The sequence below is a fragment of the Triticum urartu genome, chromosome 2A, assembly GCF_056163025.1.
Source record: "Triticum urartu cultivar PI428250 chromosome 2A, HENAU_Tu73, whole genome shotgun sequence".
Classification (NCBI taxonomy): domain Eukaryota; kingdom Viridiplantae; phylum Streptophyta; class Magnoliopsida; order Poales; family Poaceae; genus Triticum; species Triticum urartu.
Window position 1 is genome coordinate 395,095,918 of NC_141874.1, and position 72,089 is coordinate 395,168,006.

At 44.9% G+C, this 72,089-nt stretch overlaps 2 protein-coding genes, 1 long non-coding RNA gene and 2 pseudogenes across 9 annotated transcripts; 4 read left to right on the forward strand and 1 right to left on the reverse strand.

The window, feature by feature from the left end:
* Positions 1-19,729: 19,729 nt before the first annotated feature.
* Positions 19,730-20,985, forward strand: LOC125537446 (zinc finger protein 36 pseudogene; annotated as a pseudogene).
* A 992-nt stretch (positions 20,986-21,977) lies between these two features.
* LOC125537447 (uncharacterized) lies at positions 21,978-28,225 on the reverse strand. Of its 4 annotated transcripts, none has more exons than XR_015616524.1 (6): positions 27,814-28,225; positions 26,867-26,985; positions 26,529-26,787; positions 25,212-26,366; positions 22,218-24,119; positions 21,978-22,114 (listed from the first exon to the last, which is right to left on the reverse strand). It is a non-coding gene; the product is annotated as an uncharacterized LOC125537447 (long non-coding RNA). The 4 variants fall into 4 exon arrangements; XR_015616525.1 differs by having other exon boundaries at positions 22,100-22,114; positions 25,212-25,502; positions 26,306-26,787; XR_007295907.2 differs by having other exon boundaries at positions 25,212-26,787.
* On the forward strand, positions 26,992-29,894 carry LOC147985237 (uncharacterized). The gene is made up of 3 exons (XM_087543974.1): positions 26,992-27,220; positions 28,874-29,740; positions 29,848-29,894. The coding sequence occupies exons 1-3, from the start codon at positions 27,202-27,204 to the stop codon at positions 29,892-29,894; spliced, it is 933 nt and encodes a 310-aa protein (XP_087400100.1). The 5' UTR covers positions 26,992-27,201.
* A 16,696-nt stretch (positions 29,895-46,590) lies between these two features.
* Positions 46,591-50,160, forward strand: LOC147985238 (uncharacterized; annotated as a pseudogene).
* Positions 50,161-53,736: 3,576 nt separating this feature from the next.
* On the forward strand, positions 53,737-57,200 carry LOC125537445 (uncharacterized). 4 transcript variants are annotated; one of them, XR_015616526.1, is made up of 5 exons: positions 53,737-54,485; positions 55,234-55,284; positions 55,604-55,885; positions 56,002-56,189; positions 56,711-57,200. XR_015616526.1 is itself a non-coding variant. In XM_048700763.2 (5 exons), the coding sequence occupies exons 1-4, from the start codon at positions 54,119-54,121 to the stop codon at positions 55,613-55,615; spliced, it is 339 nt and encodes a 112-aa protein (XP_048556720.1). In that variant the 5' UTR covers positions 53,737-54,118; the 3' UTR covers positions 55,616-56,189; positions 56,711-57,200. The 4 variants fall into 4 exon arrangements, 1 of the variants encoding a protein (XP_048556720.1); XR_015616528.1 differs by having other exon boundaries at positions 56,071-56,189; XR_015616527.1 differs by having other exon boundaries at positions 55,604-55,683; positions 55,812-56,189.
* The last annotated feature ends 14,889 nt before the right edge of the window (positions 57,201-72,089 follow it).

Genomic DNA, 72,089 nt, shown 5'->3' on the forward strand with positions numbered 1-72,089 from the left:
TTCCCTTTGAAGTTATCTTATCGGATTGAGTCTTTAAGGATTTGAGAACACTTGATGTATTTCTTGCATGTGCTTATCTGTGGTGACAATGGGATATCACGTGATCCAATTGATGTATGTTTTGGTGACCAACTTTCGAGTTCCGTGACGTCGTGAACTTATGCATAGGGGTTGGCACACGTTTTCATCTTGACTCTCCTGTAGAAACTTTGGGGCACTCTTTGAAGTTCTTTGTGTTGGTTGAATAGATGAATCTGAGATAGTGTGATGTATATCGTATAATCATACCCATGGATACTTGAGGTGACATTGGAGTATCTAGCCATTAGGGTTTTGGTTGATTTGCGTCTTAAGGTGTTATTCTAGTACGAACTCTAGGATAGATTGAATGGAAAGAATAGCTTCGTGTTATTTTACTACGAACTCTTGAATAGATCGATCAAAAAGGATAACTTTGAGGTGGTTTCGTACCCTACGATAATCTCTCCATTTGTTCTACGCTATTAGTGACTTTGGAGTGACTCTTTGTTGCACGTTGAGGAATAGTTATATGATCCAATTATGTTATTATTGTTGAGAGAACTTGCACTAGAGAAAGTATGAACCGTAGGCCTTGTTTCCTAGCATTGCAATACCGTTTACGCTCACTTTTACCACTTGCTACCTTTCTGTTTTTTATATTTTCAGATTAAAAAAACCTTTATCTACCATTAATTTTGCACTTGTATCACCATCTCTTCGCCGAACTAGTGCACCTATACAATTTACCATTGTATTGGGTGTGTTGGGGACACAAGAGACTCTTTGTTATTTGGTTGCAAGGTTGCTTGAGAGAGACCATATTCATCCTACGCCTCCCATGGATAGATAAACCTTAGGTCATCCACTTGAGGGAAATTTGCTACTGTCCTACAAACTCTGCACCTGGAGGCCCAACAACGTCTACAAGAAGAAGGTTGTGTAGTAGACATCAAGCTCTTTTCTGGCACCGTTGCCGGGGAGGTTATCGCTTGAAGGTATATCTTTAGATCTTGCAATCGAATCTTTTAGTTTCTTGTTTTATCACTAGTTTAGTCTATAAAAGAAAATTACAAAAATGGACTTGATGGTACCTCATATGCTTCATCGTTTTAATGTCTTTCATGAAAATAAGGATTCCAATAATTGTGCCAAAGTGTTAGAAGAAGAATGCATTAGAATGTTTGGCACTAAATCTTTGTATGATGAGCATGATTGCAATGTTGTTAGTATGAATTCCTTGGATATCTATGATGATAATGATATGCAAAGCCACAAGCTTGGGGATGCTATGTTTGATGAAAATGATATTTTTTGTCCCCTAAGTTTTGATGAGCAAATTTATTATGATGATAGCATGCCTCCTATTTATGATGATTATATTGATGAATGTGGGTTTGGAAGAGTGTCAACTTTAGGAAGTGATGATCCCACTATTTTGGAGAATGTTGAATCTTATTGTGATAATTATAAAAGTGGATTTGGAGAGGTCATGACTTTATTTAGTAATGATTCCACTATTTCGGAAGAGGTTCCAATTGATTATGAGAACAAAGTTGCTATCTATGATGATTATTGTCATGACATGTATGCTATAAATAATAATGATATCCATGAAACTTGTCATCATGATTTTAACTTTCAATTGGATTATGCCTCACATGGTAATTATTTTGTTGAGTTTGCTCCCACTATTATCCATGACAATAAATTTGCTTATGTGGAGAGTAATAAAATTTCTATGCTTATGCATCGTGAAAATAATGCTTTATGTGATAGCTATACTGTTGAATTCATTCATGATGCTGCTGAAAATTATTATGAGAGAGGAATATATGCTCGTAGGAATTGCAATAATATCAAGTTTCCTCTCTATGTGCTTAAAATCTTGAAGTTATGCTTGTTTTACCTTCCTATGCAAGTTGATTCTTGTTCCCACAAGTTGTTTGCTCAAAAAATCCATATGCATAGGAAGTGGGTTAGACTTAAATGTGCTAGTCATATTATTCATGATGCTCTCTTTATGTTTCATTCTCATCTTGTATGTAAGCATCATTGAAATCATCATGCCTAGCTAGGGGCGTTAAACGTTAGCGCTTGTTGGGAGGCAACCCAATTTTTATTTTTATTTTCTTGCATTTTGTTCCTGTTTAGTAATAAATAATTCATCTAGTCTCTATTTATATGTGTTTTTATGTTTTAATTAGTGTTTGTGCCAAGTAGAACCATTGGGAAGACTTGGGTGAAGTCTTTGCGATCTTGCTGTAAAAACAGAAACTTTAGCGCTCATGAGATTAGCTGCCATATTTTACTGGAGAGTGCGATTAGGTTGATTGTTTTTGCATATGATTAATAGACAAGTTCCTCAGGTCCACCAATTTATTTCAGAATTTTTTGAGTGAAATAAGTATACGTTTGATACAGATTACTACAGACTGTTCTGTTTTTGACAGATTCTGTTTTCATTGTGTTGTTTGCTTATTTTGATGAATCTATGAGTAGTATCGGAGGGTGTGAACCATAGAGAAGTTGGAATACAGTAGATATTACACCAATATGAATTTAGAATGAGTTCACAACAGTACCTAATTGGTGATTTATTTTCTCATACTAACGGAGCTTACGAGTTTTCTGTTAAGTTTTGTGTTGTGAAGTTTTCAAGTTTTGGGTAAAGATTCGATGGACTATGGAATAAAGATTGGCAAGAGCCTAAGATTGGGGATGCCCAAGGCACCCCAAGGTAATATTCAAGGAAAACCAAGAGCCTAATCTTGGGGATGCCCCTGATGGCATCCCCTCTTTCGTCTTCGTTCATCGGTAACTTTACTTGGAGCTATATTTTTATTCACCACACGATATGTGTTTTGCTTGGAGCGTCATTTTATTTTATTTTGTTTTGTTTCTGTTTGAATAAAATACCAAGATCTGAAATTCTTAAATGTTAGAGAGTCTTCACCTAGTTGCATAATTATTTGACTACTCATTGATCTTCACTTATATCTTTCAGAGTAGTTTGTCATTTGCTCTAGTGCTTCACTTATATCCTTTTAGAGCACGGCGGTGGTTTTATTTTTAAGAAATTGTTGAACTCTCATGCTTCACTTATATTATTCTGAGAGTCTTTTAGAACAGCATGGTAATTTGCTTTGGTTATGAAACTAGTCCTAATATGATAGGCATCCAAGAGGGATATAATAAAAACTTTCATATAAAGTGCATTGAATACTATGAGAAGTTTGATACTTGATAATTGTTTTCAGATATGAAGATGGTAATATTAGAGTCGCGCTAGTTGAGTAATTGTCAATTTGAGAATACTTGTGTTGAGGTTTGCAAGTCCTGTAGCATGCACGTATGGTAACCGTTGTGTGACAAATTTGAAGCATGAGGTGTTTCTTTGATTGCCTTCCTTATGAGTGGCGGTGGTCTTTTCCTACCAATCTATCCCCCTAGGAGCATGTGCATGGTGCTTGGTTTTTGATGACTTGTAGATTTTTGTAATAAGTATGTGAGTTCTTTATGACTAATGTTGAGTCCATGGATTATACGGACTCTCACCTTCCATCATTGCTAGCCTCTTCGGTACTATGCATTGCCCTTTCTCACCTTGAGAGTTGGTGCAAACTTCGCCGGTGCATCCAAACCCCGTGATATGATACGCTCTGTCACACGTAAGCCTCCTTATATCTTCCTCAAAACAGCGACCATACCTACCTATTACGGCATTTCCATAGCCATTCCGAGATATATTGTCATGCAACTTTCCACCGTTTCATTTATGACATGCTTCATCATTGTCATATTGCTTTGCATGATCATGTAGTTGACATCGTATTTGTGGCAAAGCCACCATGCATAATTTATCGTACATGTCACTCTTGATTCATTTCCCTTTCCGGTACACCGCCGGAGGCATTCGTATAGTCATATTTTGTTCTAGTATCGAGTTGTAATCATTGAGTTGTAAATAAATAGAAGTGTGATGATCATCATTAATAGAGCATTGTCCCAAAGAAGAAAAAAAGAAGAAAGGCGAAAAAAGGAAAGGCAAAAAATAAAAAATAAAAGGGACAATGCTACTATCCTTTTTCCACACTTGTGCTTCAAAGTAGCACCATGATCTTCATGATAGAGAGTCTCTTATATTGTCACTTTCATATACTAGTGGGAATTTTTAATTATAGAACTTGGCTTGTATATTCCAACAATGGGCTTCCTCAAATGCCCTAGGTCTTCATGAGCAAGCAAGTTGGATGCACACCCACTTAGTTTCTTTTGTTGAGCTTTCATACATTTATAGCTCTAGTGCATCTGTTGCATGGCAATCCCTACTCCTCGCATTGACATCAATTGATGGGCATCTCCATAGCCCATTGATTAGCCGTGTCAATGTGAGATGTTCTCCTTCTTTTTGTCTTCTCCACACAACCCCCATCATTATATTCTATTCCACCCATAGCGCTATGTCCATGGCTCACGCTCATGTATTGCGTGAAAGTTAAAAAAGTCTGAGATTACTAAAGTATGAAACAATTGCTTGGCTTGTCATCGGGGTTGTGCATGATGGGAGCATTTTTGTGTGAAGAAAATGAAGAATAGCCAAACTATATGATTTCGTAGGGATAAGCTTTCTTTGGCCATGTTATTTTGAGAAGACATGACTGCTTAGTTAGTATGCTTGAAGTATTATTATTTTTATGTCAATATAAACTTTTGTCTTGAATCTTATGGATCTGAATATTCTTTCCACAATAAAGAGGATTACATAGATAAATATGTTAGGTAGCATTCCACATCAAAAATTCTGTTTTTATCATTTACCTACTCGAGGACGAGCAGGAATTAAGCTTGGGGATGCTTGATACGTCTCCAACGTATCTATAGTTTCTGATTGTTCCATGCAATTATATTATCAACCTTGGATGTTCTATATGCATTTATATGCTATTTTATATGATTTTTGGGACTAACCTATTAACCTAGAGCCTAGTGCCAGTTTCTGTTTTTTCCTTGTTTTTGAGTTTTACAGAAAAGGAAAATCAAACGGAGTCCAATTGACCTGAAACTTCATGGAACTTATTTTTGGACCAGAAGAAGGCCATGGAGTAAAAGAGTTGGGCCAGAAGAGTCTCGGGCTGCCCACGAGGGTGGGGGGGCGCCCCCCCCCCTTGGGCGCGCCTCCCTACCTCGTGGACAGCCCGGGGACCCCCTGACTTGTTCCCGACTCCAACACCTCTTATATAACCCAAAACTTCCAGAAAGAAACCTAGGTCAGGAGTTCCACCGCCGCAAGCCTCTGTAGCCACCGAAAACCAATCTAGACCCGTTCTGGCACCCTGCCGGAGGGGGGGAATCCCTCTCCGGTGGCCATCTTCATCATCCCGGCGCTCTCCATGACGAGGAGGGAGTAGTTCTCCCTCGGGGCTGAGGGTATGTACCAGTAGCTATGTGTTTGATCTCTCTCTCTCTCTCGTGCTCTTGATTCGGCACGATCTTGATGTATCGCGAGCTTTGCTATTATAGTTGGATCTTATGATGTTTCTCCCCCTCTACTCTCTTGTGATGAACTGAGTTTTCCCTTTGAAGTTATCTTATCGGATTGAGTCTTTCAGGATTTGAGAACACTTGATGTATGTCTTGCATGTCCTTATCTGTGGTGACAATGGGATATCATTTGATCCACTTGATGTATGTTTTGGTGATCAACTTGCGAGTTCCGTCACCTCGTGAACTTATGCATAGGGGTTGGCACACGTTTTCGTCTTGACTCTCCGGTAGAAACTTTGGGGCACTCTTTGAAATACTTTGTGTTGGTTGAATAGATGAATCTGAGATTGTGTGATGTATATCGTATAATCATACCCACGGATACTTGAGGTGACATTGGAGTATCTAGCTGACATTAGGGTTTTGGTTGATTTGCGTCTTAAGGTGTTATTCTAGTACGAACTCTAGGATAGATTGAACGGAAAGAATAGCTTCGTGTTATTTTACTACGGACTCTTGAATAGATCTATCATAAAGGATAACTTTGAGGTGGTTTCGTACCCTACAATAATCTCTCCATTTGTTCTCCGCTATTAGTGACTTTGAAGTGACTCTTTGTTGCATGTTGAGGGATAGTTATATGATCCAATTATGTTATTATTGTTGAGAGAACTTGCACTAGTGAAAGTATGAACCCTAGGCCTTGTTTCCTTGCATTGCAATACCATTTACCCTCATTTTTACCACTTGCTACCTTGCTGTTTTTATATTTTCAGATTACAAAAACCTTTATCTACCATTCATATTGCACTTGGATCACCATCTCTTCGCCGAACTAGTGCACCTATACAATTTACCATTGTATTGGGTGTGTTGGACACAAGAGACTCTTTGTTATTTGGTTGCAGGGTTGCTTGAGAGAGACCATCTTCATGCTACGCCTCCCACGGATTGATAAACCTTAGGTCATCCACTTGAGGGAAATTTGCTACTGTCCTACAAACCTCTGCACTTGGAGGCCCAACAACGTCTACAAGAAGAAGGTTGTGTAGTAGACATCAGTGGCGTGGGGCCGCTCGGTGGCTAGGGAGGACACGCGATGATGGAGCGACGGCAGAAGGTGCGGTGACGCATGCCGGCGCAGGTCGCGCCGGCTGGGATGCGCTGCGACACGGCGACGGAAGTGGCACCTGGATCAGGAGAGTCCAAGAGGAAGTTCAGGCTTGTGGACGGCTGGGGTTCAGCTGGTTGTAGGCGGTGGTGCGGGTGGGAGCGGGCCAGCACCGGCGGGGGTGGGTTGCGGGGTCGTGGTGCGCGCCGCTGCGCGGGCTAGCGGGTGGAAGGGGCTGATGGGAACATAGTAATTTCAAAAAAATTCCTACGCACATGCAAGATCATGGTGATGCATAGAAACGAGAGGGGAGAGTATGATCTACGTACCCTTGTAGATCGACAACGGAAGCGTTTGGTTGATGTAGTCGTACGTCTCCACGGCCCGACCGATCAAGCACCGAAACTACGGCACCTCCGAGTTCTAGCACACGTTCGGCTCGATGACGATCCCCGGACTCCGATCCAGCAAAGTGTCGGGGAAGAGTTCCGTCAGCACGACGGCGTGGTGACAATCTTGATGTACTACCGTCGCAGGGCTTCGCCTAAGCACCGCTACAATATTATCGAGGACTATGGTGGAAGGGGGCACCGCACACGGCTAAGAATATGATCACGTGGATCAACTTGTGTCTCTAGGGGGTGCCCCTGCCTCCGTATATAAAGGTTCAAGGGAGGGGGGCCGGCCGGCCAGGAGAGGCGCGCCAGGAGGAGTCCTACTCCCTCTGGGAGTAGGACTCCCCCCTTTCCTAGTTGGAATAGGATTCGTGGAGGGGGGGGAAGAGGAGAGAGAGGAGGAAGGGGGGCCGGCCCCCTCTCCTTGTCCAATTCGGACCAAGGGGGGGAGGGGCGCGCGGCCCATCTCTGGCCACCTCTCCTCTCTTCCACTAAGGCCCACTAAGGCCCATATACCTCCCGGGGGGTTCCGGTAACCTCCCGGTACTCCGGTAAAATCCCGATTTCACCCGGAACACTTCCGATATCCAAACATAGGCTTCCAATATATCAATCTTTATGTCTCGACCATTTTGAGACTCCTCGTCATGTCCGTGATCACATCCGGGACTCCGAACAACCTTCGGTACATCAAAATGCATAAACTCATAATATAACTATCATCGTAACCTTAAGCGTGCGGACCCTACGGGTTCGAGAACAATGTAGACATGACCGAGACACGTCTCCGGTCAATAACCAATAGCGGAACCTGGATGCTCATATTGGCTCCTACATATTCTACGAAGATCTTTTATCGGTCAGACCGCATAACAACATACGTTGTTCCCTTTGTCATCGGTATGTTACTTGCCCGAGATTCGATCGTCGGTATCCCATACCTAGTTCAATCTTGTTACCGGCAAGTCTCTTTACTCGTTCTGTAATACATCATCCCGCAACTAACTCATTAGTTGCAATGCTTGCAAGGCTTAAGTGATGTGCATTACCGAGAGGGCCCAGAGATACCTCTCCGACAATTGGAGTGACAAATTCTAATCTCGAAATACGCCAACCCAACATGTACCTTTGGAGACACCTGTAGAGCTCCTTTATAATCACCCAGTTATGTTGTGACGTTTAGTAGCACACAAAGTGTTCCTCCGGCAAACGGGAGTTGCATAATCTCATAGTCATAGGAACATGTATAAGTCATGAAGAAAGCAATAGCAACATACTAAACGATCGGGTGCTAAGCTAATGGAATGGGTCATGTCAATCAGATCATTCAACTAATGATGTGATCCCATTAATCAAATAACAACTCTTTGTCCATGGTTAGGAAACATAACCATCTTTGATTAACGAGCTAGTCAAGTAGAGGCATACTAGTGACACTCTGTTTGTCTATGTATTCACACATGTATTATGTTTCTGGTTAATACAATTCTAGCATGAATAATAAACATTTATCATGAAATAAGGAAATAAATAATAACTTTATTATTGCCTCTAGGGCATATTTCCTTCAGTCTCCCACATGCACTAGAGTCAATAATCTAGTTCACATCGCCATGTGATTTAATAGCAATAGTTCACATCACCATGTGATTAACACCCATAGTCCACATCGATATGTGACCAACACCCAAAGGGTTTACTAGAGTCAGTAATCTAGTTCACATTGCTATGTGATTAACACCCAAAGAGTACTAAGGTGTGATCATGTTTTGCTTGTGAGATAATTTTAGTCATCGGGTCTGTTATATTCAGATCCGTAAGTATTTTGCAAATATTTATGTCAACAATGCTCTGCACGGAGCTACTCTAGCTAATTGCTCCCACTTTCAATATGTATCTAGATTGAGACTTAGATTCATCTAGATTAGTGTCAAAACTTGCATCGGCGTAACCCTTTACGACGAACCTTTTTTTTTCACTTCCATAATCGAGAAACATATCCTTATTCCATTAAGGATAATTTTGACCGCTGTCCAGTGATCTACTCCTAGATCACTATTGTACTCCCTTGCCAAACTCAGTGGTAGGGTATACAATAGATCTGGTACACAACATGGCATACTTTATAGAACCTATGACTAAGGCATGGGGAATGACATTCATTCTCTTTCTATCATCTGCCGTGGTCGGGCTTTGAGTCTTACTCAATTTCTCACCTTGTAACATAGGCAAGAAACTCTTTCTTTGACTGTTCCATTTTGAACCACTTCAAAATCTTGTCAAGGTATGTATTTATTGAAAAACCTTATCAAGCGTCTTGATCTATCTCTATAGATCTTGATGCTCAATATGTAAGCAACTTCACCGAGGTCTTTCTTTGAAAAACTCCTTTCAAACACTCCCTTATGCTTTGTAGAATAATTCTACATTATTTCCGATCAACAATATGTCATTCACATATACTTATCAGAAATGTTGTAGTGCTCCCACTCACTTTCTTGTAAATACAGGCTTCACCGCAAGTCTGTATAAAACTATATGCTTTGATCAACTTATCAAAGCGTATATTCCATCTCCGAGATGCTTGCACCAGTCCATAGATGGATCGTTGGAGCTTGCATATTTTGTTAACACCTTTAGGATTGACAAAACCTTCTGGTTGCATCATATACAACTCTTCTTTAAGAAATCCATTAAGGAATGCAGTTTTGTTTATCCATTTGCCAGATTTCATAAAATGCGGCAATTGCTAACATGATTCGGACAGACTTAAGCATATATACGAGTGAGAAAATCTCATCGTAGTCAACACCTTGAACTTGTCGAAAACCTTTTGCGAAAATTCTAGCTTTGTAGATAGTAACACTACTATCAGCGTCCGTCTTCCTCTTGAAGATCCATTTATTTTCTATGGCTTGCCGATCATCGGGCAAATCCATCAAAGTCCATACTTTGTTCTCATACATGGATCATATCTCAGATTTTATGGCCTCAAACCATTTCGCGGAATCTGGGCTCATCATCGCTTCCTCATAGTTCGCAAGTTCGTAATGGTCTAGTAACATGACTTTCAGAACAGGATTACCGTACCACTCTGGTGCGGATCTCACTCTGGTTTACCTACGAGATTCGGTAGTAACTTGATCTGAAGTTACATGATCATCATCATTAGCTTCCTCACTAATTGGTGTAGTAGTCACAAGAACAGATTTCTGTGATGAATTACTTTCCAATAAGGGAGAGTGTACAATTACCTTATCAAGTTTTCTATTTTCCTCCTACTCACTTCTTTCAAGAGAAACTCCTTCTCTAGAAAGTTTCCGAATTTAGCAACAAAAAGTCTTGCCTTCGGATCTTTGATAGAAGGTGTATCCAATAGTTTCCTTTGGATATCCTATGAAGACGCACTTCTTCGATTTAGGTTTGAGCTTATCAAGTTGAAACTTTTTCACATAAGCATTGCAACCTCAAACTTTAAGAAACGACAACTTTGGTTTCTTGCCAAACCACAGTTCAGATTGTGTCGTCTCAACGGACTTAGATGGTGCCCTTTTAAACGTGAATGCAGCTGTCTTTAATGCATAACCCCAAAATGATAGTGGTAAATTGGTAAGAAACATCATAGATTGCACTATATCCAATAAAGTACGGTTATGACGTTCGGACACACCATTATGCTGTGGTGTTCCAGGTGGCATGAGTTTGTGAAACTTTTCCACATTGTTTTAATTGAAGACCAAACTCGTAACTCAAATATTTTTCTCCGCGATCAGATCGTAGAAACTTTATTTTCTTGTCACGATGATTTTCCACTTCACTCTGAAATTCTTTGAACTTTTCAAATGTTTCAGACTTATGTTTCATCAAGTAGATATACCCATATCTGCTCAAATCACCTGTGAAGTTCAGAAAATAACGATACTTGCCGTGAGCCTTAACACTCATCGGACCGCATACATCAGTATGTATTATTTCCAATAAGTCAGTTGCTCGCTCCGGAGAACGGAGTCTTAGTCATCTTGCCCATGAGGCATGGTTCGCAAGCATCAAGTGATTCATAATCAAGTGATAGCAAAATCCCATCAGCATGGAGTTTCTTCATGCGCTTTACACCAATATGACCTAAACGGCAGTGCTACAAATAAGTTGCACTATCATTATTAACTTTGCATCTTTTGGTTTCAATATTATGATTATGTGTATCACTACGATCGAGATCCAACGAACTATTTTCATTGGGTGTGTAACCATATAAGGTTTTATTCATGTAAACAGAACAACAATTTATTCTCTTACTTAAATGAATAACCGTATTACAATAAACATGATCAAATCATATTCATGCTTAACGCAAACACCAAATAACACTTATTCAGGTTCAACACTAATCCCGAAAGTATAGGGAGTGTGCGATGATGATCATATCAATCTTGGAACCACTTCCAACACACATCGTCACTTCACCCTTAACTAGTCTTTGTTTATTCTGCAACTCCCGTTTCGAGTTACTAATCTTAGCAACTGAACTAGTATCAAATACTGAGGGGTTACTATAAACACTAGTAAAGTACACATCAATAACATGTATATCAAATATACTTATGTTCACTTTGCCATCCTTCTTATCTACCAATCACTTGGGGTAGTTCCGCTTCCAGTGACCAGTCCCTTTGCAGTAGAAACACTTAGTCTCAGGCTTAGGACTAGACTTGGGCTTCTTCACTTGAGCAGCAACTTGCTTGCTGTTCTTCTTGAAGTTCCCCTTCTTCCCTCTGCCCTTTTCTTGAAACTAGTGGTCTTGTCTACCATCAACACTTGATATTTTTCTCGATTTCTACCTTCGTCAATTTCCGCATTATGAAGAGCTTGGGAATCGTTTCCGTTATCCCTTGCATATCATAGTTCATCACGAAGTTCTAGTAACTTGGTGATGGTGACTAGAGAATTCTGTCAATCACTATCTTATCTGGAAGATTAACTCCCACTTGATTCAAGCGATTGTAGTACTCAGACAATCTAGGCACATGCTCACTAGTTAAGCGATTCTCCTCCATCTTTTAGCTATAGAACTTGTTGGAGACTTCATATCTCTCAACTCGGGTATTTGCTTGAAATATTGACTTCAACTCCTGGAACATCTCATATGCTCCATGACGTTCAAAACGTCTTTGAAGTCCCAATTCTAAGCCATTAAGCATGGTGCACTAAACTATCAAGTAGTCATCATATTGAGCTAGCCAAACGTTCATAACGTCTGCATCTGCTCCTGCAATAGGTCCGTCACCTAGCGGTGCATCAAGGACATAATTCTTCTGTGCAGCAATGAGGATAAACCGCGGATCACGGATCCAATCCGCATCATTGCTACTAACATCTTTCAACACAATTTTCTCTAGGAACATATCAAAATAAAGACAGGGAAGCAACAACGTGAGCTTTTGATCTACAACATAATTTGCAAAATACTACCAGGACTAAGTTCATGATAAATTTAAGTTCAATTAATCATATTACTTAAGAACTCCCACTTAGATAGACATCCCTCTAATCCTCTAAGTGATTACGTGATCCAAATCGACTAAACCATAACCGATCATCACGTGAAATGGAGTAGTTTTCAATGGTGAACATCGCTATGTTGATCATATCTACTATATGATCCACGCTTGATCTTTCGATCTCAGTGTTCCGAGGCCATATCTTCATATGCTAGGCTCGTCAAGTTTAACCTGAGTATTCTGCGTGTGCAAAACTAGCTTGCATCCGTTGTAGATGGACGTAGAGCTTATCACACCCGATCATCACGTGGTGTCTGGGCACGACGAACTTTGGCAACGGTGCATACTCAGGGAGAACACTTTTATATTGAAATTTAGTGAGAGATCATCTTATAATGCTACCGTCAATCAAAGCAAGATAAGATGCATAAAAGATAAACATCACATGCAATCAATATAAGTGATATGATATGGCCATCATCATCTTGTGCTTGTGATCTCCATCTCCGAAGCACCGTCGTGATCACCATCGTCACCGGCGCGACACCTTGATCTCCTATCGTAGTATCGTTGTCGTCTCGCCAATCTCATGCTTCCACGACTATCGCTACCGCTTAGTGATAAAGTAAAGCATTACAGCGCGATTGCATTGCATACAATAAAGCGACAACCATATGGCTCCTGCCAGTTGCCGATAACTCGGTTACAAAACATGATCATCTCATACAATAAAATTTAGCATCATGTCTTGACCATATCACATCACAACATGCCCTGCAAAAACAAGTTAGACGTCCTCTACTTTGTTGTTGCATGTTTTACGTGGGTGCTACGGGCTTTAAGCAAGAACCAATCTTACCTACGCATCAAAACCACAACGATAGTTTGTCAAGTTGGTGCTGTTTTAACCTTCGCAAGGACCGGGCATAGCCACACTCGGTTCAACTAAAGTTGGAGAAACTGTCACCCGCAAGCCACCTATGTGCAAAGCACGTCGGGAGAACCGGTCTCGCGTAAGCGTACGCGTAATGTCGGTCCGGGCCGCTTCGTCCAACAATACCGCCGAACCAAAGTATGACATGCTGGTAAGCAGTATGACTTATATCGCCCACAACTCACTTGTGTTCTACTCGTGCATATAACATCAACATATAAAACCTAGGCTCGGATGCCACTGATGGGAACGTAGTAATTTCAAAAAATTTCCTACGCACACGCAAGATCATGGTGATGCATAGCAACGAGAGGGGAGAGTATGATCTACGTACCCTTGTAGATCGACAACGGAAGCGTTTGGTTGATGTAGTCGTACGTCTCCACGGCCCGACCGATCAAGCACCGAAACTACGACACCTCCGAGTTCTAGCACACGTTCAGCTCGATGACGATCCCCGGACTCCGATCCAGCAAAGTGTCGGGGAAGAGTTCCGTCAGCACGACGGCGTGGTGAAGATCTTGATGTACTACCATCGTAGGGCTTCGCCTAAGCACCGCTACAATATTATCGAGGACTATGGTGGAAGGGGGCACCGCACACGGCTAAGAATATGATCACGTGGATCAACTTGTGTCTCTAGGGGGTGCCCCTGCCTCCGTATATAAAGGTTCAAGGGAGGGGGGGGGCCGGCCAGGAGAGGCGCGCCAGGAGGAGTCCTACTCCCTCTGGGAGTAGGACTCCCCCCCTTTCCTAGTTGGAATAGGATTCGTGGAGGGGGGAAAGAGGAGAGAGAGGAGGAAGGGGGACCGGCCCCCTCTCCTTGTCCAATTCAGACCAAGGGGGGGAGGGGCGCGCGGCCCATCTCTGGCCACCTCTCCTCTCTTCCATTAAGGCCCACTAAGGCCCATATACCTCCCGGGGGGTTCCGGTAACCTCCCGGTACTCCGGTAAAATCCCGATTTCACCCGGAACACTTCCGATATCCAAACATAGGCTTCCAATATATCAATCTTTATGTCTCGACCATTTCGAGACTCCTCGTCATGTCCGTGATCACATCCGGGACTCCGAACAACCTTCGGTACATCAAAATGCATAAACTCATAATATAACTGTCATCGTAACCTTAAGTGTGCGGACCCTACGGGTTCGAGAACAATGTAGACATGACCGAGACACGTCTCCGGTCAATAACTAATAGCGGAACCTGGATGCTCATATTGGCTCCTACATATTCTACGAAGATCTTTTATCGGTCAGACCGCATAACAACATACGTTGTTCCCTTTGTCATCGGTATGTTACTTGCCCGAGATTCGATCGTCGGTATCCCATACCTAGTTCAATCTTGTTACCGGCAAGTCTCTTTACTCGTTCTGTAATACATCATCCCGCAACTAACTCATTAGTTGCAATGCTTGCAAGGCTTAAGTGATGTGCATTACCGAGAGGGCCCAGAGATACCTCTCCGACAATCGGAGTGACAAATTCTAATCTCGAAATACGCCAACCCAACATGTACCTTTGGAGACACCTGTAGAGCTCCTTTATAATCACCCAGTTACGTTGTGACGTTTGGTAGCACACAAAGTGTTCCTCCGGCAAACGGGAGTTGCATAATCTCATAGTCATAGGAACATGTATAAGTCATGAAGAAAGCAATAGCAACATACTAAACGATCGGGTGCTAAGCTAATGGAATGGGTCATGTCAATCAGATCATTCAACTAATGATGTGATCCCGTTAATCAAATAACAACTCTTTGTTCATGGTTAGGAAACATAACCATCTTTGATTAACGAGCTAGTCAAGTAGAGGCATACTAGTGACACTCTGTTTGTCTATGTATTCACACATGTATTATGTTTCCGGTTAATACAATTCTAGCATGAATAATAAACATTTATCATGAAATAAGGAAATAAATAATAACTTTATTATTGCCTCTAGGGCATATTTCCTTCAGGGGCAAGTGTGGATGGAGGCACGCCGAGGGGAGGCGGTGAGGAGCCGGGACGGCGGCACGTCGGGTGGGATGGTGCCGCGGTGGTGGTAGGAAGCGGGCCAGCAGCGCGGCGGTTGTGGCAGGGGGCGAGAGCTCGACGCCGCAAGATCGGAGGAGGTCGGGGATCAGGGAGGAGGTGGTGGACGAGTGGGCTAGGGTGTGGCGTTTTCCTTTTTTTCTCCGCAACTTCGGGAGTTCGGGAGGACCTCCGCGCGCCTATATAGAGCGGACCGTGATCAGAATAGTTATTCTAATATATACCCTAATAATAAAGCACGGATTGACTTTGTCGGGTTCACCGTCACAATATGCCTCTTCCCGTAAATTTACGCTTTCAGTTGAATTTAAAACATATACATGAGGTGATACTAATTCTGGACGCCAAATTCTATTCGGTACAGGGCGCACACCCCTGTACGCTTGGTTTGTCTAGCGGGCCGGCTCATCCGCCTCCCTTCTGCTCTTTTTTTTCTGTTTCTAAAGCGCAAAAAGCGTGGGAGAGCCAAGAATCAAACACACGCCAAGCGAGTTGAAAGTAGAACACGACAACCGCCAGACCACCCACGCTATTGTGTTTACCTACATGTTTTTATCCTTTTTTATCTTTCTTCTGTTTTTTTCTTTCCTTTTTCAAATTTGAGAAAGTTTTTTCTTCAAGTTTTTTTCTGTAAAATTGATGATTTTTTTCAAACTCGATGAACTTTTTTCAAATTCAATGCCCTTTTTTCAAATTTGATGAACTTTTTCAAATTTGGTGAACTGTTTTTCAAATCCGATGAACTTTTTCAAACTGGATGAACTTTTCTCAAGTTTGATGAACTTTTTTTAAAATTGATGAAGTTTTCTTCAAATTCGATGACTTTTCTTCAAAAGCGTTGAACTTTTTTCAACATAGATGAACCTTTTTCGTATTCGATGAACTTTCTTCGTATTCGATGAACTTTTTTCAAATTCGATGAACTTTTTTCGAAATCGATGAACTTTTTTCGTATTCAATAAACTTTTTTCTTAATTCATATTTTTTCCGTGTTATTTTTTCATATTTATGAAAAACTTACGAGCATATTCCCTCCATTTTTTGCCCTGAAAAGTAGCTCATCAGAAAAAAAATGAAGAGCAGGCAACGCAACTTGATTGATCGAGCGAGCGAGTGATGCGTGGGAGCAAGGACCGAAGGCAGAGTGGGCCGGCCCATAAAGGAAGCTCGCGTGGGCGCCCGAACTCCTTACGGGCGCTGAAGGCGCCGGCGAGGAGCTCTCCGAGGCGACGTGCATAGAACGTTGGTGGGTCTGCGTTATTGGGCGTGTAAAAACTTAAATATGTATCCCGCCCGGTTCCGTCACGCGGCCCATAACAGATGCAGATTCCTGATCTGACCAAACATGTCTCCTGCTCAAGATCGATATAAAAAGCCAGCCCCTCGCAACCGGGCCTGGCACAACACGCGATGTACGCCGGCGCTCGCACAACCGCCCAAGTAGGCGCCATGATTTGGGCGACGAAGTTGGCCGCGACTGGCGCCACCGGGTGCGCACCGCTCGTGCTCTAGGCCGTGCCGTTCAAGGCGCTGCTGCTGGGCATGGGCTTCTTCTACCTCAGTCACCCCAGGTTCCGCGGCGACATACCCTCCGTCGGCTTCAACTTCTTCTACCGCCTGTCGTCGCTCTCCGACTGGGTGCTCTAGCTAGGATCGATCGATCGTTGTTTCTCTTTGAGGTTTTACCGTTGTTGTACTGTGATCCACTGCTGCTTGGTGGGATCGTTTTTCGAGATCGCCGTGTCACGAGGTTCTGCAACCCACGAGACGAGGCCGCACGGATCATGGACTGCGGCAGTGGGGCTGTCTATGGCACGGACCGGCAGTTCCAGGGGCGTGCAGTGACTGCTCCCCTCTGTCTCCATGTCTACCTGCTTCGTTGAGGGAGATGACGAGCCTGAGCGAAGGCACTCAATCATTGTGTATATTCAGATTAGCAAGAAGCCAACAACAGGAGATTGTATAAGTCTAAACGGCTGCCTGCTACTCAAGCTCATCCCCTGCCTCTTCGCTCCTCCACCATGGGGCAATCAATCACTCAAAACTCACAGGTACATCTTATTCTGATCTATCCTATGCATGCGTGCGTGTGGGTGAGGAGCTGCCCTTTTCTGACTTGCATGACAAGTTCTGCAGCTGCATATGATTTCTTCAGGACCATCAGCATGGATGTTCAGGTATGGATTTCTTTCTGGCCATCCACACTTACGCCAATATATATGCGTGCAGATAACAATTATATTAAGATGTGTCTGTGTGTCATCATACAATTCTACCACTACATTGGACGAGGATGAGATGATTGGGCTAAAGGCTTGGCACCATATTTATTACTCCCTCCGTTTGGAATTACTTGTCGCAGAAATGGATGTATCATTGCATTTTCTTCCTGCCTGGTCTGCTGAATATAGGAAGTATGTGTACTTTCTATACTATGAGCATACATTTTCTTAATCAAATATGTATCATTGCATTTTCAGCCATGCATGTGAAGGCTTAGGAAGACACAACATAAATAGTTCAGTTTTGTTGTTGTTCAATTCTATTTAACAGATGCAGACCCACACATAAATTTAAATTTTTTACTGACACTTTTCTACAGAGAATGCTTTCCATTAATATTTCTCCTTGATAATTTATTTACCCCTTGGCATCCATCCACCTGATAGAATCTGATAAATTGATCTTGACTACCAATCTGTCTAATGTAATCGATGAAGGACATGGCATTAGCAGGAGTCAACATACTTTGCGAACGGCGAGCAAAACCCTATATTTTTCAAATATATTTTTTTGCGCCACAGTTGCTCAGTGAATCATCAGTTTTGTTTCAATATGGTTACAACCAGCCATCAAAGCAGAAGATAGGTGGATTGTTGAAAAAGATTAGTGGTCTGCGATTTACTTTTGGAGATGAGGACATTTGTGTGAGCATCTTCAACCTGCTCTTTTTATCAGCTCACGATGCATGGTTTATGTCTGTCTGATTACTCAACTTGCGGCGTTACATTAGGATTAAACAAATAACAGAAAGTTAAATACTCAGAGGTCGACTCTACCATGAAATTTTAACCTCTTACTGCAAATGTGATAAAATTTGTACTGCATTACATGCATAAAAATAGAGCCACCATGTGAACCATGTAGTTTTTTTTTTCTAAAGACTACTTTTATTGTTTTTCTTATTTCCACCACTACTTTGAATATTTTGATGTAATGAATAATACGTGTCTTGATTCCAGACTTTCTGACTCAGTGGTAACAGCTAATCAAAGTTCTGGTAGCTTAAAAATAATTTTATATTATTTTTCAATTTAACTAAAAAAATTGCTAGCATAAAGGCATGGCAAATTTGGCTTGCTTTGTACTATAACAATTTTGTAGGCATCAATTTAGATGTGTTCTGTTCTGGTAGGAGGGTGTAGGGATAATTTTTTTGTTGCCAGGCACATGATGGGATTGCTAAAGGTGTGTGGTAGAGTGTGACGATCAGGCTCATTACCTGAGATTGATCGTGTTCGTCATGAATAAAAGGACAACATGACCACGATGGCAAAGAGAGTGGTAAAACTGATGGGTCGCTTGGAACATGCGATGATTTGTTTTTTCCCGTTGCAAAGCACAGGCATATGAGAGTGAGAACATGCATAGGGTTGCTTCCTACTGGTACAAAACTATTTTCTTTCTACATGTACTATGTTGATTCTTCAGAGATCTCGTCTTCATGAGACTAGTGAAGGATGTATACATTAGGAAGAAGGGGAGATGAGGTGAGTTTTTGAAGTTCATCATCCAATCCAAATATCACAAAAGGTGAGCATTACTATTCAAAGGGTTGACTAATTAATTAACCTCTTAATCTATTTTTACAGGAATTAACAAGATAGTATATGGGCTGAATAATTTTGAACTAGCTACTATTTTTAAATGGAGTGCCATGTTCAAATAAAGGAAATAAAGTTGTGGTGGGTTTTGAGCCATGCTTCAGGATAGGGGTGTATCATATTATTTTTTCCTGTTGCAACACACAGGCTTTTTTGCTAGTATATATATATATATATATATATATATATATATATATATATATATATATTATTCTGTTTCACGTAACAAAATATTATTATATTACTATTGTTGAACTGGCGAATTCGAGGGGTCGAACTCATGCTCTCATTTTTGTCGAACTGATCGTCTTCTTTATGAACTGATGCTCTCAGTTTGGACCTGTGTGACTGGACTCATGGCGTTTTCATACCCGCAGCACAGTCGCCACAGCCACCGCCGCGTGGAGGAGCTCGAGCTGCTCGCCCTGAGGGCCTTCGTGGGCGCCGACTCCAGAGCGCGTGCCGCCGTGGCGCGAGCAGGTGACGGTCCGCGGGATGGTGGCGGACCAGACCGACCTCTCCCTCTCCCTCTCCCTGGTTCCTACCGCCACGCCGGCGCTCAACAAGGACGACTACCTTGCCATCTGCCTCGCCGCGCTCGCCGCCACCGGCAAGGAGCATCTGGCGAGCGCGTGGAACCCGTCCCCCGCGCCGGCTCAGGAGCTGCGGTTCAGCTGCGCGGTCTGCGGGGAGGCGTTCACGTCATACCAGGCGCTCGACAGGCACAAGTCCAGCCACCGCAAGCCTCTGCCCACCGGAGAGCGCCGCATCACCGCGCGGGCGTCCGCAGGTGGTGGGTCGGAGACGAGCACGGCGGCGTCCTGGGGCGGGAGCAGCGGCGGCCCGCATCAGTGCACCGTCTGCGGGCGGGGCTTCACGACCGGGCAGGCGCTCGGAGGGCACAAGCGCTGCCACTACTGGGACGGCACCTTCGTGTCCATGACCATGTCCGTCTCCGTGTCGGCGTCCTCCGCTGTGCTGAGGAACTTCGACCTGAACCTGCTGCCGATGCCGGAGAATGCAGGGGTTTTGTTTCAGTTAAATTGAAGACCGAGGAGGAGGAGGTGCAGAGCCCTCTGCCCACCAAGAAGCTAAGGCTTTTGCTGTAAAAGAAGGAGAGATGACCAATGGTCAACAGCCCCTTGATTGATTTGTTCATTTGTTGAATACGATTTAGGTATCACCATGATTTGTTGATTTTTTGTATTTATAAGGACACAAAGAAATTAAAACTATGGGCTTAATTCCATTTTCATGCTCCAGCGCCCTTCTCTGATCTCTCCAGGTCCATGGTGAGCCGCGCTTCCCGATTTTCCTAGGTCGCTGCTGTACTGTCAGAAGAACTGAAACTTTGGCATTGCTCGCAAGACCATAGCACCAGGGTTGCGGTCACTAACGGAACCTAGCTAGTCTGCATTTTATTTTTGTTCTTGATGAGAAAGATATTTACAATTGATTTCGTAGTCGCAATCGGTCTTCAATTTAACTGACGATTTGGTGGTGAAATTAAACACTTTCAGGTACTGATCATCGACTACAAGCTAATCTACCCAAGTGGCACTGCCACTGCGTCCTCATAAACGGATTCCACACACCTCAAGGAGATAAGAATGCAAGGTCTGACCCTTTTTATTTTTCCTTTCCTTTGCGCGAAAAGCACATCTTCTTATTCCCAGCTACGATTAATCAAATCGTGTTTTAACTGTGTAAAAAAATGCTTTAGAAATGGATGGCCCGGACTGATTCCGAATTTCTTTCAACCTTTACCACAACAGGCAGCAGGTCTGTGGGATTCCTCAAGTACTTTGGGATCAGCTTCTTCTGGAGCTTCTTCCAATGGTTCTACACCGACGGCAACGTCTGCGGCTTCCTCCAGTTTCCCAACTTCGGGCTAAAAGCCTGGAAGTAAACGTAATGCCTATATGACTTCTTTTTTCTCTCGCTGAACAATTTTTAAGTTTCGGTGGTTGAAAAATGAAAATGCATGAGAGAGTTCACCGTTTTAAATCCTCGATGATTCCGTGGCCAGATTTTTCTTCAGCTTCAGCCTGATGTATGTGGCGACGAGATGATCTGCTCGCACCTCATCAACCTCTCCCTCCTCTTCGGCGCCGTCCTCTCCTGGGGCGTAATGTGGCCGCTCATGAGCAAGTAGGAGGGGAAGTGGTACTCAACCAAGGCGTCTGCCAGCAGCATGACAGGCCTTTCAACGGTTTACGATATCATCGTCCCCGAACTTGCATCGTTTGTATCGTTGAACTGAATGACATTTTTTATAAAAGAAAAATGTTTTGTTTCTTTTTAACTCACATTTCTTGCAATGATGTTCTGGACTTATTTTGTTTTACGACTTGAACTTTTACCAACTTGAATTATCGTGTATGGATGAGCACTTGAACTTATAGAAGTGAAATTTTTTGGTTTAAATTTCATAATTGTACCATTTTTTGTACATGCAAGCATACAAAAAATTCGCAGGAGCAACACAGTATACCCCGATACGTCGTTGGACTGATGCTCTGGGAATTTTAGAACTGATGAAAAAAATATCCTTATACAGAATTTTAGAGCTCTAGGGATCTGCGCTTGTAGTAGGCGAAAGGATCGACCTGGATGTTCAGGGAATTGGGAGACGCCGCGGGACACCGTTGAGGCAGCCATGGCGAATTTGACACAGTTGTTGTAGTCGGAGCCCAGAGCCTTCAGGTATGGGTTCATCCACTCTCAAACACATACTGCAACTAACGAAAAGGGTGGTATTTCAAATACAGAAATATAACAATAAGTTAAGTGACAGCAAGTTCAAAAAAAATCAGAAAATGAAAACTGAATTGTTGGGCTTACTTCATGCAATAAATTGCACCATAGTGTCTTGTCTGGACGTACACGACTGAGCCGGCGGGCAGCACGTCAAGCCACACGGACAGAAAAGTGGTGCGGAATGATTCGGTTACAGGCCTGCTACCGATTCAAGTCATACACATCCGCAGCCCGGCAATGGGCTTCCAATATTCATCTTTTTTGAGATGCTACCTTTGATTTTTTATGCATCCTGCAAAAAGAAAATGGACCAAAATTTCAAAGAAGAACTGAAAGAGATGAATATAATTCAGTAGAGATGGATGCGACAAATGATGAGCATCTCGCTGGCCATGAACATAATTCACTTTTTTAACTGCCTGAGTAAACAACCCGCCAACTTATAGCAATTGATCACTTGAACTTATAGGAAATAGAAAAAAGAACTAAGCTTGCATCATCAAAATCTACAGTTTTTTCTTAAGTGATTCATATGTAAAACTTAGGTCAATTGGTGTGACGCACTCAGTTGAACTAGTGTAATATATGTAGTCGAACGGATGTTATTTATTTGTAGTTGAACAAATTGGAGACCTAGCAACGCGACAACATTTTCATTCTATGGTGTCTCGCACATGGTTTGCTAGAACAAGTTGAACTGAAAATATTATTCATTTTGAACTTTGAAAGAAGCTACAACTTCTGTTTCCCAAATGTTGAGCGGGTTTGTACCGAGCATTGTTTCATCATTGTTCGGAAATGATAATACGAATTAAGCCCTGTGTGGGATTGTACTGAGCATTCTTGTCATAGTGTCATGATCTCCTAACTTATGTTGTTTTGTTCTGCAAGCTTTTTAAAAATTTCTTGGTGAATAACCCCGGTTCTTATCCTTTGTTAAATTTTTTGTCCTCTGTTTTTTTCAACATTTTTTTTGCAACGATGTTCTGGATCTCTCATTTTACGAGTTGAACTTTTTACCATTTTGAATTTCTGTGGGGTTCTTTTTGTTTGCCACAGGTGTACTGCCACTAGTGGAGATTCCATCAAATCGTGAATCAGCCAAATTCGGATAACCCTAGTTTCTGTTCAATTATTGTTCTCCAAACAACCAGCACACGTAGCTAGGGCTAACCCACACACCCATGACCACTATGGCAGATTAAATATAATGACATAAAAGTGTGTAACAAAACCAGAATTGAACTGAACAAGAATTTTAAATTGAACTGGAATAAAATATAGGAACTGAACCGAGTGTATTTTCAGATTTCAAGCATCAAGACATTTTATATATGTTTTTTTGCGGTAGAACATGTACAAATTTTTATGCCAAGTAACTTCAAACAAAACAGAAGGAGCTTCATTTACAAGAATAGAACATAACATATGCTAGTTTCGATCCATACTAGGTTTTATAAAATGCTTATTAAGGCATGACACACAACACCTGTTGTGCTATAGGAAGAACACGTAAACCAAGGGGAAATTGTACATATAATCGTTAAGTAGGTTAACTGATAAGCACACAAAACATGTACTGAAAAAGAACACAACATCCTTAGTGTTGCATCGGCCTCCTATGGCTGAGATGAACGGTTTGTGGTGGCAGAGGTGAACCGCCTGATTGCTGCGTCATCGCACTGCCTCGTGTGGCGGAGGTGAACGGCTTGTGGTGGTAAGGGTGAACGGCTTGAGCGCTGCATCGTCGAACGACCTCGGGGTGGAGGTAATGAACGGCCTGAGCCATGAAGGTTCAAGCAGGGCCACGAAGACCACCAGGTTCAGAGACAATGACAAGGTCTTGAGAGGCTGTGTGGGACTAATATTCCAGTGTCAGAATCAGTTCAGTAGCTGCTCACCGCACACACCTACTCAACTGCCTCATGCCTCCGTCCTGCTGCTCACCAGTACACTTGCTGCCTACTCATTGTCGTTGGACGTACCCTGCACACACACAACAACCACCAATTAGCACGCACGCACACACAACCTGACACACACCGCGTCATCTACACACCCAAGACTCCATCTTCACCACCCTTTTTGGACTGATAATGTAGCAACACAGAAAACAATTCTATAGGTGTCATCACTATCATCCTCGCTGCCGCACAGGTAAACGCCATCTCCCAACGCATTGTTGCTGTTGTTAGGCTTGGGCATCGTCGCCGTTACCCAGGAGATGGAGCACGGAGCCTGCGTGGTCATTCACAGCCACCCAGCCGTTACGCAGGTCCTGAATGCCCTCTGCTCTAGTCCGGGGCCGTTCACAGCCACCACGCCCAGTCCGTTCAGGCTGCCAACCGAGGCAGTTTAACGAAATGACTGACCAATACTATACAGAGCCATCTTGAAAATCGGTACAAACTACACTGCTGCAAATCGGTATCGACTAGTACTTTGTAAGTTGTACTGATCAGTACTGCTACTTTGTTGTACCGATGAGCACTAGTACTGATATAGCTAAAACAGAGAAATTTTTATCTAGTGGACTTTTAACATTATATTAGAAAAACCGAGCTACAAAATAAACAACTAGATTATAATAGAAGCATTGGCTTATATAAGAAACGATGAGCTATGAAATAAACAACCAGATGTGAATTTGTTTCAAGCCAGGTTTGCTATTTTTGAATTTGATGCATGTTGCACTATAGAACTGCTACTGGTTTGCATGTTGGACTTGAGTACTTTTAAATTGTTTGCATAGTTTACTCCCGAAATCTCCACCACAAAAGAACACATCTGCATTACCAATCGCATATAGCAAAACTGAACTTCCTGCATCTACTGTTGTTTTTACAGAGTGGACTTATGTTTTCTTATGTACTTGAACTGAGATAACTGATGTTGTTTTGCAAGGTGGACTTTGACACTTTAAATTTTTTGCATAGTTTATTTCAAACAACCTCAAACAACACATCTTTATTATAAAATTGGTTAACCAAGTGACAATACGGTACTCATTCTCAAGCATAACCACAAGCAATTGTTTGTGCTATATGAATATGGAAACACAAAGGAAATCAGACTCACCATTGGAAAGTAGATGTACTGAAAAGCATACAAAAGATGAACTTGTGCATCTTGTTTTTGCGGCAACCTACAAAAATGGTGGGGAGACGCCGCCTCACACCCCGCGTGCCACCATTTCTCAATGTGCGATGTAGGGTTATGCCTGCGGCAGCACGCTGTGGGGAAGCAGGGCGGCGCGCGAGATGGAGGCGGTGCTACGGGGAGGTGGCCAGACGCGCTGGAAGGACAATCTTCTGACCTTTTGCCATAGTAAATTGCAGACAACTACAACTATGAATTTTGCCTCGGTACCTACAATTTACAACAGATATATCAGAGAAAAGACTTAACCAAAATTGAAATAATTACAAAGTAATTAAACAAAGAGCAACCAAGATAGATATAGGATAGAAGATAGAACACCATCGACATGCCGTTTCCCTTCAGCTATGGCCGAACCTGTCTTCTGAATCTCAACTTTTTATGTCTTAGTTGTGAAATAGAACGACATTGCAAATTATGTACTGCTAGTGGCACTGACAAATGCAAACGATGACACACCAATAACATGGAAAGAAAGGAGCCATGAGTCAAGGGGATCATACCACTGTACGACTAAGAAATTGAAGAACTATAGAACTTAGAACTATGAATGCAAGTCAGAACTCAGAGCTATCCACTCAAATAAAGTGGTTGCCCATCATGAAAGTAGATGGGATGACTTCTTTTCATGACATAATTTCAGCATGAACCAGAACATGCATGAATTCCAAACAGCAACTACACACCACGTGACTGAACAAGTCTGCATTTTTTCTTACTATGGAGACTACACATACATTTATATTCATGTATGGAAATCTAAAGCATCGACAGGTATGGGAGCAGAAGGCAACTGCTCCATGCGGCGCTTCTGCCTGATGCGGAGCTGCAGCAGGGTGCCGTACTCGAAGTTTCTACACCCATTCTCGCTGCAATTTTTGTAGTCAGTGTAGTTACAGTAGTCGCTTACAACTCAAGGCTAGCGTCGGCAAGCACCGAAAATGTGATTTTTGGGGGATTGATGAGCTTTTGCTGGCCTTCATAAAACTGGGACAGAAGAAATGCTATCTTACCGAGTGTTGTGCGCAGATCCTGCAATTGTTGTCTACTTGTAGATGGATCAGCATGCAGGCACTACGTAATAAGAATTTGAACAGAAACTATAACAAGGATTTGGACTGATCTAAATTTGTCAATTGAACTGAACTGAAAAATGAATTTAGTATTTTAGTAATTGAACTGCTTGTCTTTTTTATGCGCACTGAAGAACTGCTGCAGGGCACACAGAAAATATACCAGATAAGCTTTAAAACCCTCCACCCCGCTTCTGTCGCTGACGGCCAGCAGGGCCACCACGGCGAGGAGGGCGGCCCAGATTCCTAGCTTGTGGACCGAGCGGTTGGGCGGCGGCGACGCTGCCGTGGGGCCTCGGGGAAAGGGGGAGCGGCCGGACCTCGAGGAGAAAGGCGGACGGAGCGCGGGACGAAGGCGACCGGACCACAGGAGCAAGGCGGCTAGGACCGAGGAGTGCGAGGTGTTGGTTTTGATCAGACAGCTTAAACAGGCCCGTTAGATCTATTAGTCTAACAAAAAAAAAGATGAAGGGATAATGATAAGTGAAAGGGTCCACGTACCAACGTACGTGAGTCTCGATCAGAACTAACGCGCCATGATCGGGGGCGCCCAAAAACCAGGTTCTGGGTCCCCTGTCGCCAGCGCCATATTAAAAGGGATACGGGAGAGAGCTGGCCACCTGCGAGATCACAATTCACGTAAGGTTTACTCTCCTCCCGATATTCTCTCACCCCATCCGATCAGGAGGAGTGCTGCAGCGACGGGAAGACCTAAGCCTGCCGCCGCTGCTGTCCCCGGGCAGTGCCAGTGGCGCCCTGAAGGAATCAGGACGTCGAGGAGAACCTCTACTTCGACTACATCACCCCTGCATCAAGCCTGCACTAAGCAGGCGATCATGTCCACTGCCGTGACATGTAATGATCCCCTAAACCCTTCTATGTTCATGTTTTTAGGTGATCTAGATGCAATCAGTTCCTGCTAATGGCATCTCAGAGATGCATAATTTATCCAACAATGGTATCAGTCGCCAACCTTGATTGCAATAGATCCCTTTATTGTTGATCAGTAGATCACTACTATGTTTAGATCAATGTCAAGTTTAGGGTTCATGATCAAGATTGAAAGTTTTAGCCCCTGGTTAGCCCAAATATGCATGCTACTGTCTTGCTGCCCCCTGTACATCATCATGTTGTTTTCTAATTGCTAAGGATTAAGTACTGTTATCTTTTGGTCAGTCAATTTTTTAATTAATCTAAGTTAAGATCTAATGCTCACTTTCATGTTAAGTTGATTAAAATTGATCATGCTTAAGTACTGTTTTCATATGCATTAGCAAAATAATAGGCAGAGGGATACACGCAAGTCTACAGTAGCAACCCCTCATGATGAAGAAGCCTAGAATTAATCCCCAATTCGTAAGAACCCTAATTCTGCAATTATGACTGTTTTTCCCCCAAATCAAGCACTGATGTACACGAATTGGAGAAGGAATGAGGAGAATCCTCACCTAATGCGCCACGTAGCCGCCTCTTCCCTTCGGGGCCCGCACTGCGTCCACCGCGGTGCGAGGGCAGAGACGTCGTGACGCCGCCGTCCTCAGGACGACGCACGGGAAGAACTCGGCAGCCGCCGCTGCTCTAATGGACGTGCCTCTGTGTGGCCGACGCCACGCAGGTCGCCGTCGCCTTTCATGTCGCGGTGGCCGGCGCCCATCCTCCTCCTTGATGCGCCATGTACACGGACGCTAGCAGCCACGCTCAACGAAGGAGCATGCCGGACATCGTCCACGGCATGCTGCTTCGGCGAGCGCAGCCGCCGTGCCGCCATGGCCGGCGCGCCTTTCGGGCCGTCGTCGAACGTCGTCGCCCCGCCGGTGAGTGGGAATCGGGAGGAGGGTTAGAAATGGATAGGGTTTGACCTAGCCGCAGGTTTTGCTCGGGTTTGGGGCGATCCGAGCCGTCGGCTCGATCCGACGACTCAGAGCATCGCGCGGCTCCCTGCTGGGCCGGCGGGCGCTAATGGACCGATTCTGGCTGTGGGCTGCAGCCCAGGTTATGTCAGTCCAGCGAAAACACAAAAAAAAACTTCTTCTGGGCTGGGCCGTTTTACGTGTAGCTGTGGGGTCTTTCGGGCTAAAATCACTGTCGCGATTTTCTATTTTTACAGTGCGTTTAAGTTAATAGTTATTATGTTTTTGCATCGTTAAAAAATAGAAAATGCCTAAAACTAAAATGAACACATTATTATTCTAGATAAAATTGAACCAACGAGATATTTTATTCAGGATTTATTATGTGTTTTGCATGATGAATTTTTAGACATCAAAAATAATGATATTTTCTTTTATGTTGATGTTTAAATTCAGAATGAAATGACTCTAATTTTAATTCGGACCAACGTTGTTTTATTATTATGAGTCATCCCCTATGATATTTTAATTCCATGTTTTTTCTGCCCAACGGTGTTTTGACATGGAGTTGAAATTAAATACTTGGCATGTTTGTTTATTTACCAACGTAAATTTATAATCATGCAAGTTTACTTATGAATTTTTATGATGATTTCAGCTTCCGCTCCATTTCGGTCCGACACGATCGAACCACTTACGGGGAGTAACTTCCCTCGTTGGAAGTCCCAAGTCGAATTATGTTTGGGTTGTAATGAATTTGACTATGCCTTGAGGGAAGAAAAACCTGTGGCACCTGTGGCAGGTGTTACAGGGTATACAGAACTAAAGAAAGACTATGATGTTAAGATGGAAAAGTGGAACAAGTCCAACCATATTGCGCTTCTCATCATGAAAGCGACAATATCGCCGGACATTTCTGAAGCATTCCCTAAGAAAGACACTGCTAAAGAATTCCTCGCTGAAATGGAGGAGCAATTTAAAGGCTCCGACAAAGTGTATGCTCATGAGCTTTTTGCTAAACTTCTTCAGAAATACACTATTGACGGAAACGTTAGGCAACACATATTGAGGGTGGTAAATGCTTACACCAAACTTAAGGCTTTGGAGTGTTCTTTAAGTGAAGCCCTTCTTGTCATAATTATTCTTGAGTCTCTCCCAGAAGAGTTTGAACAATTTAAGGTCAACTATAACTCTCTAAAGGGAAAATGGCCACTCTCTGAGATGACCGCAAGGATCGTCCAGGAGGAAGAAAGGATCATGAGGCAGAAGAAAGACCATGTTTTTCATGTTGGCTCTAACAAGAGAAAGCATGACGGGCAAGGTTTTCCCAAGCCTCAGAAAAAGCAAGTCAAGAAAGAAGGCACTAAGCCATTCAACCCTAAGGCATTCAAGGGTAAAGAAGCCGGCAGTTCTTCTTCTGCTCCTAGCAGCTCCACTGCTGGAGAAAATGCTTGTAACTTCTGCAAAGAGGAGGGACACTATCAAAGGGACTTCCCAGGCTTTCTAAAATGGATGAACAAAAGAGGTATTGATGAAATTACTTTTGTAGATGAATCTTTTTATGTCGATTTTTCTATAAAGTCATGGTGGATTGATTCAGGGGCAACCACTCACGTTGCTAACTCTATGCAGGGATTCGATACGATCCAAACTATAAGAGGAGGAACAAGAAAGCTTAAGGTTGCGAACGGAGTTGAGGCCGATGTTGAAGTTGTGGGATCTCTCACGTTGGAGCTACACACTGGCCACACTCTTAGATTGAATAATGTTGTTTATGTGCCTACCTTAAGTAGAAATTTGATTTCAGTTTCTCGTTTAGATGATGATATGTATGAGTGCCATTTTGGCAAGAAACAATTTGCTTTGATCAAATGTAATAAGAATGTAGGCATCGGTGTTAGACGAGGCCAACTATACATGTTATCTCTTCATAATGATTCAGTTATGCATGTGAGTGATGAAATTAATGTTGAGAAGAAATGGAAAGGAGTTAGTAATTCTTCGAAATTGTGGCATTGTCGTTTGGGCCACATTTTGAGGGGGAGAATGGAATGCTTAGTTAAAAATGAAATACTCCTCCCATTAGACTTCTCAGATGCAGACAAATGTGTCGACTGCATTAAAGGAAAATTCGCAAAAACAATTAAGAAAGGAGCAGTAAGAGCCACAGGGGTTTTAGAATTAATTCACACCGACATATGTGTACCCCTTAATGTTAAGTCTGTAGATGGTTTTGATTCATTCATTACATTCATAGACGACTTTTCCCGCTATGGATATATTTATCCCATACGTGACCGATCGGAAGCTTTGGAGAAATTCAAAGTCTATAAAGCGGAGGTTGAAAATCAACTGAACGCGAAAATCAAAGTTGTATGGTCTGATCGTGGGGGAGAGTATTATGGTAGGCATGCTCCTTATGGGCAGATTCCTGGACCTTTTGCCAAGTTCTTATCTGAAAATGGAATCATTGCTCAATACTCAATGCCTGGTGAACCACAACAAAATGGTGTGGCCGAGCGTCGCAACCGCACCCTTATGGATATGGTGCGAAGCATGCTTAGTCACTCGAGTTTACCAATAAGCCTTTGGATAGAGACATTAAAGACAGCTGCACACATACTAAATCTTGCTCCAACTAAGTCAGCATCGAACACACCTTACGAGATGTGGGCGGGAAAGAAACCGAGCTTGAATTACTTACGAGTGTGGGGTTGCCCTGCTGAAGCTAAAGTTTTTAATCCACAACTTAAGAAATTGGATCCAAAAACAGTTAGTTGTTTCTTCGTTGGATACCCTCATAGGGGAAAGGGATATCGTTTTTATTGTCCAAGTCATACCACCAAGTTTGTGGAGACTAGACAAGCGGTATTTTTTGAGGATAATAAGGTCACTAAGTTAAGGGAGATCGATCTTGAGGAGAAGCGGGTTTGTGCACCATCCCCGATTATCCAAGAGATTGTTTTTCCAATACGAAGAAATGTGACAACTGATGATCCTGAATCTCATGGTTCAGTTTCTCAGTCAAATGGTGATCCGGAGACTAATAATGAAAATCCAGACATAAATGAGGACCACCAGGAAAATAATGATTCACAAAATGATGATGTACCACCACCACCTCCTCCTGTGGGTAGACCACGGCGTGAGAGGAAGAAAGCCATATCAGACGACTATATCACTTTCATGATTGAGGATATGAATGATCTGGGAAAGGTGGAGGATGCAACCTCTTATAAGGAGGCCATTAAAAGCGAAAATTCGTCCAAATGGTTGGTTGCCATGGAAGACGAGTTGAAATCTATGGGCTCAAACGACGTATGGGACTTAGTAGAAGTTCCCGATGGAGCTAAGAAAGTAGGCTGCAAGTGTGTCTACAAAACCAAGTATGATTCCAAAGGGAATGTCGAACGGTTCAAAGCAAGGCTAGTGGCAAAAGGGTATACACAGAGAGAAGGCATTGATTATAAGAAAACCTTCTCTCCTGTGTCAACCAAGGATTCTTTCGGAATCACAATGGCATTAGTAGCTCATTACGACCTAGAACTACACCAAATGGATGTTAAAACGGCATTTCTAAATGGTGACTTAAAAGAAAACGTTTACATGGCTCAGCCAGAAGGCTTTGTTGTGGAAGGGAAGGAACATTTGGCATGTCGTCTAAAGAAATCGATTTATGGCTTGAAGCAAGCTTCAAGAGAGTGGTACCTCAAGTTTGATACAATTATCAAAACTTTTTGTTTCACCGAAAATGTTGTGGACAACTGCATATACGTTAAGTTTAAAGGCAGTAGGTTCACATTTTTAGTCCTATACGTTGATGACATATTGTTGGCATGTAGCGATAAGGATATGCTGCATGAGACCAGAAATTTTCTGTCATCTAGTTTTGATATGAAAGATCTTGGTGAAGTTTCGTATGTCCTCGGCATCGAGATTCATCGAGATAGGTCCAGAGGAACGTTAGGACTATCTCAAAAGGCATACTTTGAGAGAGTACTGAAAAAATTCGATATGCATAAGTGCTCACCCTCACCTGCTCCTATAGTTAAGGGCGATAAGTTTGGGACATTTCAATGTCCGAGGAACCAATGTGAAACTGATCAGATGAAGTCGGTTCCTTATGCTTCAGCTGTCGGAAGCATCATGTATGCTCAAGTGTGTACACGCCCAGATTTATGTTTTGTAACTGGGATGCTTGGCAGATACCAATCAAATCCAGGACCGGACCACTGGAAGGCCGCAAAGAAAGTCTTGCGTTATATGCAAGGAACTAAGGATTTCATGCTTACATATAAAAGAACTGATAACCTAGAAATTGTTGGTTATTCAGACTCTGATTTTGCCGGGTGTGTGGATAGTAAGAGATCCACGTCAAGTTATATATTCACACTCGCGGGAGGAGCTATATCGTGGAAAAGCTCCAAACAAACTTTAACTGCTGGATCTACGATGCAAGCAGAATTTGTAGCATGTTATGAGGCCACCGGGCAGGCTGTATGGTTAAAGAATTTTATTCCCGGACTTAAAGTGGTTGACAGCATATCTAAACCAATTTTATTATATTGCGATAATGAACCCGCAGTTTTCTATACGAGTAACAACAGGTCAAGTGATGCTGCCAGACACATTGACATAAAGTATCGTGTTGTGAAAGATAGAATCCAGGATCAAACAGTTGATGTTAAACACATAAGAACGAAGCATATGCTTGCGGATCCGCTAACAAAAGGCTTACCACCCAGTATTTTTCATGAGCATGTTGCCGGCATGGGACTACTGGAAGCCTTATGATTCTGGAATAAGAGGACCATTAAAATAAACCACTTCCCAATTAGCAAAATGTTTTCCATTTCGAAATAGGCGGGTTTGCTATAAGTGTTGAGGTTCTATAGCGTTTCGAGCTGTAGTAACACCTCACTTTGGTACATCATTCCTATGTAGAATGGGCGAATGAAGTTAAGCCTAACGATCAAGGGGGAGAATGTTGGTTTTGATCTGACGGCTTAAACAGGCCCGTTAGATCTATTAGTCTAACAGAAAAAAAAGATGAAGGGATAACGATAAGTGAAGGGGTCCACGTACCAACATACGTGAGCCTCGATCAGAACTAACGCACCCTGATCGGGGGCGCCCAAAAACCAACTCAGGTTTTGGGTCCCCTGTCGCCAGCGCCATATTAAAAGGGATACGGGAGAGAGCTGGCCACCTGCGAGATCACAATTCACGTAAGGTTTACTCTCCTCCCGATATTCTCTCACCCCATCCGATCAGGGGGAGTGCTGCAGCGATGGGAAGACCTAAGCCTACCGCCGTCGCTGTCCCCGGGCAGTGCCGGTGGCGCCCTGAAGGAATCAGGACGTCGAGGTGAACCTCTACTTCGACTACATCATCCCCTGCATCAAGCCTGCACCAAGCAGGCGATCATGTCCACTGCCGTGACATGTAATGATCCCCTAAACCCTTCTCTGTTCATGCTTTTAGGCGATCTAGATGCAATCAGTTCCTGCTAATGGCATCCCAGAGATGCATAATTTATCCAACACGAGGAGGCCGGAGCGCGGGGAGGGAGGAGGCTGGAGCGCGGGGAGGGAGGAGGCCAGAGCCGGGGAGAGAGGAGGCCGGAGCTCGGGAGAGGGAGGAGGACGGAGCGCGGGGAGAGAGGAGGCCGGATCTCGGGAGAGGGAGGAGGACGGAGCTCGGGAGAGGGAGGAGGCCGGAGCGTGGGAAGGGAGAGGGCCGGAGCGTGGGAAGGGAGAGGGCCGGAGCACCGGGGGAGAGAGGGGCGGAGTGCTGGGAGAGAGAGGGCCGGAGCGCTAGGAGAGAGAAGGCCGGAGCGCGGGAGAGAGAAGGCCAGAGCGCTGGGAGAGAGAAGGCCAGAGCGCTAGGAGAGAGAAGGCCGTTGCTGCAGGCCGGAGCACGGGGAGAAGGCGGCGACCGAAGCGAAGGGAGAGGGCGTCGGCGTGTGATTGAGGGAGGCGACGGGGTTCGCGACGGAGGCGCGTGGGTAGGGTGGGGCGATCGGACGGCGGCGGTAGTGTGTGGGTAGGGTGGGGCGGATGGCCGGCCGGCGGCAGCGCGTGGGTAGGAGGCGGGTCGGGGAGTTTTGTGGTCTGCGCGTCGCGACCTTATAGGGACCGATGGTAACAGAATATTATTTTGTTACTGGTAACAGAATAGCCCTGTCCTATATGTATATATATACATATATATATATATATACAAAGAGAGAGAGCCGGTCTATTCTGCTAATATTAGCACAATAGTTACTCTGCTAACACTTACGAACTGCGTGCTCAACAGGAGGGCACTACACTTTCTATAGCAAAGGTACTGCAATACAGAGACTAGTGAATTTCGTGTCGGAAAAAATTGCATGCGATGTTTTTTCAGCACCTTTTTCGCTCTAGTTTTTTTAACTATTTATCGGAATGAGGCGTGTAATATACGATTGGAAAGCTATGGATTAGACGCTACCTCACCATGTTGAACACTTTTCGAGATTCATCATGGTTTAAGAGCAGTTTCTAAAACGGTGTGGCACGCGACTAGTGGCACCGAGCGTGTTTTCGCGGGTTTTTTTTTCTAAACCGCTCGTCATAATAAAGAAAATGATACACCGTTAGAAAGGTATCGTTGAGCCGCAACTTTTTCATATGTATTATTTTTTCTAATTTGTTACAGTTTAAGAGCATATTTAAATTTAATAAATCATGGAATTCTGTTTTTTGAAACTTTTGCAATTTTCAATACTATTTTCGCTCTAGTTTTTGAACCGTTTCTCGAAACGAGGCATGTGATACGTCGTTAGAAAGCTATGGACGAGGCACAACTTTCTTATGTACAAATGATTCTATATGTACAAAAGTTAATTTTGAATATCGTGCGGTGGACGATGAGTGGCAATAGCTTTTTCGTGATTTTTTTACAAACCGTCAGTCAGAATGATTCTAATGGTACGCCGTTGGAAAGATATCGACGAGGCGTAACTTTTTCATGTAGAACACTCTTTCTAATTCCTTACGATTTAAGAGCTGTTTTGAAATTACAAAAATGCGAACACTCTGTTTTTCGCGATACCAAAATCCACATGTGTACTGCATCAGACAGCAAACTGGACTACTTCAGACTCAAAACTGCACTGCATCAAAGAATCAAGTGGACTTCATGCTTTCTTTTGTCGAACATAAATTTTCTCACATGTGTTTTTGTTGTCTTTTTTTCAACATTTTTTGTGAAACAAGAGTGGACGACAGAGACGGGGGCAAGTGAACCGTGACTTATATCAAAGTGAACCACATTACTATTTTGTTGTTTCGCTAATTTTTTCTGCACTTCCATGTGTGCATAAGTGAACGGCATCACTCTCAAAAGTGAACCACACCCGAGGACCAAACGCACTGCAGGTTTTGATTTTAGTCGAGTGAGTTTTGAAACACAAAAAAAATTGCACTTCATACAAAGGGGTAATGAGCTGCTACACACAATTTTAGTGAACTACTCCCTCTGTCCCATAATATAAGAATATTTTTGGCACTACACTAGTGTTAAAAATGTTCTTATATTATGGGACGGAGGGAGTACTTTTTTTGGTCTTCTTCAAACATTTTTATTAAATACATCCGTACTACAAATGGGATGAAGTGTAATGAAAAGTAAACAAATATTTGATGGGTTTGTTTTTCTCTCTGTTTTACAAAGTGACCCACATCAAAAAATGAATAACTAAACCAAAACGGGTGCACTGCACGCACATACGCTCTCAACTGCAAGCACATGTCCTCCTCTGCACGCACACGATCTCGCAACTGCAACCACTCATGAGATGGAGTGCACTGCATGCGGCAGTGTAACGCCTGGATAATTAAGCAACAGTAACCCTCTACTAATGATGCCACATCACCACGATTGATGTAGTTAAACTCGCGTTGATTCAAACCCCATCCAAATTCAAATTTAAAATCGAGGCAAACAACAAAGGTTTTTAAATATTAAAACTAAAATGTTCGAGTTGTGCCAAATAATGAATAGATAATTATGGTGAAGAAACTGCACTTTTATAAAATGTTTAAATACTCTAAAATGAATAAAGCAATAGCAAAAATAATTATTTCAATGCTTTTAAAGTAATAAACAATTACAAACTAATTTATTTTAGGTGCCAAGTAAATTGTGGTTGTGGCATAATTATTAATACTATTTTAGGTGCAACTTTTGCATTGATTTAAAAACTAAAAATTATAAAACAGAGAAAAAATAAAAGGAGAAAACAAGAATGGAATTGTGCACTTGGCCCATTGCTACAGTAGGAGCCCAACCCACCGACGGCCTTTGCTTCAATCTTCTATTCACGGGGAGACAGAGTGCGCGCGTGTCCTGCATCCATGGCATCCTGGCCATGGATGGCCTCCACGTCGCCCCCTATGACCTATATCTACGTTCCCCGGAAACCCTAGTCATATCTTTATTGTTTCCCCCTCTTTCCCCATCAAGCCTCCTCCTGCTCTGCTCGGAATTGAGCTGGGAACCGAGTGCGGCGACCATGCTATTCGCCATTGTTGGCGCGGCCACCGTCATCGCCGTCGCTTGGGAGCATATCTGGGGGATGTGCCTTCATCGGCTACGTCTCCTTCGCCCTTTGGATCGAGCAGCAACGCCACTGGATCGACGCGTCTTCCTCGCCTACGGCCACCGCTACCCCGCGCCCGATCTACCTCACTAGAACTCCTCTACCAGACCGGCTGCGTCCTTCGCCTACCCCCGTGAGCACCACTCCCATTCCCCTCGACCACCATTGTTCCCTCGCCATTTCGCCGTGGCTGTGCGCTCGCCGTGTCCGCACGCGCCCCTGCTAGCCGGCGCCTGCCCACGCCCATCCCCGCGTTCAGCCGTGCCCCCGTGTGTCCCTGCGTGCATCGCCCGCGCCCGTCCGTGCCTCCGCGTTGCCCCGGGTCGCTACTATTGCTGCTGCACTACTCAGCCACCGCTGCTGCTCTGCCTGCCACTACTGCTCCCTACTATTGTTGTTGCTGCCCCTAGCCATGCATCGCGTCCTTGCGCCTGCCCGCGCATGCCTAGCAGTGCTCGCTCCTTTGCGCTCCTCCCACACGTAGCCACTCCTGGCCGAGCATTGCGGCCGTGGCCTTGCCCGTTTGAACTGGGCATGCTAGCTCAAGCACGTCGTGCACAATCGGTTGGGCTCTGCCCATTACTTAAGGCATGCCCTATTCTGTTTAGTAGTACTAATTAGATTAGTTGATTATTTAGTCTAATAGAAATAACATGCAGGACCACCCTGGTTAAATACATATTTAGTTAATCTAAAGTCAATGACAACCGGGCCCCACTGGTACTGTTCATCAGTGGACCAGTCAATGCTGACTGGGTCAACTTAGTCAACAGGCACCACATGTCAGCCTTTGTAGCACCCTCCCGTGTACACTTCTGTGTGTGCACATAGCATTTTGCTCTTAATTTCGAATTAATATAACTCCAAAAAATTCTAGGATATCAATAAAACTTTCAAAAGTAATATAAAATAAATCGTAAGTTAGATTATCGGATTCGGGATTCCGGCAAACCCTTGAAGTTCGAACTCTGGGGTGCACATGAAGATCTCTCTCTCCCTAGCTTGCTCTCGCAACAATCTCAAGGCCTAGCTCGCCGACCCAAGGAACAAGAGACACGGGGGTTTATACTGGTTCGGGCCACCATTGTGGTGTAATACCTTACTCTAGTGTGGTGTGGTGGATTGCCTTGTGGGCTGAGGATGAATCAGTACAATGGATGAATAGCCTCCAAAGGAGAGGTGTTCTTGAGCTTGATGAACTGGTGTGTCTGAGGATGGTCCGAATGATCTGTCCCCTTGCTAGGGTGGTGGCTAGCCCTATTTATAGAGGCCCTGGTCCTCTTCCCAAATGTTAGGCGGGAAGGGATCCCACAGCGGCCAATTTTGAAGGGAGACAACTAGTACAGGTTATCCTGAGAAAAGGTGGTCTTCGCCTGCCAAAGGCTCTGGTGGTGATGCAACTGTGGGCTCCGCGGTGACCTCCATCCTGCCGTCCTGTTGGTCTTGGTCTTGTTGCACCGATATGGAAAGCTTTGCCTAATGCCTCCGGACTCCTCGGCTGCGCCTGCTTCTTTTGCACCGAAGAGGAAACTGGCACTCTGCGCCCACTGGCGCCCGCCTGGCTTTGGTCGTCACGGCTCACGTCACGCGAACCTCGCGAGGTGCCCCCCGCCTTGATATCTCCGCTCCTCGGGAGCCAGCCTAGCGAGGCTGCCCCTGAGGAGGTCCTGTGTCATCCGCCTCGCGAGGGTCTTGAGTGGTTGCTGATGAAGATGGGCCGTACCGGGCCGCCGGTAGAGCCACGCCGTGGGCCGCGGGGCAGGCAAGTCTGGGTACCCCCATTCCCAGGACGTCGACACAGATGAAAATTCCTTTTTCATGAAAGTTGCTCAGAAAAATGTGATGAAGCCGAATACGTAGTTCGTTGGTTCACCACACGTCCCTAGCATAGCAAAACTGCAACCGTCCCCCTATGGTCCATCTGTCCGAAAATGCGAAACTCCGAGAATACTTTCTCGGATGTTTCCCCCCTTCGTCGGTATCACCTATCCCTGCGTTAGCTCACCCTTGGCACCGCGTATTACCTTGTTATATTTTGTGATGCTTTGTTTGCTCCGTGTTTACTGTTTCTCCCCCCTCTTCTTCTCCGGTAGACCCCGAGACCTGCACTGATGCCACTGAGTACGACTACATCACCGATGACCCCTCTTTGCCAGAGCAAATAGGCAAGCCCCCCCCCCTTGATCAACCCGACATCACATATTCCTTCTCTCTACTTCTTGCATTAGAGTAATGTAGCATGTTACTACTTTCGGTTAATCCTATTCTGTTGCGTAGTCTGTCTTTGCTACTACTGTTATTACCTTTACATGCAATCCTAAATGCTTAGTATAGGATGCTAGTTTATCATCAGTGGCCCTACATTCTTGTCCGTCTGCCATGTTATAATATCGGGTCATGATCACTCGGGAGGTGATCACGAGTATATACTTATGTACATAATATATGATACATGTGGTGACTAAAGTCGGGTCGACTCGTAGAGTACCCGCGAGTGATTCACGGATTGGGGGCTTAAAGGACATTTGTCCTGACGGCCCTCTGAGTGGATCTTTGTGGCGGAGCGATAGGGCAGGTTGAGACTACCTAGGAGAGAGGTGGGCCTAGTCCTGGTCGGTGTTCGCGGTTACTTCAAAATAACACGCTTAATGATATCTTGATATTTGATCTGAGTCTAGCTACGAGCCTATACGCACTAACCAGCTACGCGGGAACAATTATGGGCACTCAACATCGTGGTATCAGCTGAAGCTCTTTTGACGTCAGCGACGGAGCGGCGCGCGCCGGATTTGACCGTAAGCCTGCGCTTGTGTTAAGGGGGCTAGGTCTGCATCCGGGCGCCCTAGCAATGTGCAGGAGTGCAATAGGCGATGGGCCTAGACCCATGCGTGCTTAGGATTTAGACCGGCGTGATGACCTCTCTGTTGAGTCTAGGTGGGGCTGCGACGTGTTGATCTTCCGAGGCCGGGCATGACCCAGGAAAGTGTGTCCGGCCAGAGGGATCAAGCGTGTTGGGAAATGTGGTGCACCCCTGCAGGGAATTTGATCTATTCAAATAGTCGTGTCCCTCGGTAAAAGGACGACCCGGAGTTGTACTTCGACCTTATGACAACTAGAACCGGATACTTAATAAAACACACTCTTTCAAGTGCCAGATACAACCTGGTGATCGCTCTCTCACAGGGCGACGAGGAGAGGATCGCCGGGTAGGATTATGCTATACGAGGATACTTGGTGAACTTACCAGCTACTCTCTTCTATATGCTTCAAGATGGAGGCTGCCAGAACCGTAGTCTTCGATAGGACTAGCTATCCCCCTCTTATTCTAGCATTCTGCAGTTTAGTCCACGGATAATACCCATGTCATTGATACCAATGCATATGTAGTGTAGATCCTTGCTTGCGAGTACTTTGGATGAGCACTCACGGTTGCTTTGCTCCCTCTTTCCCCCTTTCCGTTCTTCTCGGATGTCGCAACCAGATGCTGGATCCTAGGAGCCAGACGCCACCGTCGACGATGACTCCTACTACACCGCGGGTGCCTACTAATACGTGCAGGCCGCTGGCGACGACCAGGAGTAGTTTAGGAGGATCCCAGGCAGGAGGCTTGCGCCTCTTTCGATCTGTATCCCACTTTGTGTTAGGCATCTTATGGCACCTTGTTTAACTTTATGTTTGCACTCAGATATTGTTGCTTCCGTTGACTCGCCTATGATCGAGCACTTGTATTTGAGCCCTCGACGACCCTGGCTTGTATTATGATGCTTGTATGACTTATTTACTTTTAGTTGTGTTGTGATATCTTCCCGTGAGTCCCTGATCTTGATCGTACACGTTTGCGTGCATGATTAGTGTAGAATTGAATCAAAGGCATCACAAGTTGGTATCAGAGCTGTCTGCCTATAGGAATCCCCCTTGCACACTCTTTGGACGAAGTCGAGTCTAGACATTGCAAAACTTTTACTAACATGGTTGTGTGGCTTACGGACCCACGTCGCCACTGGATGGTATTAGGATCTTTTATTCCTCGTCTACACTCTGGGACTCTGATCTCTCTTCTATTCGGATTAAATGATTTTTACTGACTTTAATTCTAGGTTCTCGTAACTATTTCCTTCCGGAGAGCCCCTCAATCCAGATGATTGCTTGGTGCGCCAGAAGATTTCGAAGATACTATCCCATGTTTTCTCGAGACTTTGTGCCCATCGCTTTTGTAATTCCCTACCACCGATATATCCCTACGGATAGATACATACACTTGTAGTTCTTACTTTTACTCCCAGTTGATCTTGTTATTACAAGATACCCCAAAATTCTCTCTATTGTTCCGAGAATACTTGTGCCTACTGCCTTGTAGTTCCTTGCCGCAGAAATACCCCTACGGATAATTCCTCACATTTATTGAGTACCCACTCATTCCCAGTTATTCATGTGTTTCACAATAGTCTTTGAAATACCATTCGGTCTTCCGAAAATCCTGAGTAGCCTATTGATTTGAAATTCTTACTTGCTTGCATTATGGTTAATCCCATAAGTCTCATAATCTTATTGGCATCCCTTGTTATTATCATTTGGAGTCCGTTGATTCAATATGTTGTGAATGCTCGCAATCCTCAATTAGATCCTAGAATTCATCCTTCCAGTTCATAAGTCATTTTAAACATGAGCTAGATCTCGATTCTCGACCAATCAAATTGACGTCGATTGTACCCCTAAGTCTATTCAACTTATCCATCCTTAATCAAAGTGTTTGCTTCTGATCCCTTGATTTGGATATCATAATTCCTTTGTAGTTAAATTTTAAATTATTCGATTGTTCTTAATCCGATGCCTTTGCATTCTTCCTTCTTTTGATTGAATACCGGTACTCACATCAGATCATCTGTGGACTGCCAATTCCTTTGATGGGTTATTAACCGACAATGTCTCTCACATGGAAAATTGTAGTGAGTTCTTCCCCTGATACATAATGCCTTTGGTAAAAAAATCAACCATGCTCTGCTTCCGAGCCGTGTTATTTACTCATGAACTTTGTAGTATATGTTCCTAAGATACCCTGATGGGTTGAACCTATGCCTTCCCTAATCTTTGTGAACCCGAAAGATTTCACGGGTTATACTCATCCGGTATTTCACCAGGTAAAACTTTCAACCCTAATGCCATTCTCGAAATGAGAAGTAAATGTAAGGTTGTGCTTTGGAGAAATGGGAGTCGACCTTGAACTTTGTGTTCATTCCCATGGATCTGATGTGGAACTTATCATGGAAACTTCTTGTATTAATAATAATCCCTTGTTATAAGTTCATCTTGTATCTATGCTTGGTCCTTTGCAACTGTGGTTCCGGCCATATTGATACTCTTTTATTCCTTTTCTCGGACTAGTTGCAATACTTGTCTTCTACAGATCAATAAACCTGTACAACCTTTATTCTGTCCTACTTTCGAGTATTACCCTCTGGTATCTTGATGATATCACAGAATCATGTTTCTTATACGAGTCTTCTCCAAGTATTACATTATCTCTGATTTCAATTTTTCCTGGGTTCTGAGTTGTTAGACACTCAAGGACGCCGATTACTGAATCGAGTCCGCACCGTGATTAAACAAATCTTAGTAATCTTCTCTACTTACGAGTTCGTACCCGATCAAGCCATTCCTAGCCTGATCAGTTATATAATTATCGTGCTAAATTTTAACTGTGCTACCTGGTCCTTCGTCCCGGAGCACAAAATTTTGACGATGAGCTAAGCCTACATCGATCTTCCTCGTCATATCGTATTACCTTGAGCAACAAGCTTGATTCCGAGTTTGTGTCGAATCCGTGGTTACAATAACCCCTCACTTCACCATTGCTTTTGCTTGGTGTCATCGATGATCGATTACATCTTCATGAAACCTCTCGACTAAATATCTGGCATCATCAACGTTCTGAGCTCTTAAAGAATAACAATTGAATTCTTGATGGGAAATACCATCCTTGCCCCTCGATGATTTGAGTTATCAACGACAACTTTATTGCCCTCCCTCCAGCACAAAATTGTTCATGTTTTGTGTAGTACCTTGAGTTTCTTTCTATCCAGCTTGTGTATGATCTACCTTGGAGTATTACCATCTTTTATGTCAAGAATGTCGTGGGAATTTCACCACGTCCTGGGAATTCTTGATACAAGTGATACTTATCACCATCACCATTCTTTCCTTGGTCCCCGTGTTGTTTCTAACCGGAATACTGACAAATGGACTGAGAGGTGTAATTTCAAAACTTATAGCAACCCTATTGCTTGGAGCTAATGGTTGATAGCTTGATTCTTAGTCTATTGGCTATTGAATCACCATTCTAACATCGATTGTGCTACTTAGTCCATCTTCTAGGTGCACGTTTCGATCAATGTTCACCAGAGTATATTCTCCTCGAACATACTTCATTATATACTTCGACCTGTCCAATATGTTACCTTGTTCACATAATTGTGGAAATCCATCCTTTGGAAATCTCGATGAAATGTCGCTGAGTCCATTAACCACCTCCTCATCCTCTCCTTGGTTTATGGATGAACTCTTGTTTCGAAACTCGCTTCCATAGTTCATTTCCCAAGAATCTTACGATGTCTTCTCGTCAATTTGTGTCGCACCTTTTCTTCTCAGGCATCCTGAGTCTAAGGTATCCTGACCCCAATAAGATCTGAAACTCAGTCAGATATGATGGTTGGAACATTTTCCAAGAGTCATAACATTTGTCCTTATATGACCCGGTAAGGTGATGTCATGCCTAGCACACCCGGCCGGAGGACCTGTTGTTATAGTTTCCTTTTTAGCAAGGTTAACCCATTCTTCCATGAGGAAATTGTAAGACTTATTCTATAAGTTGTTCCTGATGAATCCTTTGTGTATCCAAGTCCGACTTTTGCTTGAAGACCATGTCGATGCTATCTCGAAGCATGTCTGTGGTACTCCAATTTTCAACAAGAACATTTGAATCCCAATGCTAAATGTTTCTTCCTCAATTATCCAAACACCATTGTATGGGTAATGTCACGAAATTTCTCTCCCCTTACCTAAAGGGTTTTCTACATTATATCATGTCATGGATATCATGCTCTGCTTGTCCTTGGGAAGGATATACCCCTGAAATATGTGTTTAAACACATTTTCCTTTCCATTGTACTGTTTAATCTGATAATCATATTTTTCTTTCCATTGTTTGGCTTAACCTTTCTTGTGATCTATATGATCCAAGCGTAATATTCTCCTGCGTATGTAAATACCTCGGTGTACAGTTCTGTCAGCAAGACCATGTTACTATTGTTGATGACATTCCAGTAGCCACCGATGGACGGGAACTTTGCCTATTGGCCCGCCTCGTTCAACGAGTAGGAAAATGGTTCTCTTCGTCTCTCGCCCTTGGTACCGATGTTGTTGCCGACATAACTAACACGCTACCCTCTGACATGCCTTGCTATCATGATCGTGCAAGATGTCACCGCTCCTCCTACTTTTAACCCAAATGGTGGGCCCATAACCCATAGTTCCACAGGATCGAAACCTGACTCTTTGGTACACCCCTATCTCAGAAGTTATTCCTCACGATTGGCTTCATATGAAGATCACCAGCCACCTTCCTAGAGATGATCTAATCTGGTATCAGACGCAATACTTATTCTCGTTGCTCTGGACCCCTTTCATGCTTTCTTTCATGCATCGAACGATTGCCTATCCGTTCGAAACTTCTCATGGCACCTTCTTACTTTGCTCTCAATATCTTCTTAAGTTTCAACTCAAGAGATACTTATGCTTCTTCCCATGAGTTAACCGTCTGATGCTCAATCTTGTTGGAACCCATCCTTATAGAGTTTTTCCCCTCTTATCCTTTCGTAAGTTCGGTGAAGATCCTAAAGGAGGGACGACAACTTCATCAAGATGCATTGATGCATAGGAATGAAGACATCAATGCTATGGATCGACCTCTTCGAGAAGAGCAACCAAGACCGAGAAGATCTGTTACAATATCGTAACCAGACCTTTCCCCCTTACTCTTCCTCTTAAATCTCGGGACGAGATTTCTTGTAGTGGAGGATAATTGTAACGCCCGGATAATTAAGCTATAGTAACCCTCTACTAATGATACCACGTCACCACAATTGCTGTTGTTAAACTCGCGTTGATTCAAACCCCATCCAAATTCAAATTTAAAATCAAGGCAAACAACAAAGGTTTTTAAATATTAAAACTAAAATGTTCGGGTTGTGCCAAATAATGAATAGGTAATTATGGTGGAGAAACCACACTTTTATAAAATGTTTAAATACTCTAAAATGAATAAAGCAGTAGCAAAAAAATTATTTAAATGCTTTTAAAGTAATAAACAATTACAAACTAATTTATTTTAGGAGCCAAGTAAATTGTGGTTGTGGCATAATTATTAATACTATTTTTGGTGCAACTTTTGTATTGATTTAAAAACAAAAATAAAACAGAAAAAAAGAAAAGGAAAAAAACAAGAATGGAATTGTGCACTTGGCCCATTGCTACAGTAGGAGCCCAACCCACCTAGGGCCTTTTCTTCAATCTTCTGTTCACAGGGAGACAGAGTGTGTGCATGTCCTGCATCCATGGCATCCTGGCCATGGATGGCCTCCACGTCGCCCCCTGCGACTTGTATCTACGTTCCCCGGAAACCCTAGTCGTCTCTCGATTGTTTCCCCCTCTTTCCCCATCGAGCCTCCTCCTCCTCCTCTGCTCGGAATCGAGCTGGAAACCGAGTGCGGCGACCACGCTGTTCGCCGTCGTTGCCGAGGCCACCGTCATCGCAGTTGCTTGGGAGCATATCTGGGGGATGCGCCTTCATCGGCCCCATCACCTTCGCCCTTTGGATCGAGCAGCACCGCAACAACGCCACTGGATCGACGCGTCTTCCTTGCCTACGGCCACCGCTGCCCCGCACCTGATCTACCTCACTGGAACTCCTCTGCCACGCCGGTTGCGTCCTTCGCTTCCCCCCCGTGAGCGCCACTCCCATTCCCCTCGACCCCCCTCTATTCCATCGCCGTTTTGTCGTGGCTACGTGGTGGCCGTCTCCGCGCGCCCCCCTGCTAGCCAGTGCCTGCCCGCGTCCATCCCCGCGTTCGACCGCGCCCCCGTGTGTCCCCGCGTGCGTCGCCCGCGCCCGTCCGTGCCTCCGCGCTAGCACGCGTTGCCCCGGGTCACTGCTGTTGCTGCTGCACTACTCAGCCACCGCTGCTGCTCTGCCCGCCACTCCCGCTCCCTATTGTTGCTGCTGCTGCTTATAGCCACGCATCGCGTCCATGCGCCAGCCCGCGCACGCCCAGCCGTTCTCGCTCCTGTGCGCCCCTCCCACATGCAGCCACTCCTGGCCGAGCATGGCGGCTGTGACCTTGTCCGTGCAAACTGGCCATGCTAGCTTAAGCACGCCGTGCACAACCGGTTGGGCTCTGCCCATTACTTAACGCATGCCCTATTCTGTTTAGTAGTACTAATTAGATTAGTTTATTATTTCTCTTCCCTATATATAATTAATTTCTCCCTAATAATAAAGAACGGATTGACTCCGTGGGTTCATCGTCACAATACGTTTTCTTTTCATGTTATAATTACACTTTTACAATTTATATAGACAAAATCGTAATATAAACGAGGTGGTACTAATTTCGTCCGTTCGTCAAAACTTCCATAGGTTGCCGTTGTTTTACGCACAGCCCACCAAACCCGAACCGCCGGTCCGTGTGTGAAAAGAAAAAACCAGCCACCCGCCTGCACAGCGGAGCCTCGCCATAGATCGTGCGCGCCATAAGAGCTCGCCCAGCTCCGAGCGCTTCCTCGGCACATTCCTCCCCCGCGCGGCCGCCGGCGACCAACCCGCCTCGGCGGCCTTCGAGCTCGACGTGGACGACCTCTTCGGTTCTCCCGAGCGGCCGCGGCCGCAGCCGCGACGCCGGCCCTTGCTCATCTCCTCCATCTGCGCCGCAAACCCTAGCCCCCCGTGCCGCCCGCCGGGGGCCATCCTTGAGGCCCTCCCCGAGCGCCTCGGGCCTTTCTCGCAGCCCCCGTCTGCTTCATTCGTCTCGACATCCCCCGCGTCTCTGGCGATGGCCCTTCCACGCATGATCCCCGCCATCCCCCGCCCGGTGCCGTCGCCGGCGATGCACATGCCGCAGTGCGCGCCGATGAATGTGCCAGCGGCGCGGATGCGGCGACCGACGGTCGAGGCGTTCGCAACTTCGCGAGTGAAGCAGATGAGGACGACTACGACTTGGAGATGTTGTCGCCACACGAGATGGTGGCGCGCTCGCCGGCGTGGGAGTCGCCCATGACGACCTTCTGGGTGCTGGAGGGCGCTGGACACACGCTCCCATGACGACCTTCTGGGTGCTGGAGGGCGCTGGACACACGCTCAAGGGGAGGCACCTCCGTCAGGTACGCAATGTCGTGTGGTGGAAGACCGGCCTGCTCAATTGATCCATTGCGTTTGCATTTGGTAGCTGCCTACAGCTATTGAATTTGTGTGTTTGAATTATTTTGAACATTACGCGTGATCAAGTGGCTACACCTGTAAAATTTGTGTTGTATTACTCACCGTTACGGCATTACTCTTATTTATGAACTATCTATTTGAGCTCTCAGGAGACATTGAACTATTTGGTATGGATTAAGATAATTGTGCTTTTATGGATGTTTCTGTGTTAATTTACCCCAAGAGATATGATTTATCGATCCTTAGTATGGTTACATTCCAAAAGTATGTAGTTTGAACATCGGACGATGTAAACTTGGGCATATTTTGAGATATTGTGGTGTAGATTACTTTGCACTGCACCTATGGAGTTGGATTCTTTACTGGAGCTTGTTAGCCACTGCAGCTTCGTTTGGTGAAGACGATAGTTTTGCAGTTCCTTTTAGCGATGTTATTCTGCAAAGTATCCATTGTTTATCGTATTTGAGACGCGCATAGGACGTGGAAATGGATCATTGGAGCAATATTGTTCAGGTGTTATAAATTTTACTGCACTTGATGGTGATGTTCAGTATTCAGGTCTGAGTTAAATATGCTCTGCGTGCTGCTTAGCTGAAGGTGTGTGCTCGAATTTTCATTCTGATGTTTACCTGGATAAGTAAATTATTTTAGGAAGTTTATAGTTTAATCATAAAATTTAGAGTACTAAGATACTAGACTATGTCAGAGATGCATAATCAGGCAGTGTCTAATTTTGGTCTAAACCCAGGTTTAAATATTGTTCAGAATATAGTCAAACACTATCTTTTATGTATGCCAGAGCATCAGGTCAATGGAGCTGTGATTCAGGATTTCCAAAAGAAATCGGCTTAGCTGTCGAAATAGTTAAAACAAACAGAAAATTATGCTTAATGGGGCTCCATGATCCCCCACTTGTTTCTATTATTAAGGAACATTTGTTACCTTTCCCAGCTATATGAACTAGAGATTGGTCACGAGCATATCTGAAATCTTGTCTTGATGGAAAACTGGCAATGATGTGTTGAGGATCTTCTTCGTACTACTACTATACAGGAGTTGTCTGTCTATTCCATATCTAGAACATATGGCCCAACCAATAGAGCAACTGAGCAATGGGAATCCACCCTGCTGTGACGTGAGGTGATGTTCTTCTTAGTGACGGCTTGATTCTTTCTAGGAATTTTTTTTCTTTCTACTATACCTCTTCATAACAAAATCTGTCTGCGAGGTGGTACTAAAAAACCGTTTCGTTTGCTGGTGACAATTGTTTCCCAGCGTAGTCGATCTTGGGCTGGACGTGATGGATCTTGGGCTGAACGTGATGGATCCTACCTGATCGATCAATTTCCCTCAAAAAAGAAAACCTGATCGTTGGATGAATTGTACAGACTCGACCGCAACGTATTACATATACAATGCCCTACCTGTCCGATCAATCTTTGGCGGCGCCTCCACAAGCGGCGAGGAGACTCGGCGGAAGCACGTGAGCGCGCTGAAGAGATAGCAGGCCATCGACACAGCGTTCGCCTCACCGGAGCAGTGGCGGCTGTTCTCCTTGCCGTCCATCTTCGATGGCAATACTATCTCTACGTCATCAGTGTATTCAGTATTCAGTCAACTCGGCGCCGGCCCGCCATGCCCGCCGTGGTGGAGGCGCAGGGCTTCTGCCTGCTCGACGATCGAGGCAGGAGCATTTTGACCACGATAGAGCTCAGAAAGAGATGGGGAAAGAGAAAGGAGCTCATCACGAATAGGAAACAATAGACAACAGCGGAGGAGGAGCACGGATGCTCGCCTTGCTCACCTGGATCGAGGACGGCGGGCTTCAAGGTTCGAGCGAATCCTCACCCAGCTCACCGGGAAAGAAGCCAGCGACTTTGGTGTTGTCCGCCCCTTTGGACGTGTTCCAGCTTCAACGGATTCTCCCTCAGATCGAGGCCAGGGGCTTCGGTGCCGTCCGGATGTGACTTCCTCGTGGGTGCTCTGGAGCTACGACGAGTGCATGGGCAAGGATCAAGTCTAGAGCGGCCGCGCGTGGAGGCTTGATAGGGTTCCGAACAGAGGACGACATGGAACTCGTTACAGCGACGTCATGCCTGGCCGTACCGTCCGGATCGGTCGCACTGGTGGTCACGCTCCAGCCGGATGGCCAGGTACCAAGAGCCCAGGCGCCCAGCTACGTACGTACGAGGGACTTCGTCCAAGTGGTGGTACATGCACTACCTGACGAACAATCTATATATCAAACTTGACTCCGCTTAAAAGAACAGTTATGATCGGCAGTTCTGCAAATCGATTCCGTATTTATTTATTCATTTTGATTTTCCACCACCAGAATGTTGACAATTTTGGGCCCTCCGTAGGCATGAATCCATCTTACCAATGTTACCAGTTCTTGTGTCCTCATGGTCTACCAGTTCTTGTGTCCTTCCTGATATATAAACTTTATACCCTGGAAACTTCATAATTTATGTATGTCTAGCTTTATTACATATGTTTGATATTTTTTTTGATGTGGCCAAACCAAAAAAGGAAGAAAGAGGCGACAATGTCTTTTTCTCGGCAGGATCAGGCGCCGAAGGACAGCTTGGTGGGCAGCTTGTTGCCAGGATCACAGGCTGCTTCGTGGTTGATGGTGCCGGTTCTGAGGACAATACTTCTAATGTTTTTTTTTCCTTTGTGGGTAGACAATATATACTTGTAGTGTTGTGATTTTTTTTTTGGAAAAGCTTAATGCACATCAGAAACAATATAATCACAAATTCATCCATGACATATGCCTCCTTTTGTCTCAGTGACTAACAATTTAAAATGGTTGCATATTATGTTCAATAGTCATTCATACACACATATTATTTTTGTCTAATATTTCTTATTCATACAAACTTTTGTATATACATTATAAATATATAAAGTGCTATCCAATGCAGATGCATAAGTTGAGCCCGCCAAGCCTGGAGATACAAGTATATGTTTATTCATATAAAATAATTTTATAGAGAGTGAGCTCCCAAATTGGAAAAGCTTGGTCATATGGGCTATGTGACGTTCAAGTTGTTACTTTCAATAATATTGCATAATGATACATTTAGTTTTGTCTGAATCCGCGCACATATCTATTGTGGATGAAATTTAATCTGGTTATATATATGTAGCTCACTTGCATGGATCAATTTATTGGAAGCTAAATATATAATCAAGATGATGATGGATTTTCTTTTTAAGAATGGTCATCTTTTGAGTACTTTTAATATTGCCTTTTCCATTTGTGAAGTTGTTTGAGTTTTTTCTTTCAAGTTTTCTAAATGTATATTTATTATTTTTATAAATCCAATGCAGATGCATAGGTTAAGCCCACCAAGCCCAGCTAGGATTGGTTGGAGATACAAGTATATGTTTAGTCATAGAAAATAATTGAATACAGAGTGAGCTCCCGAATTGGAACAGCTTGGTCATATGGGCTATGTTATGTTCAAGTTGTTACTTTCGGTAATACTATTTCATAATGATACATTTAGTTTTGTCTGAATCCGCAAACATACATGAGCTTTACACATGTCTGTTGCGGATGAAATTTAATCTCGTTACGTATATGTAGCTCACTTGCATTGATCAATTTATTTGAAGTTAAATATATAATCAAGACAATAATAGATTTTCTTTTTAAGAACGTCATTGGTACTTTTGAGTACTTTTAATATTGTTTTTCCATTTGTAAAGTTGCTTGAGTTTTTTCAAGCTTTTTAAATACATATTCATTATTTTTATACCGATGCAATGCACGGGCAATTTTCCTAGTCTATCCCTAATAATAAAGCACGGATTGACTCCGTGGGTTCACCATCACAATACGCTTTCTTTTTGTGAATTTACGCTTTCAGTTTTTTTCACCTATATTATTTTCTACATCCGAGGTGGTACTATTTTACCTGCGTATCTTTATCTAATAATTATCCCTCGCTACAATCCACGTAAGAAATCCAGCGGCAGTATGTAGTGCATCAGGCCTTGGCCCATACTGCAGCTGTTGGGCTTGCTCCACTAGCAAATCATCAACACCACCGCCTCTCCTGCAACGTACGAGAGATTTAGGAGACGATATAGAAAAAACCGAGAGATGTAGGGACAAGAACGAGGAGGATGAGGACAAGGACACGATCCACCAAGGATTTCCGTCTCGAACACGATTACTCCATGGACTCCCCGCTGGATTTCCTCCACATCTATCTATTCTATATATAGAGGGAGGAAGAGATCGATTTGGAGATCATGACGGGGAGACGATAGATGCCCCCGAGGAGTAGAGGATGTATGACGGAGCAGGAGGCGCCTGTGGCAACCTCCGAGGAATCTGGAGCGGCTATCGATGACATCATAATCCTAAGTGCGTTGAAGCAGTTGCAGCCTGCAGTTGTGGTCAACGGCAACTGCAAGATCCGGCTGTCGGACGACCAAGACTCCATCCTGGCCCGAAGTCCCAGTTCCCAGCACCTAGGATCAATATAATCTGAGAAGCAGAGCGTTAGCATGTTGTCGCATGAGTGAATCGACAACCGCAGCAACCGATGAAGGCGTAGGCGTACGAGTGCAGCATGTGTGTGGTCTTGTGCTTTCTATGACTTCCACCTGATGACGATGATCGGTATAACTGTTGTGTTGATGATTCTGGCACCCTGGTAGCCGATCCATTGGTTTATGCTTTCTTCTAGCAGCTTACGGGTGTTCTTCTCCAATACAGGGTTAGCCATGCATATCTGGACGAACGGGGAGGATGTATGATGTATGCAAATCCTTCCTAGCTAATTAAATCCAGCCATATCCTGTATAATACCCAATCGATTGACTTTTATGATGGTGAAGGTGCTTTCGACAAGTGGCGAGGAGACTTGGCAAAAGGCTGCTGAAGAGACCACATGCGATTTACATGCATGGCGACCACCGTCTTGCCAGTTCATGTAACTTGTACAACGACGGTGCTCCATCTGTGCACCTCCTCCCAGTCCGGCGCAGCAAGGAAGCATGTAGGTACGTGTGCTACTACAAATTAAAGACCGCATGCCATACACACCGAAGCACTGGCGGCTGCTCTCCATGCCGTCAATCTTAGACGGCGACAGTGTTTCACTAAGGTCTATCACTATCTTCTCCAGCGCCACAGCATGAGAAAACACCAAAACACCCAAGTACGTGCGCGCGCGCTAATATGCTATAAGCATTACCTAATTAATTATTTGTTTGAGAAATATTACCTAATTAAATAGTTGCACTGAAGCAGCATCCTGAATGGCCCAATCTCCGTCTTTACCACGGTATCACCCGCATGCTGCGTCCACGGCCTTCTTAGGGAATAGCCGTCGCATGCCATCTCACGGACTACTGACTTCTCTCCCTCGCCCTGATTGAATCGCTTCACTTGCAGTTGGCGCCAGCCGGTGCAATGACTTCTAACGCCTCCCCTAATAAGTATAGCACTGCACCAACCCGAGTAAAGCAAGAGACTATAATTTCTTGACTTATATTTCAGAGCCTAATCCCTTGCTTCACCTCCTATCTGTACTATACAAGACAACTTCAGTAACTTTGTCCCTTTTAATTAATTTTCCTGTAGTTCATTTTCTACTTTTTGGACATCAACGATTCCATCAAAACTCTGAAAAACCAGTCCCTTAATTTAAGTTTCCTCAGTTTATTTTGTTTTCATTCCTACTTAGCAATGGTTCCACCCAAATCCTTCTAAGAAAACAGTCCCCTTTCATTCTATTTTTTTTTTCTGTTGTTCTTTAGGTCAGTACCGATTCCACAGAAATTTCACCGGAAAACCAAGTAAATTTTCTTTAATTCATTCATAGCTCTTACTTTTTCTTAGTTAGTTATGTAGTAATTCTGTTATTTATGTCATATATGTATATTTATAGCTGAACCAGATGATTGGATTCTGGTCACCAGGGATAGGATATTGGCCACGGTGCAGAAGTTGCACAACAACGATATTGTCAATTTCATGCTTAAACTTTGCTTTACTATTAATGTTGAAGTTGACAAAATATTGTTTGACACAAAAAAAGAATATTCCATACAAATATATTGGCAAAAATTTGCCGCGGACATAGTCGGTATGGGCGGAAAGGGGAATAGTAGTGACACACCATGTTCAAATAGAGGACGTGAACATAGGGGATAATGGTCGGCAGTGCTCTTGAGCAATGCTTATTGTGGCATGTCATTTTTTTTCTGCCGTTGCAACGCACGAGCATGTTTGCTAGTAATAATAAAGCATAGATTGACTTTGTCGGGTTTACCGTCATAATACGTTTTTTTCTCATGTTATAATACGTTTTTATAATTTGTATTGACAAAATCGTAATATAAATGAGGCGGTACTAATAACATGTTCGTACGTGGCCAGGCCGAGCCAAATCCCCCTAGCCGCCGCCGCACCACTCCCGGACGCGGCCGACCTCAACTCGCCCGCCGCCGCGGCTGCACCTCTGCCCGCTCACGAGCCTCCACCCGCGCGCTCAGCTCTGGGACACCCGCGACGCACCGCGCGCGCCCTCCGCTGCCAAACTGCGCCGGCTGCGCCGACCGCCGCGCGCCGTCGGATGGCGGCGGTGGACCCTCTCTCATGGAGGATTACACCGGCTGCCCCGCGCTAGCCGAGATCATCCGCATCCTCTCCGTGAAGCGCCATCGTCGCGGGAGGACTTCGTTGCCTGGCTCGCCGACAACTTCATGACGAGGCCCGCGTCCGCTTCTTCCCGTGCGACCTCCTCGACGGTGCCGCCATGCTCGCCGCCGGGCGCGGCTGCTACGGCATCTTCCACCTCGCCTCGCCCTGCACCGTCGACCGCGTCCTGGACCCCCAAGTACTGCTGCTCCGTGACCGTCCTGCCGTTATTCCTTCAGAGTTTAGACCTCTCAGTACGGGGTGGCGTCTGTCTCATTTTGTGGTTGCAGAAGGAGCGGGTAGCGCCGGCCGTGGAAGGGACGCTCCATGTGCCTTCCTTGGAGCCGGCGCCGACCGGCCTGTGCCCCCTCCCCGCTGCACAAAATTTGCTTCTTTGTCCCCACTTTGCTGCACAAACTCCGTGCCTCTGCTACGGCCATTCTTCGCTCCATGGCCTTCCACGAATCTCAACCCTGGCAACTGGAGTATGTTACCTTAATTACTTGCTGTACAACTGCAGTATTTCTAAAACAATTTCCATGGCTAGCACTCAGGTTGAATTACTAGCTGAGTTTTGCATATATGCAATCACTTTTGCCTGTTTTTGGCCTTTCACCCTTCACTTTTGAAGCAATGAAATGTTTAATCCTGAAGATAATCTTCAGCGTTCATGTTCAAGTGTTATAAACTCAGATTTCAGTGTTAATGTGCAAATGTTCATTAACACTATTTGAAATCTGAGAACTAGAAATGCTGAAACCTGAAAACTGGAATCCCCAGTTAACTGAATTTTTGAACATTTAATCTTGTCTAACTATTTGTGAGGTTTATTGGTGTTTCCAGTAGATAAAACCTAACCCTATGTATTTATAAATGGAGCAGAACTGTATTTATAAAACTTCAGAGAATATTGTTGTCTTCCTCGTATTCTTTTATTACTGGAGCCACCATACAAAACTCTCTGGAGCAGAACTGTATTTCAACTATAAATGACAGGAACAGAACTTTTATATATTTGTTGTGAGTACAACTTGAGAGAGTTTCAGAGAAATAAAAGAAAGCAACTAAAACTTCAGAGAATATATTGTTGTTTATATAAACTGAATATTATGTACTGTCAATATTCAGAAGCACAGAATATATTGTTGTTTAGATAAACACAGCTGCTTGCTGGTATCTCCACTTTTCAGCTGGGCTTTGCAGTTATCTCAGTTTCTATCTTTTGTTGGCCAGATGATTCCGCCAAGGATCAATGCTAGCATGGCCATGTTTCTTCACTTGAAGGTACGCGTATTGCAATAATGTAATCTTGACAGTCGTAGTTTAAGATCTTTTTCATAATTTTCTAGATAGAGAAATTTATATAGTACTACTCTTTAATCATTGCTTAGTCCCTCTAGAATGTTTGCTGGTAGGTTAGCAATAATATCATGAGTAGCAGACTGAAGCAGGGGCAATTCATGAACTTGTACAAACTGAACACATTCTTTTCCTGATGAAACCTTCATATAACATCTAAATTAATCAGGAAACGGATGAGCAAATTAGTTTTATCAGGAGAGAACTGGCTGAAATGAAGCTAATACGGATATACTGAACTCAGGGTGGACCATAGTGGCTTCACTGCTGGCGGAACGGCAGAGGGCTTGGCTGCTACCAGGGTGATTCAAAGGGAGTATATAGGTAGAGTTTTTGCAGCCTCTTGCACAAACATGATTAATGGTAGCTTCTATTCCATGACATGATTTTGCAGCTATAATGATATGTTTCATGCGAGAGGACATAAATTTGCATCATATTTTTCTGTCCAGTTAGTTCCAAATTACAATGTTTGTGCTATCAGTGACAATTCGGTGGAATAAGATGAGTCATATATACACCCAATGTAAGCTTTCACATCAGCCTTTGCTCTTGATTGTCTTTGCAAGTCCATGGATATAATTTTTAGGATTTTCCTTTACTCATAGCAAGTGATGAATGTTTTGTCCTTCAACCCTTTAGGTGTAAATACATGTGATGTGGCTAGCAAAGTTGGTAACACGCACAGTATAACCATTATGATCTGCACAGGGATATCACCTAGGTGCATAAAACATAATCATTCAGTTTTTATTTGGCAAGCTGGAGCTACCCGGAACTTTCGATTTGGTGCCAAGATGGATGGATTCAACTAAGTGACCCACTATCAGGTATTGTTGTTCAGTTATCCTGAGGGTAACGTGGATATGTTCTGTTTGAGATCAAAGCTTGGTATTGCTAGAAAATATATATGTGATGTGCACTGAGATTTCAGATATATAACAGCAGTGATACAACACATTGTTTCCCTTGCTATTGATGACCACTTGAATTAGCATACCTTATAATAATATTTCTATCTTGGCACTATGAGTGTTGTTCAGTGGCAATATTCGATATGCCGAAGGTAATAGTGATGCACCTCTGCCAAGAAGGTTCTTTCCTGTTCAATGCAATGCCAGAACGCTGAAACATCATGGTGTCCATGCTAAAAGATAATGATTCACCCCCTGGCTTCTTATTGCTGTATCCTCTTGGGGAATAGCTTTTGGAAACCATGATACATATATATCTGTGATAGATGCTTAATATAAGTGGTCAGATTAATGGGTAGAGCAATCAAAGAACCATAATTTATATCCCTTTAAATAAAGATAAGTATTCACTCATTGTTTATTGGTTATATTTTCAGGTCATAAATCATTTCTTTTGTTGAAGGAAGAGACTCCATTTTCTGTCGAGGACCGAATCGCACTAACCAATCGGCTTACTTGGTTAGAAGAAATTGAGAAAGGGGAGCATCTTACACCTAATAGGAAGCGGTTGTCTAATCCTAATCTCACCCAATAGACATACATTACAACAAAATTTTCTTACATGCTGCCGCCTATATTTTTTCATTACTAACATAACCTTTTTAGATCACCCGCAAAAAAAACCCTTTTCAGATCAAGTGTGTCTTGCATTACATTTGGTCAACTATACTGCAACTTCAAACCATAATGCCTCTGTATGTTGACTGTATTTTTTGGAATTGAATTATGTATTCAAAGCTATTGTTCAGCATAGACACCGTTTAAAAATCATACAAGGGGCACACAAAATGTATATGTACTCTTCTGTTTGAATATATGTCTATAAATGGATTAACTGAGCCAAAGGCGGTGCCTTTTTCATACGAATATATGTGTACCACATCTTTCAGATAATCATATATGTTTGCCGGCAGATTATATATGCATTAAACTACAAAATTTATTTGTGCGACTTGATACCGGATATATACAGATTGCATGTCTCTTAGGGCATCTCCAATGCTAAGCGCCAGTGGTGGACACTAGGGTCGCCAGCTACCTTAGTTGTTCCCCGCCTCGCGTCTGATGCCGCATTATTGATGCCAATAGATGCATCGAGCGCTTGCTTTTTTCCTGGACATGTGAGTAAATAAACTGGGAGCCGGCCCTATGTATTTAGAGCCCGTGATAAGCGTCTAGCATTCGAGAAGAAGGCACTTACTTTTTTTTTGATGTTTTTTTACTCTAGGCTCCTGCACAAGAGTAGCATTGTAGATGCCCTTAAGCTATAGGCTCTCATAGTTGTTTTACCAATCACAAATAAGCAACCAATGAGGAAATAGTACAAATTTAGAGCACAATACATCATGATCTATTGGAAATTACATGTTCTCTATTTAACATATCAACCGGTCAAAGTGGCCATCTTGCATTGACCTTGAAAGTGTGATTTTTGGCCAGACCAGCGAACGAGGCAAGCAGGTTGAACTCAAATTTAAGCATATAGTTAATCCAGCATGATCCACTAAAAAATAAGTTAATCGAGCACGAAACAGTACATTGAGTCCGAGCTTTGTTGACGGCCCTACCGGCTGGAGGTAAACACATACTTTTTCCTTTTTATATATAAAATAAAATACTTGTACTAGTGTTTATTCCATGCATTTTCATACATTATTCAACATTTTTTGCATTATTCAATTAAGTCATTCTTTTAATTAATATTATTAAGGTAAGGTAGGAATATAAAAAAGAATTATTCTTTTTCTTGCATGCAACATAGTCAATGTTTTCTTCCGTTGCAATGCACGGGTCTTTTGCTAGTTTACTCTAATAGAAATAACATGCGAGACCACCTCTGTTAAATACATATTTAGTTAATCTAAAGTCAATGACAACCGAGCCCCACTCGTACTGTTCATTAGTGGACCAGTTAATGTTGACTGGGTCAACTCAGTCAACATGCCCCACATGTCAGTCTTCGTAGCACCCTGCTGTGTACACTTCACTATGTGTACATAGCATTTTGCTCTTAATTTTGAATTAATATAACTCCAGAGAATTCTAGGATATCAATAAAACTTTGAAAATTAATATAAAATAAATCATAAGTCAGATGAAAATACTATGTACATGAAAGTTGCTCAGAAAAATGTGACGAAACCAAATACGCAACCCATTGGTCCACCACACGTCCCTAGTATAGCAAAGCTGCAACTGTCCCCCTACGGTCCATCTGTCCGAAAATGTGAAACACCGGGAATACTTTCCCGGATGTTTTTCCCCTTCGCCGGTATCACCTATCCCTGCGTTAGCTTACCCATGGCATCGCGTATTGCCTTATTATATTTTGTGATACTTTGTTTGCTCCATATTTACTGTTTCTTCCCCCCTCTTCTTCTCCGGTAGACCCCGAGACCAGCACTGATGCCACTGAGTACGACTACATCACCGACGACCCCCCTTTATCAGAGAAACCAGGCAAGCCCCCCCCCCTTGATCAACCCAATGTCACTTATTCCTTCTCTCTACTTCTTGCATTAGAGTAGTGTAGCATGTTACTGCCTCCGGTTAATCCTATTCTGCTGCATAGCCTGTCTTTGCTATTACTGTTGTTACCTTTACCTGCAATCCTAAATGCTTAGTATAGGATGCTAGTTTATCATCAGTGACCCACATTCTTGTCCGTCTACCATGCTATAATATCGAGCCGTGATCACTCTGGAGGTGATCATGGGTATATACCTATATACATAATATAGGATACATGTAGTGACTAAAGTCGGGTCGGCTCATAGAGTACCCCGAGTGATTCACTTATTGGGTGTTGAAAGGACATTTGTCCCGACGGCCCTCTGAGTGGATCTTTGCGGCGGAGCGACAGGGCGGGTTGAGACCACCTAGGAGAGAGGTGGGCCTGGTCCTAGTCGGCGTCTGCGGTTACTTCAAAATAACATGCTTAACGAGATCTTGGTATTTGATCTAAGTCTGGCTATGAGCCTATACGCACTAACCAGCTACGCGGGAACAACTATGGGCACTCAACGTCGTGGTATCATCCGAAGCTCTTTTGACGTCAACGACGGAGCGGCGCGCACCGGATTAGATAGTAAGCCCGCGCTTGTATTAAGGGTGCTAGGTCTGCTTCCGGTCGCCCTCGCAATGTGCAGGAGTGCAATGGGCGATGGGCCTAGACCCATGTGCGCTTAGGATTTAGACCGGCGTGCTGACCTCTCTGTTGAGTCTAGGTGGGGCTGCGACGTGTTGATCTTCCGAGGCCGGGCATGACCCAGGAAAGTGTGTCCGGCCAGAGGGATCAAGCGTGTTGGGCAATGTGGTGCACCCCTGCAGGGAAGTTGATCTATTCGAATAGTCGTGTCCCATGGTAAAAGGATGACCCGGAGTTGTACTTCGACCTTATGACAACTAGAACTGGATACTTAGCAAAACACGCCCTTTCAAGTGCCAGATACAACCTGGTGATCGCTCTCTCGCAGGGTGAGGAGGAGAGGATCGTTGGGTAGGACTGTGCTATACGATGATACTTGGTGAACTTACTAGCTACTCTCTTCTATATGCTTCAAGGTGGAGGCTGCCAGAAGCGTAGTCTTTGATAGGACTAGCTATCCCCCTCTTATCCCAGGCAGGAGGCATGCGCCTCTTTCAATCTGTATCCCAGTTTGTGCTAGCCATCTTATGGCACCTTATTTAACTTTATGTCTATACTCAGATATTGTTGCTTCCGCTGACTAGTCTATAATCGAGCACTTGTATTCGAGCCCTCGAGGCCCCTGGCTTGTATTATGATGCTTGTATGACTTATTTACTTTTAGAGTTGTGTTGTGATATCTTCCCGTGAGTCCATGATGTTGATCGTACACATTTGCGTGCATGATTAGTGTATGATTGAATCGGGGGCATCACAGGCAGAGTGGTCTTGACCCCGACTTTTCTTCTCCTGTTTGACCCGTGGAAGAAGAATAGCTAGTGCCACACTACATGGGGGTTCCTTTGACTTTGGCCATCAACACGGTGGCAGGGAGGTGGTGCTCGTCCTCTGGTTCTCCACAGCTATTGTTCAGCATTGCACACACCCACACGACGCACTGCACACACCCACGCACTGCACTGCACGCACATGCTACGGACCGCCTGACCCGATCTGCAAGAACCATGAACTACTCCCCAGCGAACATCATTTGATTTAATGATTTGTGGTCTGAAAGACTGAAACAGAAAAACGAGCGGACACCGAAAGCGCACTATAGTGGGCAACCGCACAAGATGAAGTGCACATCCAAAATCTGCAAAAACAAAAAGCAAAAAAGGCCTTTTGTGAACTTCACCGGCGGCAGGGATGTCGTCACCGTCGTTAACCTTCTTCACGCACTCCGGGCGGCCATGGCGGATGCAGGTGAGGTGGCGCTCCTGCGGCCTCGGACCACAGCTGCTGCAGGCGGCTGCCAACCATCGAGGCGCAAGGTTGGACGGCAGGAGATGCGCGGAGAGGCGCCAATGAGAGGCAGTCTGCTCGATCCCGACGACCCAAGGGTCGCGAGGCGCCGTGGATGAAGGGGTCAAGGGCGGCTGCTGCTCGATCCCGTCTACTTATGGCGCGGCAGGGCCAGCTTTGCTCGGATCTGTCGTCAGGGCAAGGTGGCACGGGGAGGGAAGTGGTTTCCAGGGGGAGGAGTGGGGTTAGGCGGCGGAGTGGGGCACCACGGCGACGCCAGTTGCGCCCCGACCTAGGGAGGGAGGAAGGTTGTTAGGGGCGGCTGGGCTGGATCCAGCCGGATCAGTCGCAGGGGATGCGTGGGGGTGGGGGGGGCAAGGCGCATCGGGGCGACAGAGGGAGGTCAGAGGAGGCGTGCCGGAGTTGGTGGGGGATGGTGGGGTGCCGCGGGGCTGGGAGGTGGTGGCGCGCCGGAGGGGTGGGGTGGTGGTGCGCCGTGGGAATGGGGAGCGGTTGGGCACCGGGGGGTGGGGTTGGTGGGGCACCGGGGGTGGTCGTGGTGGGGAAGAAGGTGGGCAACGAGGGGTGGGTTGCTGTGGGGTAGAAAGTTGGGTGCGAGTGTTGGCCTAATGCAGTTTTCTCGCATTAGTATGCGGTCCGGGTTAGGTGGATTGAGCCGCACGAAAGTGTTAGTCGAATTCCTCCTCTCTCCCCGTGCAACAACGCATCTGGTCAAAGGAGAATGCGGCGGCTGCATCTCCTGGCAACGATAGTGGGGGCGGGCGAGGCTACAAGGCGATGGGCCGAGGCGGCGGCGGGAGGGAGTAGGCGGCTGCGGGGGTTGCGGGGGTGACGTGGGCTAGGTCTTTTTCTTCTGGAGCTGCCCGCTCGCTTCCCCTTTGTCTTTTCTCGCTACCATGCCCGCTCGCTCGGCCACTGTTCATAGCCTACGTGGACGCATCGAGCCTGCCTAGCTACCCCTTCATCCTTTGTATTATCAGAATAAGAGATTTGTGTGTAGAATAAGGTCTTAAGGGGTGAAATCATAATAGAATAAGGTCTTAAGGCCGTAAGGGGTGTTACCTAAGAGGCTAAGTGAGAGATGTGGCATCGAGCCGGATGAAGCATGCATTGTTGGACTATGCCTTACCACAAGGTGCTCCATCACGAACTGTGCTTATGCACTGGACACGGACGGTCGCACTGTGTTCAGCGTCGCGGGATGGAACAACTTCCTTGCTTGAAAGAATCTCCAGGTTGGACAGGCCATCTTAGTCACAAAAGCACCTAGCGCCATGGCTTGAGGATGATGGTGGTCATTGACCTCATTTAGAACTATGTGTGTGGCGGGGAAATACATGAATGAACTGCTTATTTGTGTATTAGCGCTATGTACTAGTACTGTTTTAGCTCGTATGTTTCTATTAACTGGTTATGTTTGTGAGATCTAGCTAGCTAGTAGCCACTTAAATATCAACTCCTAATGTTCTATTATCTGGTACTGTTTTACTGTGTAATGTTATACAGTATGCACTTAGTGTTAATGTGAAATGCTAAATGTTACATGGTGTTCAAAAACCTTTTTTGTGCACAAAACATTCATGGCGTGCAAATTACATTGTGCGTCGCTAGGTGAGTGAATATAGTGGCGGTGTTGCAAAAATCGCATACCAGCAACACGTATAATACTGCTAGCATAGGCTCCAGCGCCACCACTATTTTTTAACACTGGCGCCATATTGGTGGCGTGGGGCTCCTACGCCAGCAAGACTGTTTTTGGCACGCCATAGATAGGCTTTTCTGCACTAGTGTGTAACACTGAGTTAGAACACCCCTAGCTTTGCCTGTAGTCATGTCATGCATATGTGTGCTTTGTATTTATTGTTTGTTCCCCCTCTTCTTCTCCGGTAGACCCTGAGACCGCTGTTGATTCCCATGTGACCGACTACGTCACCGATGACCCTTCTTCCCTTTTGGCAGAGCTTCCAGGCAAGCAAACCCCCCTTGATCATTCTGATATCACCTAGTCCATTCTCTCTCATGCTTGCATTAGATTTTGCTACTATTATTGTTTGCTCCTATTCTGGTGCATAGCCTGCTTTTGTGACCTGTTGTTGTACCTTACCTATTTAACCTAAACTCCTTAGTATAGGTTGGTTAGTGATCCATCAGTGGCCCTCACCTTGTCCTAGTTGCCCCGGCTTGTTGACCGATGACTCAATTAACGTGATCGACGACCAGAGCCCGACACATCACATCACATCCCCTTTGTTGCTCGACTCTGCAGAGATACTATCGAGTGCCCAGGGTGATACTTCGAATAGCACTGCTAATGATATCTCTGCAGTGTAGCTAATCGGTCATGGATTACGGAGGGTGATTCCTCCTTCACCACTCCCGATGATAACTCTGTCGTGCAACCCTTCAAGTGTGAACCTCGAGGGTGATTCCTCCTATGTTCACCATGATGATTACATCGAGTGGGATCCATTGAGGGTGATTCCTCGGGTTTCCCCCTTGATGTTTTGGACGCACGGTTACCTTGACTTTACTTGAGACCTTTGTGAAAGTCGGGCGGGCCCAGTGAGTAATATAAGTGTTGCCAACAGTATATGAAAGTTGTATAATATTGGCATGAAACAATCAAACATTAGATATGATGGAGACATATCACGCGACAGTCTGGATTTTTTTATTGAGAACGAGAAACACATCAAGAACTGTCGAACGGTCTCATGAGGTTGCTGCTTAACGTAGATTAGATCCCAGACACCGGGTGGTCCCGAGTTACTCGGGTAGTACTCGATGTGGGGATGGGTGGTACTAAAAATTTAACCCCGCCCTAATGCGGGATTGCCGATCCGAAGTGTTCCTCCCGAGATTATGGCACTGAGGCCGAACCAGTTGGGCCGAGCTTTGAGTCCGAGCTCCAGGCTCCCTCTGATTGGTCAGGCTTGTCATCCTCTGTTAGTTGGCATGCAGATTTCTGGTTCATCCGCATGTGGAGGTCCTCGGTCGAGTTAGGAGATAAAGAGCGAGGCTAGACTATAGATTCGAGATCGTGAACCTTCAGCTCTTGAGGAAGGAAGGGCGATCTGATGTGTTTTTGATTTTTGGTTGAACCGATGACTTGAGAATCCGGCCCTAAGATACGTTGTTTTGAATCTGATCGGTGATCGATACCTCCATAATTTCAGAGTGACTGGATAGCGGGACCTATATGGGGCACCAATGTTGGGGCTAAACCTGTGACGCCCCAAGACTGGAGCTTCAGGTGCCTTCCAGGGTTTCCGGGTTTTCATCGTGTGAGTTGTTGGTTTATTGCATTCATCTTTGCATCATGTGCATTGCATCATGTCATAAATCTTTTGCATCTCAACTAAATAATTTGTGTGGATCTTCAATCCATTTAAATCAAGGGAAGAGTGACTTCTCTTTATAACTTTATCCTCCTAATATTTAGGGAGCTTTTATAAATATTCCATTAATTTGGAAATCACCATAACACACTTGCAAATTATCCCAATGCCTTTGTTATCTTAATTCTTGGTCTCTAACCTTGCCATATATTCTTTCATCATATTCTGGAGCTCCACCAAAAATCCGAACATTTTTGGACCTTCCCAACCCTCACTTCCTATTCAAATCATTTGAATTCAAATCAAATGAGTTTGAATTTAAATCTTTTAATCTTGGCCTTTTCTATTCTCTCGGAATAGTCGTATTTTGTGAGTCCGGGAAATTTATCTGCGAGTCCAACTTCGTTCCCTAACCCCCCCTCTTTCTTTCTTTTTTTCTTCTCTTGTTTTCTGTTAAAGAAAATAAGATGGAGAGAGGAGAGCCAGCCCAACTGGGCCTCTCTGACCCGACCCAGACCGGCCTCCTCTAAGGCCTCCCGCAGCCGCCTAGGCCCAGCCTCCCACGGCCTCCAAGGCCCAGGCAGGCCCGCTTCCCACTATCCTCCCTAAGCCCACCTAACCTAACCTCTAACCCTAGCGAGCCTTTGCTCGATCTCCTCTCCCGGTTCCCTCTCCCTCCGCCGCCAGGAGACGCATGCGCTCGCAGCACTCTCCCCGACCTCCCTCTCGATCTCCCTCCAGCGCACGCCCCGTGCTCGATCCCTCCTCCCTCGATGCGCCGCTAGAGAGGAAGAGAGAGACCAACGCCACGCCATCGTCCCGTTCCCCTCTGCCTCATCCTCACCGCCGGCAGTCACCGCGGCCAGCCTCCGGCCACCTGCAGGCCGACCCTGCCTCCATGGCCTTGCTGCCGCTGCCATCCCTCAACTCCTCCAGCGAGCCCCGTAGTCGGTCTGCACTGGACTCCACCTCTGCTCCGCCGCCACCACGCTCGACCCCAAGCTCTCCTCCTCGTCGTCCATCTCCAGCCCCGTCTCTATTGTTGTCCAGGCCGCCGCTGGCCCTCCACGGCCACGGGATCCTCCCATGCCTTCTTGCCATGCCTTCCCTGCTCACCTTCATGGACGCCCCTGCCGCATGTTGCTCCACTTGCCCCATAGAGCTCCTTGGCCTCTGCTCATGCCCCGTCACAGCCGTCGTTTGCCTTCTCAAACAGTGCCGTTCACCTCAGCTTTGAGATCACCATGTATGGCCAGAACCCCACCAAGTTGTTGCCTCTTGCTCCTGCGATGTGTTGCGTGAACGCATTCAAAACCGGATTGGAACCTCAAGCGCCAAGTACCCTGAAGACCCCGTCATCGTCAAGTTCCACTTGGACAAGTGTACCTCTACGTCCTAGACTGCCAAGTACATGGATACGCTAAGTTCCGCTTCGAACGTGTACGACTACACCCGGTGATGCGACAAGTACCCCGACAACGTGTACATCTACACCGCCAAGACCGGACCGACAAGTACCCCGACATCATGTCTACCACTACCGTCGCCCCGAGGACGTTGGGTTCGTTAAGTACCTCTCCGAAAGCGAAACGTATACCGCTACCGTCGCAAGAATCAAGACCGACAAGTCCAAAGATGCAAGTACCACTCCGGACCATGTATGACGACCGTCGCCGAAGACCCGTGTAACGTGAACGTCAAGTTCAAGTACCGTCGCGAGAAACACCTACTTCCCTCTACGAACTCGTTCCGCCCGAAACGCATGCTTCGAAGGTATACCACCGAGACGACGCCTGTGGATGAATGCTTGCGATGTATGAGTTGGACCGTGTGTTGCTCCGTGTCCGAGTTGTTCCTTGCACGAAGCCCCTCTTTTGCCTTGCCACCGTCATGTGGGAACCCGGAATCCGGGAGCACCCCATTGTAACGCCCTCGATGCGGCTATATCTCCCACATGTTGAAGCACGACTTAGAGGCATAACCGCATTGAAAGAAATGTCGCAAGTGAGGTAATCTTCACACAACCCATGTAATACATAAAGGAAAGAGATACATAGTTGTCTTACAATTGCCACTTCACCCAAATACATGAATAAAGCATTACATCATACAGATACAATCAAGGTCCGACTACGGAACCAAAATAAAAGAAGAACCCCAAAAGCGACAAGGTCCCCGATCGACCCCAACTGGGCTCCACTACTGATCAACTAGAACGAAACAACACAAAGGACAAGATCTTCATCGAGCTCCTCCTGAGCTTGGCTGCGTCATCTGCACGGTCTCATCGGCACCTGCAAGCTGGTTTTGAAAGTATCTGTGAGCCACGGGGACTTAGCAATCTCGCACCCTCGTGATCAAGACTATTTAAGCTTATGGGTCAGGTAAAGGTATGAGGTGGAGCTGCAGCAAGCGACTAGCATATATGGTGGCTAACATACGCAAATGAGAGCGAGGAGAGAAGGCAAAGCACGGTCGATAAAAGTATGATCAAGAAGTGATCCTAGAACAACCTACGTCAAACATAACTCCAACACCGTGTTCACTTCCCGGACTCCGCCGAGAAGAGACCGTCACGGCTACACACGCGGTTGATGCATTTTAATAAAGTTAAGTTTCAGGTTTTCTACAACCGGACATTAACAAAATTCCTATCTGCCCATAACCGCGGGCACGGCTTTCGAAAGTTCAAATCCCTGTAGGGGAGTCCCAACTTAGCCCATAACAAGCTCTCACGGTCAACGAAGGATATTCCTTCTAGCGGGAAGACCCGATCAGGCTTGGAATCCCGGTTACAAGACATTTCGACAATGGTAAAACAAGACCAACAAAGCCACCCAGATGTGCCGACAAATCCCGATAGGAGCTGCACATATCTCGTTCTCAGGGCACACCGGATGAGCAAGACGTCGGGTAAGCCAGCCCAGAGTTACCCCTGGTAGCCTCGGACATCGCTCAGTTGGACCAACACTCAGAGGAGCACTGGCCCCGGGGGGGGGGGGGTTAAAATAAAGATGACCTTGAGTCTGCAGAACCCAAGGGAATGAAAAGGCTAGGTGGCGAATGGTAAAACCAATGTTGGGCCTTGCTGGAGGAGTTTTATTCAAGGCGAACTGTCAAGGGGTTCCCATTATAACCCAACCGCGTAAGGAACGCAAAATCCGGGAACATAACGCCGATATGATGGAAACTAGGGCGGCAAGAGTGGAACAAAACACCAGGCATGAGGCCGAGCCTTCCACCCTTTACCAAGTATATAGATGCATTAATTAAATAAGAGATATTGTGATATCCCAACAAGAATATCCATGTTCCAAACATGGAACAAGCTTCAATCTTCACCTGCAACTAACAACGCTATAAGAGGGGCTGAGCAAAGCGGTACATAGCCAAACAACGGTTTGCTAGGACAAGGTGGGTTAGAGGCTAGGTTCAACAATATGGGAGGCATGATAAGCAAGTGGTAGGTATCGCAGCATAGGCATAGCAAAAGAGCGAGCAACTAGCAAGCAAAGATAGAAGTGATTTCGAGGGTATGATCATCTTGCCTGGAATCCCGCAAGGAAGAAGAACGAGTCCATGAAGAAGATAAACGGACGTAGTCGAACGGGTCCTCACAAACGCGACGTTACCGGAACCAACCCGACGAAGCAAACACCGGAAAGAAGCACACAACATAGTAAACAAACCAACACATGAACAAGGTATGATATGCGGGATGCGGTATGTGATGCATATGCATGATTTGGAAAGGAATGATTGGACCTGGCCTCAACTTAGAAATCCAAGAGTGCCACTGGAAAGGTGAGGTGATTTCGGTTGAAATCGATATAAAGATCGCCGGAATCAGATGCACGGTTTGGAAATGGCAAGCAAAACAAATATGGCACCGGTCTGCGATAAACAGCAAGTGACCCACTAAATGCAACAAGATAAATATGCTACAACACCCAAACATGGCAACAAAATACATGGCAGGGATCCACTCATGATGCTTGACAAAAGATGAACAATGAGCTACGGCCAATTCATCCATTAACAGGTTCAAACAAGCATGGCAAAAATGCAAATGATAACAGGTTTCAGACTTGGTGAAATTAACACAAGCCTGGAATTTCTGGTCGGGTAGCACACTTTGAAGCAAGAAAACTAGATGCTACAGGAACTTAACATGGCAAAGCAAGGCATGGCATGGAGCTACTCAAAGAGGTTAAGAAAAGTCCCTTAGTGACCTTGAGACAAAAGGGATCAGAAAGTACAATTGCAAGCATGTGAACATGGCAAAAACATAATCAGGTTACAGACTTAGAGAAAAAACTGGAGCATGCAAAAATCTTAGCGAGTAGGCATGTTTATGAGCTCGATGCACTCACTACAGAGCAAGGCATGACAATCTAAGCATACACCCATCAAGAATACACATTATAAAAGCTAGACATGGCAAGAACAATAACATAGCATGCACGGATCAACTACAACATCCTCGGCAAAATCGCTAACAAGTAGACAATCCGCCTAGATTCACGAAAATAGCAAAAGTAGAGCTCGATTGACTCAAGCTAGGGTGCTCCATAATTGCAAACAAGGACATGGATGGATAGAGCACTACAATATTAACAAATCACCTTACTGATCATCCTCAAAAGAGGCACGGATCACTAGAAAAACAACATGAACATATGTCATATTGATAAAAACAGATCAAGGACATAGTGAAATTTTAAGTCCCTGAAATCAGCATTAACGAATGCACTACTTTGCAAGCTTGTTCTAGTCACCACACATATCACAAAAATACATGGATAGCACCTATGGAAAGATGGCATGGCGTATAACAAAACACATGTAGAGCCCAGGAGCATATCATGCACACATTAATCATGGCAAAAATGACAAATAGCTATTTGGTGTAGCAGATCTGACAATTAACTCAAATAGCACTCTTCCAATAGCATTTCGGGCATCAAGATGAGCTAAAATGAAAATGTTGCAATGAGATGAAATGTTGTGCTCTTTGAGGCGAACATTTTGATATGCTACACTCTCAAAACGGAGTTATGGGTGCAAAGTTATAGCATGGTGAACATGGGCATTTGAATTAGGAAAAATCTCGGGGACTTAGTGAAATATAGACCTCTCCCAGATCTAGGGTTGGCACGGAATCCGAGGCGCGGACGGAGTTCGCCGGAGCACGACCGGAGACAGCGACGACGGTGGCCGGAAGACGCAGGATCTCGCCGGAGATGGCGGATCCGGGCCGGATCTCGCCGGATCCGGCCGATCCCGGCGCGGGGCGGCGTAGGGAGGACGGCGCCAGAGGTACGGGTGGTGCATGGCGGCGTTGAGCCTCTCTGGCGAGGCGGCGGGGAGAGCGGGGCGGAGCTGGCGGAGAGGAAGACCCGGGCGGCGGCGGTCGGTGGCCCGGGCCGCGGGGGCTCGCCTCGGGCCCGGCGGGCCTCGGGCGGAGGGAGGCGCCCGGCGATAGGTGGCACGCCCGGATTGGGCGCGGGGCGGCGGTGGCGGGTTGTCCGGCCGGGTCCGGACATGTCCGGCGAGGCGCGAGGGAAATTTAGGGTTAGAGGAAGGGGAAGACCCGGGAATTTTCGTGGGGGATCTTTATATAGGGGTAGAAGGAGCTAGGAGAGTCCAAATGAGGTGCGGTTTTCGGCCATGCAATCGTGATCAAACGACCGAGATGATGGAGGAGGTTTTGGTGGGTTTTGGGCCACTTTGGAAGGGGTGTTGGGCTGCAACACACACGAGGCTTTCTCGGCCTCGGTTAACCGTTGGAGTATCAAACGAAGTCCAAATGGAACGAAACTTGACAGGCGGTCTACCGGTAGTAAACCAAGGCCGCTTGGCAAGTCTCGGTCCAATCCGGAATTGTTTAATCCCCACACACGAAAGAAAGGTAGAAAGGACCACCGGAGGAGATAGGAGCGCCGGAATGCGAAACGGACAACGGGAAAAATGCTCGGGTGCATGAGACGAACATGCATGCAAATGAAATGCACATGATGACATGATATGCAATGCATGACACGCAAGCAATGACAAGGCAACAACAGCGAATAACTGGAGGACACCCGGCACATCGGTCTCGGGGCGTCACACCCATCTTCTTGCATGACACACTCGCACCCACTTCCTTTTGCACCGGTATCCCCGTGAGCTACCGGATCATCGGAATGTTGCCGCGGCATCATTTCCGTTTCATCGCCGTGGCACCCCTTTCTTTATACCACGGTGACACAAATGCTCTCATCACGCTCATGCCAACTTTTAATAATACTTGCATAAAACTTGAACATGTCATTTGCATCATGATAATAACATTTAAATGTGTAAAATTGTTGTTGCACCAAATTGATAAATGCATATGAGGTTTTACTGCAATTGTTGCTTGTTGTTCTGGCCTCATTTAAACTTGCCTAAATGTTTAGTTTACTTATGATCCACCTCTTGCCATGTTGAGAACATTTAATATAGTTGGGTACATAAACGAGAGAGAACTAAATAATTGACGTGGTGTTTCGTCAATATGCAACGGAGTTGCATATTGAGCTCCACTTAATTTGTAGTATTGTTTGTGCACTTTGCCATGCCATGCCTAATTAAACCGGACATGCATCATACTTGGTTGTGCATCATGCCATGATTATGTGATGGTTGTTTAATATGTTGTTTGCTTCTTTCTGGTGTGCTTCTTCGGGTTAGTTCCGATAACGTCGCGTTTGTGAGGATTCGTATGACTTCGTCCGTTTGCCTTCTTCATGGACTCGTCTTCTTCCTTGCGGGATCTCAGGCAAGATGACCATACCCTCGAAATCATTTCTATCTTTGCTTGCTAGTTGCTCGCTCTTTTGCTATGCCTATGCTACGATACCTACCACTTGCTTTATCATGCCTCCCATATTGCTAAGCCAATCCTCTAACCCACCTTGTCCTAGCAAACCGTTGTTTGGCTATGTTACCGCTTTGCTCAGCCCCTCTTATAGCATTGCTAGTTGCAGGTGAAGATTGGAGTTTGTTCCATGTTGGAACATGGATTTTGGTTGGGATATCACAATATCTCTTATTTAATTAATGCATCTATATACTTGGTAAAGGGTGGAAGGCTCGACCTTATGCCTGGTGTTTTGTTCCACTCTTGCCACCCTAGTTTCCGTCATACCGGTGTTATCTTCCTTGATTTTGCGTTCCTTACGCGATTGGGTTATAATGGGAACCCCTTGACAGTTCACCTTGAATAAAACTCCTCCAGCAAGGCCCAACCTTGGTTTTACCATTTGCCACCTAGCCTTTTCTTTCCCTTGGGTTCGGCAGACTCAAGGGTCATCTTTATTTAAACCCCCAGGCCAGTGCTCCTCTAAGTGTTGGTCCAAACTAGAGCCCCTTGCAGTGCCACCTCGGGGAAACTCGAGGGCTGGTTTTAGTTGTACGGATTGCTTATTCGGTGTGCCCTGAGAACGAGATATGTGCAGATCCTATCGGGATTTATCGGCACATTCGGGTGGCTTTGCTGGTCTTGTTTTACCATTGTCGAGATGCCTTGTAACCGGGATTCCGAGCCTGATCGGGTCTTCCTGGGAGAAGGAATATCCTTCGTTGACCATGAGAGCTTGTGATGGGCTAAGTTGGGACACCCCTGCAGGGATTTGAACTTTCGAAAGCCATGCCCGCGGTTATGGGCAGATGGGAATTTGTTAATGTCCGGTTGTAGAAAACCTGAAACTTAACTTTATTAAAATGCATCAACCGCGTGTGTAGCCGTGACGGTCTCTTTCCGGCGGAGTCTGGGAAGTGAACACAGTGTTGGAGTTATGCTTGAACGTAAGTAGTCTTGGATCACTTCTTGATCATAGTTTATCGACCGTGCCTTGCCTTCTCTTCTCGCTCTCATTTGTGCAAGATAGTCACCATATATGCTAGTGCTTGCTGCAGCTCCACCTCATACCTTTTCCC

Bases quoted from the DNA above. Each gene is read 5' to 3' on its own strand.
- LOC147985237 (XM_087543974.1), top strand. The intron at 29,741-29,847 runs GTATTGATGAAA...AACTCTATGCAG, and splicing joins AAAATGGATGAACAAAAGAG to GGATTCGATACGATCCAAAC.
- LOC125537445 (XM_048700763.2), top strand. From the start codon at position 54,119: ATGCTCGCCGCCGGGCGCGGCTGCTACGGCATCTTCCACCTCGCCTCG. The intron at 54,200-54,290 runs GTACTGCTGCTC...TTGTGGTTGCAG, and splicing joins ACCGCGTCCTGGACCCCCAA to AAGGAGCGGGTAGCGCCGGC. The intron at 54,486-55,233 runs GTATGTTACCTT...TTTGTTGGCCAG, and splicing joins TCTCAACCCTGGCAACTGGA to ATGATTCCGCCAAGGATCAA.